The 72,089-nt window shown below is 45.2% G+C and overlaps 3 long non-coding RNA genes across 3 annotated transcripts; 2 read left to right on the top strand and 1 right to left on the bottom strand.

The window, feature by feature from the left end:
* Nucleotides 1-44,210: 44,210 nt before the first annotated feature.
* Nucleotides 44,211-49,582, bottom strand: LOC144167007 (uncharacterized). Its single transcript, XR_013321814.1, has 4 exons — nt 49,194-49,582; nt 47,113-47,490; nt 45,987-46,247; nt 44,211-45,043 (listed from the first exon to the last, which is right to left on the bottom strand). It is a non-coding gene; the product is annotated as an uncharacterized LOC144167007 (long non-coding RNA).
* Nucleotides 49,583-55,465: 5,883 nt separating this feature from the next.
* On the top strand, nt 55,466-65,941 carry LOC144167006 (uncharacterized). The gene is made up of 3 exons (XR_013321813.1): nt 55,466-55,593; nt 63,867-64,016; nt 65,830-65,941. It is a non-coding gene; the product is annotated as an uncharacterized LOC144167006 (long non-coding RNA).
* A 3,569-nt stretch (nt 65,942-69,510) lies between these two features.
* On the top strand, nt 69,511-70,407 carry LOC144167005 (uncharacterized). Its single transcript, XR_013321812.1, has 2 exons — nt 69,511-69,724; nt 70,257-70,407. It is a non-coding gene; the product is annotated as an uncharacterized LOC144167005 (long non-coding RNA).
* Nucleotides 70,408-72,089: the final 1,682 nt, after the last annotated feature.

The following is a 72,089-nucleotide window of genomic DNA, read 5'->3' as shown; positions in this document are numbered from 1 at the left end:
CCGCCGTCTTGGAGGGCGGCGTGGCGGGTGGTCGGTGCACATGGGCGATCGGGCTTGTTTGCGCGGCCGGGACGTTGGTTGGCTGGAGTTTTTTTATGTTCTGGATCCACGGGTTGTCATGGTGAATGGTGCGTGCACTGAGCTGGTCGATTTTCATGTCGGCGATCTTGGGTGCGGGCTGTGATAGCGCGTAGCACATGGTCACACGGCGGCGGCTCGGTTGTTGTTCCAAATAGCTAGGCCTACAAAGTAGGCCTATCGGGTGCTGCGCTGGCTGTTTCCCGTGGCCGGCAATCTGGGCTTTCGAGGTCCGATTTGTCTCACCTTGGTGTCAGATTAGGCGTCTGAAAGTCCGGCGCTCGATGTTAGTGGTCGTTTAGTCAGCGCTAATGCAGATTGGCTGATTGGGAGGCATCAAGCGGGAGCCAAAGCGACGCTCGTCTGGCTGCGTCAGCACCCTGGTGGCTCAAAAGCGCAAAACACAATTTTTTCCCCGTGGATTAAGAATGAGTTCAAGCAGCACATACCGACACAATAAATCAGGTAGAAAATTTTGTTGGAACTGGCACGTTCTTCTACCAAAAAGGTAATTCAAGGTTAATTTTGTAGTCAAATTTTTCAAGCGAAGCTTGACGCAACTTACTTTAACTTGCGCCGCTACCCAGGAAACAGCTCTAAAAGTGATATGACAGGAAGAAAGCCAAACACTGCGCTGTTTTTCTGAGTAGCATCATGCACCGGAGGCTGAGTAGCCAGCCTCCGTTCACTTGCTCAGTTCGTTATAACCTGCGATGTTTGATGTGAACGCCATATAGTAAAGGCTGCCTTAACAGCAAAGGGTAAGGTAAAATTAAAAAAAGAAATACTTTTTTTGCCGGTACTAGAGTGCCGTCCGACGGTATAATGAGCGCTCCACTATAGCGATGTCCACCGGCGCTTTGTAACAAAATGTCCGCGTCTGGCACTATATCTATGTTGATAACGTAAAGCTAGGCAAACTACCGTAACCTAACCTAAGGATAACATAAGAAACCAGAACATAACATGGCCTGACGCACACAAAACATTTAAAACGGCAAAGCTAACCTAAGCCATCAAAATTATCGTTCAATTTAAAGATGAAAAAAACTGAGTAGGCAAAAGGCGGGCTCTAACCACCGTCCTTGGGGTCAAGAAGCTAAGACAACGACAGATGCTTTGGTCAGTGATAGCCTAGTCTTAAATGTTCGAATGTCGTCGGACGGCACACCAGGCATGCCTGCAGCGATCAGCTAGACTGCCGTCGGACAGCACTCTAGACACTGCGTTTTTTCTTCGCCATTAGGGATGTTCATTTCCTTAAGCACAATTTCTATAATCACACTTTTCTTTGAAAGTCACATTTCGGAATCGAAAACAGCTTTTTGTTAAGCAAGTGTAAGTGCCCACGTACCATATTAGAATGTGCTGCGTGTTTATTGTCATTTTTTCCACCAGGAAACTTCCAGTTACGGATCAAAACACTTTTTGTAACCCGCTGTATTAAGAAATTACTAAGCAACCATTGCATACCAGATTTTTCAGCCAAAGTAATGCATAGACGCCGTGTACGTTTTCTCCACATTTGTGCTTCAGAGCCGTGCGCCAAAAAATGTCTTTGCGGGGCTTCACACTCTCAAGATTGCCACATTGGTGCTGTTCTTTCATTCAATGATGATAGCAACGCAATAGCCAGCAGTTTGAAAATTTTTTTACGTCGAGTTTTTGCCGCGCGGCATATGAGAGGCGGTTTAAAAAGAGGAGGGAAGAAAGTAGGAAGGAAAAAGAAAGAGAAGAAAATAGGGAGAGAGAGGCTGCCAAGAGCACAGAAGGACACGAATCCGCCAGGTTTTCAAGTCAACAGGTATGCATGCAGTCCAGGGGCGTGCAGAAAGTCCATCTGTGACCTGCAGTATTTATCGTCCTGCACCCAGCGGTTGTACTCATCCGGTTTATCCCACCGGAGAAAACCGCGGGCGCAACACCACCATCAAGTGGCCAAAAGATGTTTACCACAAGCGAGCAGAGACGTTGACAAACGAACAGATTGATTGATTGATGATTGATTGTGGGGTTTAACGCGCCGACGCAACGCAGGCGATGAGGCGCGCCGTGGTGGAGGGCTCCGGATTAATTTTGACCACCTGGGGATCTTTATCGTGCGCCGAAATCTTGTACACACGGGCGTTTTTGCTTTTCGCCTCCATCAGAAAAGCGGCCGCCGCGGCCGGGAATCGAACCCGCGACCTCGTGCTCAGCAGCGCAACGCCTTAGCCACTGAGCCACCGCGGCGGGTTTGACAAGCGAACAGAGAAAGACGTTGATCGTTTTGCAAACAGAGCTGTACGACAGCTCAGAAATAGGCAAGGCAGGACAGACGGCAGGCTGAAAAGCAAAAACATGACTTGGATTGTGATTACGAGGCTGGTGCCTACTAAATAAATGACTCGAGTGGTGTTTGTGGAAAAAACTACTGTCCTTTACCTACTTCCTTACTTGAAACTCAATTGCCTCAAAACAATGTTTCTTATTCCATTGGTACTATTAATTCCTATATCTTTCAGGATAACTGTCTGATTTTTTTCGGTCATCTACATACGTTGTCACATCTACTATGCCAGAATTGAAAATTGCACGAAGCGGATTTTTCTTAAAGAATTTTTAATATGCAAATAAAAGCGGAAACTCTGGGACTGGTGTAAGAAATTCATAAACATGCAATTTCCGTCTGATTTTAATAATAGTTGTATAGCTAAGACAGCCTAAACTTTCAAAGAGAAAGGATGCATGCATTATGTAGATAGCTTCAGCAGATGCTCAGAAGAAGGGACCTCAAAATGGCAACGATGCATTGGAAGTATAAGGCTTACCCTGTGCCTTTAAGGAGCTCTGATAATGACGAGTAATTTAATTCACTTTCGCTGGTTTGACGATAATGATGATGATGATGATGATAATTGCTTTATATTGCCAGTAAACTAGGTGAAAGGAGGAAGAGGACGTGGCAGTCTAGGCCACGGGTGATTCGTTCTGCCGAAGAGCAGCCGGCGGATGAAATTCTGTGAAGCGGCCGTACTGACACGTGCTTGGATTGCTTACAGTGATTGATATTGTGGATAACAAAAAAGCGGGCAATGACGCCACGTGAACAGTGAACGAAGAATTTGCAGGGATACAATATCTTCGGGGTGGTGACACTGAATCGCAGGAATGCATTCAGATGATAAAACTGGCGTAGATGGTGTGAATTGTTTCAATCTGAAAGATCAGGCTTGCCAAATGACTGAGGCGTATCCCAGTTTGGTCTCACGGAGGTTAGATGACCTAGGCTTTTAATTTCGGAGAAGCAATTTTTAAATCACGGCGAAGGTACCCGAGCGTGCTAGGGACTTCAAAACAAATGAGATATGTTCCCCATGATAGTCATGACGTGAAGTTCACGCCCAGGTATTAGTATGACGTTTATGGTACACTGATAGATCCTTTGACTGCGTTCTTAGTACTTTTGCTTATGTTACCGGCGCTTCCTCATGATCACTCAACTATCATCAGTGCCAGATTGGCTTGCCAGGCATCATAACCTCTGTACATAATCATCATCACCGCTTGCGTAGTGTCTTCGCCTGAGTGCTCGATTAAATGGCCGCGCCAAACCTCGTCTCTAAGGTGGTGGAGCAGGAGGCGGAGGAAAACCTTTATTGTGAGCCTGGTGATGTGGGAGTGGCTCCTCATCCAGGAGACGATGGGACGACCGCGCTGTCTCAGCCCTGGACACCAGGAGTTGCCGTGCATCCAAGCCGGCGCTGGTCGTCAGCTTCTCCACTAGCTCAGGGAGGGGAAGAGAAGTGGGGAGAGAAAGAGGAAGGGACCGCAGCTACGGCTCACAGGTGCAGCACTTTCCTCGTCTGCGAGAGGTACGGGGTCCGAATACGCGTACCGCCGGGTACCCACCGGTTTCTTTAACCCTTTGGTGGATACAGCAAGGGAACAAATTTTCTCTATGTAGGAAACATTCTGTGTTAGCTATTGATCACTTCTTGTTTATAATAAAAGAAATTCATCAGCTAAACAGTGTTTCATTTCTCTCAGAAAAAAGTGGGAGCCATATGTCCCACTGCAGGCCTACGTAATTGTAGTCATAGTCACTCCGATGGCACACCTAATTGTACATCAGTAACGTGGAAATTTGGGCTTGTTGGTTCATAACTTACAAATATGTAGCGCAGAAGACGAGAGACACAGACAAGTAGACACACACGGCGCTAACTTCCAACACCTTTATTGAAAACGATAACACACATATATAGCCGTTTTATCAAGAGTGGGCGCGGCGAAAGCACTGGGAACATGTGGCTCACGGCCTTCCGTTTCTTCATCGTACAGGCGTTGCTGAATTCTGCTGCTGGGGCCTTATCATCGATTCCCACCGCCGAGCCGTTTTATCAAGACACCTCAAGACAGCAACATGACTTCGACGTCACCGTCATCGAAGAGGCGCTGCTGCATTTCCGGTCCGGATGTGCTACGTCAGTCGCAACCAACGCTATAAGAGCGGGACCATTCCTCAGCATCGACAGTGGGCGCGGCGAAAGCACTGGGAACATGTGGCTCACGGCCTTTCGTTTCTTCATCGTACAGGCGTTGCTGAATTCTGCTGCTGGGGCCTTATCATCGATTCCCACCGCCGAGCCGTTTTATCAAAACAACTCAAGACAGCAACATGACTTCGACTTCACCGTCATCGAAGAGGCGCTGCTGCATTTCCGGTCCGGATGTGCTACGTCAGTCGCAACCAACGCTATAAGAGCTGGACCATTCCTCAGCATCGACAGTGGGCGCGGCGAAAGCACTGGGAACATATGGCTCACGGCCTTTCGTTTCTTCATCGTACAGTTAGATATGAATGTTCAATACGTAGTGACAACAGATTTCTTGTTATTCTGCCGTGCCCACACACCTGCTTTCTTATTGCGTATGAGTGCTACTGTTCATGCAAAATTATTCTTTGTGGGGACGTGGAATCAAATCCTGGTCCTACTGTTGAACAAATGTTTCAGGCAATCCTGGATGGACAGAGTGAAATCAAGGCAGAGATAGCCGATTTAAAAACTCGTCTTGAAGGTACTGAAAAAACGATCGAGAGTTTTGGTGTGCGCCTAAATGCCCTTGAAGCTAACGTCAACGAAACCCATGGAAAACTAACCACTACCGTTGAAACTGTTCAAGAGGCCGTTCAAACCCAGAACGCGAAGTTCATTGACCTAGAAAACTACACCCGCAGATCGAATTTGATAGTTTTTGGTATTGCTGAATCTCAGGATGAAACTGAATCCGATCTGCGACGTAAGGTTATTGATGAATTGTTTGGGAATAAGTTAGGTGTGAACTGCTCCTCTGTCGCTCGTATTCACAGGCTTGGACGCAATAAAGATAACAGGCGGATAATTCTATATTTCCAAGACTACAGGGAAAAACAGGCTATCTGGAAAAACGTTTCAAAACTTAAGGGCTCCAAGATTAGTATTGAAAACGACTACTGTGCGGAAACGCGTCGGAAACGTAAATTGCTTTGGCAGTCAGCTAAGGCAGATAAAGATGCCGCTAAAGATGTATTTCTTGTTGAAGATAGGCTCCGTATTGGTACCGACCTTTTCAGTTGGAACGACTCTTCAAATTCCCGTCAATGGCTGTCAAAGGTTAAAAAGCACCCCGCTAAGGCATAGCAATTCCCAACGTTCCAGCTTCGCTTGATATCTTTTAATGCTAGGAGCCTAGCTAACAAAATCGGCAGCAGCAAGGGCAGCAGGACTTGGCAGCAGCAAGGGCAGCCCGGCACACGCGTCAAAATTCTGCATTATTGTTACAGCTCCGCATGCCTGGCCTGTACCCATCGGCGCCCAGATAACTCCTGCGTGGCGAAACACTACCACGTGGCGGAGGACTACCACGTGACCAGAGACAGCCACGTGACGGGAGACAGCCGGTGACGTCAGACAAGCTGCGGAAACGACTGCTACATAACGGACGGACCCACCGGCTTCGCCTTCACTTGGCAGCAGCAAGGAAAGCCCGGCACACGCGTCAAAATTCTGCATTATCGTTACAGCTCCGCATGCCTGGCCTGTACCCATCGGCGCCCAGATAACTCCTGCGTGGCGAAACACTACCACGTGGCGGAGGACTACCACGTGACCAGAGACAGCCACGTGACGGGAGACAGCCGGTGACGTCAGACAAGCTGCGGAAACGACTGCTACATAACGGACGGACCCACCGGCTTCGCCTTCACTTGGCAGCAGCAAGGGCAGCCCGGCACACGCGTCAAAATTCTGCATTATCGTTACAGGTTAGAACCCCTGTTCTGTTCCGCGAAGTGAACACTTTGTCTTTTCTGCCCAAACTGCTGCCAACTACTGTCTTGTATGCCCTTGTGTGACAAGCATCATGTCTGAATTAACCAAGCTTCGTGATGAACTTAGAAAGGAAATGCGCGAGTTCGAGGCCAAGATGGAAAGGGATCTCAGAAAAGAATTAAGAGACTTGAAGGCGAGCTTAGATTTCTTCAATAAAGAGTTCGAGAAAGCTAAGGCTGAACGCTTTGAACTCGCTAAAGTTAACAAAGAACTGAAAGCATCAAACGAAAATCTTGCGGAAGAGTGCCGAGCGCTTAAAAAACAAGCGTCTCAGCTAGAAGACAGAGTGACTACATCAGAGCAATACTCGAGGAATCGCAACCTCGAGATAAAAGGAGTGCCTTTGACTGATGACGAAAACATCTGTGAGATAGTGCGGCAGATAGGTAATGCCCTAGAGGTACCTATCGAAGAAGGCGAAATTGAAATTTGTCACCGTGTCCCTGTCAAGAATCCTAGTGCACCGCCAAACATTGTTGTGCAATTCAACAGCCGTACCAAAAGAGGTGCAGTGCTCAAGAAAGCAAAAAAGATGCGCGTATCCACCGAAGACCTCTGTTTTACACCCACCTCGCCACTGTACATTAACGACCACCTTTGCCCAGCACTCAAGCAACTCCTTGGTATGGCTGTTGCGCGAAAGAAAGCAAAGGGCTGGCGTTTCGTTTGGTCGTGTTACGGTAAAATTCTTGCCAGGAAAGAGGAGTCGTCACCAATCGTGCGCATCCGCAATGCGCAGGACGGGGAAAAAATCGCATAAACACCCACATTCTCTTAAGTTAGCAGTTCTTTCGTGAAAATGGCTGAATGCCCGGTTGACGTTAACAATGCATATATTTCGTCTAAAAATGTAGGTCATACCTGCCTTCACCTCAATATTCGATCAGGGCGGCATAAGGAAGAGGAAATTCTTGTCTTTCTCAATGAGTTTGTTTTCAAATTTTATATAATTATGCTGACGGAAACATGGCACTCCTCGAACGAGGAAGTTTGCAGGTTTGAAGGTTATCAAAGTTTCTTCATAAATAGACAGCACAAGCAAGGTGGTGCTATCGAAATTCTTATAAGGAATGAATTTCAATGTGAAATAATTTCGGAGCTTTCATTCATAACTGACGATTTTGAATGTCTGGCTCTGGTGTCAAACAAAAATATTTACAGCGTCATGTACCGGCCGCCGAACAGTCAGATAAGCAATTTCATCACCCACTTTGAGCGCCTCTTAAATTGCGCGACTGAAAATCATCTTGAATTAATACTTGGTGGTGACTTCAATATCGATATAAAGAAAACTGGCCCAACGCAGCAGTCGTTCCGCTAAACGATAGAATCAAACGGTTTTGCGATTTGCAGTGAAACGCCAACACGTGTCACACTTCAGACAGAAAGTGTACTAGATCTTTTTATTACCAATACAAACAGTACCAAAGTGTTATCTGGCGTTGTTTGCTCCAGCATAAGTGACCATTTCCCCATTTATCTTTTCTTAGAACATCATGATAACAGGACGCATGCGAAAGTAGCAGCGACAGCAGGCATTCAAAACATAACACAAGATACTTTGCATTCTTTCCATTCCCGGCTCATGAACGAAAGCTGGGCCGACGTATTGTCCTGCGAAACTGCCGATGCTGCGTACGACAAGTTTTTGTCAGTTTTTAAACGTGTTTACCTTGAAAGTTCTAAAGAAAGAACTTTTAAAACGAATAGTAAAAATTGCAAACCTTGGATCAACGAAGAATGCTTGAGACGAATAAAACAGAAGAATAAGTTATACAAGAAATTTCTTAAAACAAGGCTAATTTCAGATCTACAAAAGTTTAAGCAATATCGCAACAAGTTGAACTCATTTCTAAAAAACGAAAAGCGGTGTTACTTGCATAGTCAGTTTCAGCAAGATGCCTGCAAAGGCAGTGCAGATGTATGGAGAAAGATTAACAAGCTTCTTAATCTGAAAGCGCACCCCCCTCCTGTCGAAGAACTCGTGTCTCAGGGCCACCGTGTGCGCGGAATAGAACTTGCCGAACAATTCAATACATTTTTCAAACAAGTTGTCATGAGAACGCATTGCCCCACAACTAACGGTCATGCAATACCTAGAAACCCCAAAAGCATATTTTTTGAACCGACAGATCAAAGTGAAATTGAGGCAATATTTATTTCCCTCCCGAACAGTAAAACTCGTGACGTTGACGACATGCAAATTGGTCCAGTCAAATACGTAATTAACACTATCGCCCCGGTTCTAAGTTTTATATACAATTTAGCATTATCAACAGGTTGCTTTCCGAAGCTTATGCAAGTTTCAAAGGTTGTAGTGCTTTTTAAAGGTGGTGATAGAAATGAGATGTCCAACTATAGACCCATTTCTATTCTACCGGTTTTTTCAAAAGGATTGGAAAAAGTAATCTATAAAAGACTCGCTAACTTTTGTAACAAATTCGAACTAATAATTACAGCGCAGTATGGCTTTCGTCCCAAAAGGTCTACTGAAACAGCTTTGCTAATGCAAAAAGAAATAATCCTTGACGCACTCGAAAATAAACAACTGTGTATGGGTGTATTTGTAGACTTTTCGAAGGCTTTTGACCGCCTAAATCAGCAGACCCTCCTCCAAAAATTAGAGTGATATGGCATCCGTGGCATCGCGTCTGATCTTCTTAAATCATATCTAGAACACAGGTTACAATGCGTAGCAATAGGAAAGAACCTGTCTACTCTTCAACAAATAACCACTGGTGTTCCGCAAGGAAGCATTTTAGGCCCGCTATTATTTATTCTGTACGTGAATGACATAACATGTATTAGTGACAAACCACATTACATTTTATATACGGACGACACAACCCTCCTATTCAAAGGCACAGATATACCCTCTCTAATTTCAAATATAAATGGCGTTTTAGAAAAGTTGAACTCGTGGAGTACAGCAAATTCCTTACTCATAAATAGTAAAAAAACGAAAGCCGTGTTATTTCATTCAAGACATAGTGTTGTTTCAGTGGACCGCAGCATCATAATGGATAACGCTATCACACAGGTCGTAGACACCGTAAAAACATTAGGCGTTATTTTCCACAAAAACATGAGCTGGGACCATCACATAAACTTAGTCTTAAGTAGGTTAGGAAAGTCTGTCGGAATACTCGCCAAAGTTCGCTCCTTCTTTCCATTATCTGTAAAACTCCTATTGTACAACGCGTTGTTTGTATCACATGTGAATTATTGCTTCCTTATCTGGGGCAATACAACAAACTCTAACATACAGAAAATGTACCTGCTCCAAAAGAAAGCTGTGCGTCACATAGCAAACGTTGACTACCTTGCCCACACCAAGGAGTTGTTCACGCGTTTTAAAATTGTACCTGTTCCTAACTTATATAAATTTTGCCTGGCGACGCGTTATAAAAAATCTGTTGCTAATTGTGAAGAAAGTTTCTTACAAATGCTATCCCTTAAACCAAACCCCGTAACTTACACGTTTCGAAAGCAACAATTTTGGTACCTTCCATTTTGCCGTACTGAGCATGGACGGCACATGATAAGGTATGCCTTACCGAGGCTACTAAATGATTTCATATCAGAGGGTTTCTGCCTACAAGAATCTAGTGCTCGCGCTACACGAGAGCACTTCCTGTAACATTTCTTTTACTGTTTTCAAACTGCCACTTGTTATGCCGATTTCGTTTTTCATAGATATTGCTGTTGTGCATTGCTATATATTATGCTCTATTTCTTGTTGACTCAGATAATGTTTGAGTGTCTAAGTAGTTGTGTAATATGGGTTATTTTATAAAGACAGTGTTTTTATCCAATGTTTTACCAATGGAGTGCATGTACTGCTTGTCACATGAAGCGTCGGTACTGCTGAGAGTGGGAGATGTGCCCTTGATGTATGCCTTGTACCCAAGGGGGGCTCGGGTTTCCTGAAGTGAAACCTGTTCGCTTTTTGCCCGAGCCTACCCGCATCACTGTGATGCAAATAAACTGATTTGATTTGATTTGATTTGATAAGCTTGAAAATCTTGTTCTTTCATATGACCCACATATTTGCGTCATTACTGATACCTGGCTACATGGTCTGATAAGTGACAACGAAATTGTGCTGCCTGGATATCAAGTTGTTAGGCGGGATAGAGGCTCTCGTGGTGGGGGCGTGGCGGTTATTGTAGAAGATTCCGTTGACGCCTGTCTCGCCGATCAAATTGGTGATCATGAAAGCATATTTTTGAAAATATCGCTTGACCATGTTACCTTCTTTCTTTGTGCTCTACCATACACCCAATGCAGATGATATGTTTTTGACCAAATTATATGATCGACTTCTAGATTTATGTGGGAAACACGTCTTGCTAACAGGTGATTTTAACTTGCCATCTATTGTTTGGGATAATTTAAGCTATGGCTGATCTCCTTCGGGTGACTCTTGACATCATGTTTTTGCTCAACCTCAAGCAAGCGGTGGATGTCTGTACTCGAGGCGGGTCGATTTTGGATTTACTCTTTCTTAGGGAATTTTCTGATGGCTATGTTGCAATCGAACCGGGCATTTCTTATCATAAACTGATTTCTTTTACTTGGAATAAGGCTTTACATCGAGTTAAAAATACTCAGCCTGCCACACTTATAAAGGAATTTACTAGGGCGAATGATGTAGCTATAATTGACTACCTTGAAACGCATATCGGATCCTTGTTACACAATGTTGAGACCTCTTGGCAATCGTTTGTTAGAACCATACGTCATTGTGTTGAAAATTTTGTACCGTGTCGAAAAACTTACAAGCATCGTGCAAACCCTTTGATTAGCCGGGAAATAATCCACATGAAGCGTAAAATTAAAAGGCTTCGCAAGAAGCATGTACCAATGACACCCCAGCTTAACGTACTGAAAGACAAACTACAAACAAGCTTGGTACAAGCAAGAAACACTTTTTATAGTAATACGCTGTCTGAATTTCTTCAGAATAGCCCTCAAAAATTTTGGAGGTATTTAAGCGAGTCTAAGACAGGGATTAGTCAAATGAAGGTTAATGGTGTAATAATAACGGACGCTCCTACTATTGCTGAACATTTTAATGCATACTTCCAGAGCGTTTTTTCTCAAACCGATGATTATGAACTTGAGAATTCATTCGTTGACTCAGACAATGACCTTTTAATGACGCAAGAAGGCGTATTGCACATGCTATTACAACTTGATCCCAAAAAACCTCCGGGGCCTGACGGCATTCCTAATGCTTTTTTTAACCGCTACGCTGAATACTTATCGGAATTCCTAACTGGACTTTTTAATTTTTCAATTGCTACGGGGGAGATACCGGCTGATTGGGGTATAGCACGTGTGAAACCAATTCATAAAAAAGGTGATCCTTTATTGTTTGAGAATTACCGCCCCATTTCTATTACAAGCAGTTGTTGCAAGCTTCTTGAGCACGTTATTGCTAATTACGTCTATGAATTTCTCAGTGAACACAATGTACTATCAAAGCATCAGCATTGCTTCAGAAGGGGGTTATCTACTGTTACCCAGTTAGTTACAACTGTCCATGAATTTTCACGTATGCTTGATGTTTCTGGGCAAACTGATGTACTGTTTTTAGATCTTTGTAAAGCCTTTGATAAAGTGCCACACGGGAAGTTGTTACACAAATTACAGCGTATAGGATTACCTACAAAAATTATTCAGTGGATTCAGGCTTACCTTCAAGATAGACGTCAGTATGTAGTGATTAATAATTTTTCATCGACTGTTCTTCGTGTGTCCTCTGGAGTCCCACAGGGAAGTGTGCTAGGGGCACTTTTGTTTTTAATTTATATTAATGATTTAGCTTCTGTTATTCCTGAAAATGTGTCTGTGCGTTTGTTCGCGGATGATTGCGTCATTTTTAAGCAAATTTCCTCACCGTGTGATCATGTGGCTTTACAAGATGCACTTATCGCTATCGATAACTGGTGTCAGAACGGAGGCATGCAGTTAAACACTAAAAAAACTGTGCTTCTGCGCATCACCAGGAAGCTAAGTCCTAGTCAATTCCACTATACTCTAAGAGGCACTAACATAAATAATGTAGACAAATATAAGTACTTGGGGGTCACTCTCACAAGCAAATTAACTTGGTCGACCCACATAACTGACATTACCACTTCTGCATTACGTAAGCTATGGTTTCTAAAAAGAAAACTAGCATCTGCACCCTCGCGTACTAAAATTCTAGCCTATAATGCCTGTGTTCGTTCTAAGCTTGAGTATGCTTCCATTATCTGGGATCCACATACCAAGAAAGATATTATGAATCTGGAACGTAATAACAGAAGGCTGTAAGGTTTATTTTTGGCAAATATCGTAGGTTTGATTCCCCGACCACCTTAATGCAATTAAACGACATTTCTACTTTAGAAGCTCGGAGAAAGTTCAGTCGTCTTTCCTTTCTTTACAATTCTTTGTGTGGTATTGTAAAAATTGATCTCCCTGACTGTGTTAAACCGCTATCAGTACGACGTACTCGTCATGGTCATGAACATGCTCTAACCCCAATTTTTGCCCGATCAAATGCTTTTAAATATAGTTTTTTTCCTAGAACTGTCGATGACTGGAATTGTTTTCCGTGTGACATCTTTCATTCTAATAGGTTTCTTGGTGACCTTGAGCGTCACCTTCTTTCTTAAACTTTTGTTTCTTTTGTATTGTTGTCTGTTGTTTTCTACAATTATGTTTTGATGTATCCACTCCTGCTTGGGCCAGCACATTGGCCTGCAGTATTGTGAAATAAATAAATAAATAAATAAATAGGCAAGAATCCCATGACGTCACACACATGCGTACATCAGCGCGGACGCAAGTAGGCAATCTCTTTTTCTGATAATTTGATAGAAGTCGAACTTATAGCTTCCTAACCTGGTTATCTTTTCCGCCTCAATGATTTCACGTGTACACTTGTCCTTACTCTTAGCAATAGTAACACATTTATCAAGGAATGGTTTGCAATCTGTACATGCGTTACAGTGCGTAACTAGTAGTCCATCTTGTTCATTTTTTTTATTACATTGCGATTGTGCTCACGAAGGCAATAATTTAAACAATGACCGCTTTGACCAACATACTGTTTACCACAAAAGAGGGGAATCTGGTAGACAACACTGTCTATACATTCAAGGAACGAAGTTTGGTGTTTCTTTTTACAATTATTAGAAATCTGCCTATCACCCTTATTTATCTTACAAAACCTATTCAAATTCTCAGGGGCTGAAAATACAACTGGCACTTCAAAATGTTTTGCAATATGTTTCAAATTGTGGGACACAGTATGTAGGTACGGCATAACTACCATTTTTTTCTTATTTTGACCTGGATCAGCGACACAGGGATGGTCTAGAGATTTTGGGTTCCTTAACAAGGCTTTAGCAACAGAAACTTGAAGATGGCCGGGATATCCTGCGAGCGAAAGCCTGTTGCACTGTTGAAGAAGACTATCATACATCAGGTGTGATCAGTGCGACATCAAGTGCGAAATGCTCCAATGAATGAGCAAGAACGTATTTCTGAAGGTGTCGACGTCTTGTCCCGCACTAAACCTGCCCCATCCAGTCTACCGATAAAGCGTGTCCGCACCTTCCTTGAAGAGCGTGACCTCACCGTGCTTCCTGCGGATAAAGAAAGTGGTTTAGCTTTTTTATCATCCAAGCTCTATAAATGTAAATCGGATCAAGCGGTGTCTTCCGTGTTTGCATCCCATGATGACGTAAACATAGCGAAACTTAAGAGGCATGCGTTGAAGTTATGTAAACAGAGCAATCTCAGCAATCTTTCGAAGGACATTTCTGGTGCTAAAAGACTTTGTTCAGGTTTTTTTCAATGTGAAAACACATAAACCGGATAAACCTTTTAAACCTATTGTGTCTGAACTTGGCACCTGGCAACGACAGCTTTCTCAGTTTCTGCAGAGTAAGCTTAGTCTTCTTAAATTTGAGGACCCATACTTGGTTAAAAACTCTAACGAGATGCTCGAGTTTGTACAATGTGGCAACAGTGATAACCTTCTGGCTTTCTCTGTAGATATGAAAGATCTTTATTATTCTTTGCCACATGACATTTTACTGAAATCTGTACAAGATTGCATTGACTTGTTTGGTTGCGTGGCCTTTCAAAATTCTGTGGGTATGGCTGTTGATAGTTTTTTATAACTTTTATCCTTTTATCTGAGGTCTACTTTTGTCTTGTACGACGATAAAACCTATCTTCAAAAAGAGGGTATTTGTATCTGTTCGTGTATTGCGCCAATCCTAAGTGACATTTTTTATCCAAACTGGATACGTCCGTTAAGGATACCCTAGTTAAAACGGAGGTTTTGAGAGCATTCAGATACGTTGATGACTTTTTGTTTTTTATTGATTGTGACCAGGATTCCTTTGTATCCCAGACTTTTAGCGTACTAAGTGTGCTCAGACACAAGTGCAACCCTCTCGTTCTAACGCATGAAATGCCTACTAACTAACTAACAATGCCTACTAACTAATGCCTACTAACTAACTAACGCATGAAATGCCTACTGAAATGCCTACTAACTAACAAGCTTAGATTTCTGGATATAAGACTCACCTTTCACCCTATGCATACTTGTTGGGTTTATGAACCACGCAGCAATAAACCGCTTCTTCCCTTTACTTCCGCCCACTCTAAATTAGTCAAAAGGCTATTTCCAACCTATGCTTTCTTAATGCCCTTCGTAAATCCTGTCCGCAATTGATGTCTGATAGTCTTCTTCAACAGTGCAACAGGCTTTCGCTCGCAGGATATCCCGGCCATCTTCAAGTTTCTGTTGCTGAAGCCTTGCTAAGGAACCCAAAATCTCTAGACCATCCCTGTGTCGCTCATCCTGGTCAAAATAAGAAAAAAAATGGTAGTTATGCCGTACCTACATACTGTGTCCCACAATTTGAAACGTATTGCGAAACGTTTTGAAGTGCCATTTGTATTTTCAACCCCTGAGAAGTTGAATAGGCTTTGTACGATAAATAAGGGTGATAGGCAGATTCCTAATAATTGTAAAAAGAAACACCAAACTTCGTTCCTTGAATGTATAGATAGTGTTGTCTACCAGATTCCCCTCTTTTGTGGTAAACAGTATGTTGGTCAAACCGTTCGTTGTCTAAATGATCGCCTTCGTGAGCACAATCGCAATGTAACAAAGAAAAATGAACAAGATGGACTACTAGTTATGCACTGTAACGCATGTACAGATTGCAAACAATTTTTTGATAAATGTGTTATTATTGAGGAGAATAAAGAGAAGTGTACACGTGAAATCATTGATGCGGAAAAAATAACCAGGTTAGGAAGCTCTTGTGTAAGTTCGACTTCTATCAAATTATCAGAAAAAGAGATTGCCTACTTGCGTTCGCGCTGATGTACGCATGTGTTTGACGTCACGGGATTCTTGCCTATATATGTGTGTTATCGTTTTCAATAAAGGTTTTGGAAGATAGCGCCGTGTGTGTCTACTTGTCTGTGTCTCTCGTCTTCTGCGCTACATATTTGTAAGCTAATTATACAATTCTCCTAAATCATGGCCGAGGCGCGTCCAACATTGTGGCACGTACCAAGACTCTCCTGCAGGCCTACGTAATTGTAGTCATAGTCACTCCGATGGCGCACCTAATTGTACAATTCTCCTAAATCATGGCCGAGGATCGTCGCACACTGTGGCGCGTACCAAGACTGTCCTGCAGGCCTACGTTATTGTAGTTATAGTCACTCCGCTATCACACCTAATTGTACAATTCTCTTAAATCGTGACCGAGGCTCGTCGCACAATGTGGCACGTACCAACAATGTTCTGCAGGCCTTGTAATTATAGCTATAGTCACTCCGCTAGCACACCTATATGTACAATTCTCCTAAATGATGGTCGAGGCTCGTGGCACACTTTGCAATTACCAAGACTGTCCTGCAGGCCTACGTAATTGTAGTTATAGTCACTCCGCTTGCACACCTAATTGTACAGTTCTCCTAAATCGTGGCCGAGGCTCGTCGCACACTGTGGAACGTACCAAGACTGTCCTGCAGGCCTACGTAATTGCAGTTATAGTCACTCCGCTCGCATCCCTAATTGTACAATTCTCCTAAATCATGGCCGAGGCTCGTCGCACACTGTGGCGCGTACCAAGAATGTCCGGCAGGTCTACTTAATTTTGGTTATAGTCACTCCGCTCGCATACCTAACTGTACAATTCTTATTCATGGCCGAGGCTCGTCGCACACTGTGGCACGTACCAAGGCCGTCCGGCAGGCCTACTTATATTTAGTCATAGTCACTCCGCTCGCATACCTAATTGCACAATTGCTCAAGTGGGGCCCATTTGTCCCATTGCCTACTCTTGCATTCAGGTACTTTTTTCTGGTGAAATCGTGCGAATAAATGCTCAAACAGGGGGTTCGTTGCCTAAATTCAATGTGCAGTTAGCAGGGACTTCTTTTTGCTGGTTGGGAACTAGCGGCACCACCACGAGGTGAAGGTCTGATTCATGGACGCAGCCATGCTAAATTTCGACGTACCGCAGTGACATTCTTTCACGAAAGGTGATCTTCAGCCGGGAGATATTTCTGCTTACCTTCATACAAAACTAACGTCGGTGCGGTGTGAACAGCCCCCGCTCCGTCCAATGCGAATCGCACATCTTTTCGTAAAAATCATTTCGTTTACCTACAAACGCCCAGAAATCACAACATATGCTATTGGTTGTTTGTAAGTAGTCACTTTATTGCAAGAAAAATAATAGTTTACCAGAAATTTTTCAGGTCGACCACAAAAACGCAAAAAATTGAAACGTGGACATGGAAAACGAGATCATTTTGCTTGTCTTGCAGCGCACTCCTCTCCAGCGGCAACGTTACGAAAGTGCGTGTGGAATGTTCTGCTAAATTCGCTAGGGGAAGTAAGTGACCCGTACGCAATGGTGCGAGATTTGTCTGGTACCAACAGTGCTGAGAACATGAACTAGAAAGTGGGACGCATGTATCCCGCTGTCCAACAAACGGTTTATCGGTACAGGCGTACATGGTCGAGTGCGGTCCCATGCAAGGAAAATCCACGTCTGGAAAGCTGCCTTTACGCTTGCGAAGGGCCCCTGATCCTTATCCATCTGGCGGTGCCCCCGGCCATCATGCCGCGTTGACACATTGCCGGGGGTGAAAGAGACTGGCGGCATATCCTGCCACAGGCGGTTGCGAGTTGAGCGTCCACCATGGCTGTGGAAGAGACCATGTGAATTCGTGTGCCTTGGTGGCACTGTGCACCTACCGTTAAAATAGGTACAAGCGACTCCCCTGCTTGGCGCTCGGCCCTTGTGTGGGACTACAACGCTTAGGAAGTTCCCCCGGTTTGCACTGGAAATCGCCCCTATGGAAAGGGGTGGCTGCAAAAACTCAGAAATTTTTTTTTCTAACCCAGTGTTCACCAAATAGTTAGAAAAGATAATTTAAAAAATAACAACTGATTTCTGTAAGAACACTGATATCATAGCTGCCTCACAATACGGTTTTACGGTCAATGATGTACGCATATGCGTAGACCTGACTGGGCTAAACAAGTTTGCAGAGAGAGGTGTTCCCTCTGCCTGTTCAGCAAACATGTCCTTGCGCAACTTTCCGGAGCTCAGTACTTCTCCAAAGTCGACTCCAATGCACGATTTTGGCAGTTTGAGCTTGCGGAAGAGTCTCGAAGCATGTCCATGTTCGTAACGCCATTTGGCAGATACCGGGTCAAGAGACAGCCCGTCCAGCAGGTCATCGAGGTGCTGGCTAGGCAGGAACCTAGCGAGCTGGTAACGGCGAGCGAGGATCCTCGCAGAGCACCAGACAAGACGCCAACGTAGGCCACGCCCGAAGCGCGTGTTCGCGCTTTATTGCAGGCTTAATAAACGTTTTTCCAATGCAATTCGTGAGTGCACTGCCTGTCTTCCCGTGTCGGCGAGAGCTCGTAGCTCAATCGGTAAGACAACGGGCTCTTGTTCCGTTAGTCTATTCGTTCCAGGTTCGATTCTTGGCGGTGCCGCTAACTTCATTTATTTATTCGAGTGAGTTTTCTGTTGACACCAACGAGCGTAGGAATGGGGGTAAAACGCTTTGCTTTAAAAACAAAATTCTTTCTGGTTAAAGCTATGAGATAGTCGTGGTGAGTGATAGATTGAGTAAAAATTTATGGTGACGCCAATAGGGTTTGTTCGGTATCACGTTAAAGGTCTCGATGAAGGAAATCGCGTGGAATAAATAAAGAAATGCGTCCTCCTTATCATCATAATATAGTCGTGACTAGTGAATGATTTTGTTAAAATTCAAAGTGATGCCGATAGGGCGTGTAGGATTCAAAATATTGTCTGTGTGAAGGAAGGTGGATCGGATGCAACCATCGGGAATCATGGCACTGAATAATGACCAGATAAGTAAAAAAGTATTATTCAGTGCCCGATAGATATTATTGTACTGGTTAATTGTTGGCACGCCGTCTTGAAAGCGTGGCTGGTTCGACACATTGCAGCCATCAACAACATTACATCCGTCAACAAGCCTTGAAACAACAATAAAACAACTTAGGAACTATTGGGCTGATATGCCTCCTACGTATACGCTAAGACGTAAGTGGGTTGGCGCAATCAGAGAATTTTGAGTTTTTGGTACGTTTTAAGTTTGAGTACATTTTGAGTATAAGGGCATTTTGAGTTCTGAGTACATTTCGAATTTTGAGTCCGAGTGAGTTCTGAGTTTTGCGCTCACTATGAGCTTGGGTTTGAGTGAGCGCAGATGTGCTGCTCAGCATTGAGTCTGAGTTTGAGTGAGTGGTGATTCAAAAAAAAAAATTGTGAGTGACTTTGAGTGAGCCGCGCCAACTTTGCCGAGGTATTGTTATAGGTAGTTGCGGCGTAAGGCAAGCAAATGGAAAACTTTCGCAGGAGGGATCGTCAACACCCTCTTTCGCTCTTTCTTTACCCACTATATTCTCACGGAAGGGAATCGTACGAACGTATTCCTCACCATTCCAGATTGAAATTCTCAGTAAGAACCGGAAAAAAAATTTTGAGTTGTAGAAGCTTCGAGCCGTAGAGGAGTAGGGATGCGCTGACCGGCGCACCAACAATATTTCACTAAAGAAAGCCGACGTCGTTTTACGTTAGGAAATTTCTCCGCAAATGTGGTGGTGCGGGCCTCAACCTTCTCACTAGCACCCGCATCGCCCAGTGTAATCACTGCTCCTTCACTCGGAGAAGTAGGGTGAAGAAGCACTACCATTGCCCTTCTTGAGCAGCGGGGCTGGCATCCGCATCCCGTAAGAGGGCCAGTGATGGCGTACGCAGAAAAAGCAAGCGCTCCGCAGTCATTGCTCCCGTCAAGTGTCGCTACGGTGTCGACTGCATTTAACGACGAAAGATTCTTGTTCGTGTCCGCACGTATTCTCGAAAATGCACCTGGAATTTCATTTTCCAGTCTTACCAATATCTCCCAAACTGAAATTACCATTCATGTTTTTAGTTTCTTCGATGTAAGTACTTTCAAGGGTCGTTACGGGTCGTTAATAGATAGCGGAAGAACCATGTCAGTCAACCATTAAATTGGCATGCCACCACGGTGTTTCCTCGCCTAGCTTGCACCCTTTGAAAATACTGCATGTAGTCGTCTCACTTCGGAACTGCTGTTTGCGCTCCTAAAACTGAAATTAGAAATTAGAAATGATGACGTCACGTTTTTATTTTTTCGATTACCTTGCATTAAGTTCCGAGCAAGGCGCTCTTATAGAGGGAGCAATATTGCCGCGAACCCTACTTTTTACCCCGTTCATTGTCATTGCCAGCGCTGGCCCCGTCTGGTTTTTAACCTGCTCTAAAAGCTGCAAACATTGAGAGAATTGTCTTCTAATGAGTAGCATTCGTATGCCGCTTGTCTACAGTGGGGTTTTTTTTTTGCCGACGGAATTCGCTATCAATAGCCAAATACGGCAGCTATTTATTATTGTCAAGTTTTCTTCTTTCTTTTCGCCAATGACGTAAATTATCCCATTTTAGAGTTGAGTGCCTTTACTTCGACAATGACGTTTTGAGCCATTGACAATTACCCATAGTAACGCACCCGAATCTTCGCATCCGCGGCCGTTTTGTTGACCTGACAACAACAACAACAAAAACAAAAACAATTTTTTTTAAGAATTGGACGCTTTACGCATTCACGTTTATTTGGGACCTGACTTTGCCGCCTGAGATGAGACGTGTAGCACAAGGATCTACTATATCAGCAATTTTAACCTGGGTGGTTTTGTGAAACTCTACGGACAAGGGCTTTGGTACGGCAAAGCGACACAAGAAACCCTAATTTAGGCGAGAGTTTTCATGGTCCTGAACAAGTAAGTGCCTCGAAAACTTAAGTGGCGGGGGTACACATGTGTAATTAGAACCTCCTTGTAATGTGGAATGCGGTACCAAACCATCCTGTTTGTGTAACAGCCACAACGCTGGACCCTTTCGATTTGTTTTAGGGGCAAATCCCCTTAGAAGCCGGTGGGTGTCGGCAGCGTTACTCAATATGTATTACTCAATATGTATATATCCAGTAACTCTGGTTGTCGGCGTCTCCTGTCGTCGTCGTCGTCATCGTCGTGATCATCGTCGTCGTAATCTTTGTTCGTGTCATGCGGTGACGGCACTAAAACACAGGGAAACTCGTTTACGCCTCACGCTGGAACGTAACGCGTGCTAAAAAAACACCGGGACACTCATTTACGTTTCGCGCTGGGACGCTTCGTAACGCGTACTGGAAAAATAGGGCTCTCGTTTATGCCTCGCCCTAGAGAGCTTCGTGCTTCAAAGACAAGAGACGTTTACAGCAAAGCTGTATACCTCTACCCCTCAACGGTTTCATCTCCGTTCGCAAAAAGACCAAGGCGCCAAGAATGCACTTATGCACTGCATGCTCCGCCCCGCCCCAGGTTTCACGTTAGTTGAGCTTGCCAGACAGACAGACAGTGAACTGTATTGTTTTACAGACAATGAACTTTATTGTTGAGCTGGCCAGGGATTTTTTTTTTTGTAAACGAATCGGTATCTGGAGAGCAACGTGGAGTGATTTGAAAGTTAGTCGTGAGTGCCCCACTGCCTACAAAAAACTTCAATGTTGAAAATTTGCGAATGTAAAAAAAATAGGAGTGTCGATTAAAAGGCTCAAGTTCATTTCGAAGGCTTTTTATTCTGTCTCCACGCTTGCAATGCCTATTGACAAAAAGGTTTGCCTCAAACCATGCGTGATGGCTGAGCTAGCTTTCCAGATAGCTGTAAAGAACTTTGTCGGGAAGCGCGTATACTCGTTCTATGTTCGCGGCCTTCATGCTTTAGGTGCCCACATGGAAAAGGAGGAGGTGTGCTGCTGTTTTTATTCCGGTCAGGGATTCCTCAACCGCAATAAGTGTCAACAACTGGCCTTACTTGCCAGTCGAGCTTGAAGAATGCGCGAGCACACTTTAGACTCTTGGTACCATTGTCGGAACACCGGGTTATCACTGATCTGACAGCCCGTCTTCTGATTATTTTGTTAGCGCGAGAAACATGAAACATTCTTTGCAGGATGCCAAAATTGCTGTTCCCCGTTCGTTGCTGGCAAGGAATGTCCACGTTTGAGAGTTCCGCTGAAATCGGCGTGGCAGGTTTCCAGCAAGGAACGCAAAGGAATGACGGAGGGAAGATGCTCGCGCAATTCCATTATCTAGCAAAAAAGAGGAAGCTGCTACTGCCTCTGAAAAAACATTCCACTGGCAATTATATCTGATTATAAGACGAGAAGAATAAGGCGAGCAATTATCAAAGACTTCATTTTGCATTGACTTCGCGTCTCTTTCTTCGATTTACTGTATTCGACAGGCTGTCTATTCGCAGATCACGCGGCAGCGCCCCCACAGTCCAGTGCGACGAAGCTTTCCTCCGACCGCGTGCTGACGCTCCACGGACTTGCCGTCACGTTAACCTGTCACGGAGCATGCGTCATGCATTAGTTCGGGTTCCACCCTGACGCGGTCACCAGTCGCCTCAGTAGTTACTGCTGCTCTGGCCACCAGGGTTAAAAACCCAAACAGAAACAAAAGCGGCGGCCATTTTGGTACTATTCATCGTGACGACTGTGGTCACTTTTCACGTTTGACGAAGCACCTAAGGTTTTTCGCCTCAAAAGACGAAGGAACAGGTCTTTGGCTAGGATTCGTCAGCAGCCGAGAGACGGGTAAATTTATTGCCCAACGAGCATCGAATGTGCCACAACCACCACGACAGCTGTGAAAAATATTCTGAAAGCATACACACCCCTGCGTTCTAGTTCCCGTATTTTCTACCTTGTTTGTCACATGGCGCAACTTCTGCGTTGTGTAACACTCCGGATTCGGTTTGTAGCGTTATAAGTTAGGAACATGATTTCCTGCAGCTTACTTTTTAGAGCACAGCTTTCTACCTTTAGCAGGCGACGGTTTCGTCGTGTTCCCCACGAGAAACCCCCAACCAGGCTAAATAGTACTGGCGCCGCCAGGGATCGAACCTGGCCCGAAGAGAAACGGAGCAAGAGCCCGTCGTCTTAGCGACTAAGCTACGCCCGCACGTGGAGACGGGGAAACAGAAGCTGGTTTTGATTAAGCGGCTGGGGAGGGTGACTGCGCTTTTTGGAGCTCGACACATTAAGCAAGCGTGACGGAGAGGCAGTGAGAGGCATGACGCAGTAGCCGCGAGTAACTCCACTTCCTGACCCTTCGAAAAAATCTCTTCTCTGTTTTCTTTCTGTCGACGCACGGCCCCCGCCGCTCTAGCCTGACCATGGCCAACGCTGCTGCGTTCGGGACGCCGCCCCTGGGAGTCCAAGGTAGAACCTGGGCCCGACGAAAAGCGGAGCGATATCCCGTCGTCCCAGCGACTAAACTGCGCACACGCGTTGAAACGGGGAGACAGAAGCTGGTTTTGATTAAGTGGCTGGGGAGGGGAGGACACTTTTTCGCGCGAATCCCAGGTAACGGCTGGCAGAATCTCTGGTTTCACTCTTTGTAAAGCCACGTATGTGAATACAGGTGACGTCACATGGGAAATTGGTGCGGGTGTCGCTTACAGCTTTGCTTTCCAACCACCTTCACTGCGTGGATTGGACCCAACTTTTTTTAGGGCGGAGTAGACTGGAAGGAGAAACTTGAAGGACTCGGAAAGGAGATCTTCTCTTCTATATTAAATGTCTATAATACTAATAGAAAGCCTTGCCTTACGCGGAACGTTTTATGAATTAAGACTAACCTCAGATAACTAAGGTTGAGCGCTAGGACATTACAAGCAGTGTCATGCCCAGTATGTGTTGAGCTGTGAACATTTGAACACACTAAATATCTTTGCACCCTTAATGGTGCGGAAAGGGTGCACTCAACAATTTACACCTTTTTTGCACCTTTTAAGCACCCTAATTTAGCACCGGCACCCTAACATGAGGGTGCTTCAAAATAAAGGGCGTAAAAAGCCGTTTAAAAGGGTGCAACAACACCCGAAAAGTGTGCTTATTGGTATTTATGGCCGATTAGGGTGTTAACCACAGTACCCTATGGTTTGGGTATTAAAACAAAGCGTGCAAATATGCTGGTAGAAGGTGCGAAAGTGCACGAAACATGCTGAATGTTTAAATCCCACTCTGCGCTACATTACTTCTTCGAGTGCATCACAAGGTTTATTTTGATGTCTGGGTATAGGCGAAGAGAACGCTGCTAAATGCCTTTTGTAGTCCTCTAAATAACGTCGTCTCCTGAACGCGTACAGGAAAAGTAAAAACCTAAGCATTTTATATGCTATTAGGAAGCTTGGCAACGATATAAAGAGTCGTAACAAAGACTCCAAGGAGAAGTATTTTTGTTCTCTTGGAACGAAGCTTAAAGAAAACCCGAAGGAAATGTGGAAATTTGTTAAATCCCAGGGCAAGGAACCTACAGGGGTACCCAGCCTCCACGTTGATGGTGAAATACTTACGGACGACTCTGAAAAAGCTACTTGTCTTAATGATTATTTCAAATCAGTCTTTGCACCCCCCTATTCAGGAAACCTCCCTCCTGTGCCTGAAACGATAGACCAACCTATGGGCCCCATAACTATCACTTATAATGGTGTCCTCAATCTGCTTAAAAATGTTAAAGTTAATTCAGCTGGTGGACCGGATGGCATACCGAATTATGTTTTGCATGCTTGTTCTGAAATCATTTCCCACTTTCTGGTTACCTTGTTCACCATAACGCTCGCTACCGGTGAACTGCCTTGTGACTGGAAAACCGCTAATGTGGTCCCCATTCACAAAAGCGGCTCCAAAAGCAACCCCGAAAATTATAGGCCCATTTCTCTTACAAGCGTGTGCGGAAAAATTCTTGAGCACATAATTTATAGTGCAGTAATTAAACATTTAGAAAGCAATAACTATTTTACAAATTATCAACACGGTTTCCGGGCTGGCTTTTCCTGTACGACCCAATTGGTTGAATTTATTCATGACATTTTCTCATTTGATCAAAACGAACAAATAGATTGTGTATTTTTAGATTTTAAGAAGGCCTTCGATTGTGTTCCTCACGCCTTGCTTTTACACAAACTATCTTTTCTTGGCTTAGACTGCAATGTAATGCAATGGATAAGGGTTTATTTGGAAAATCGCACGCAGCGCGTTGTTTTGCATGGGTGCCAATCTGATGCAGTGAGTGTCTCTTCCGGTGTTCCGCAGGGGTCTGTCCTGGGGCCTCTGCTCTTTCTTGTTTTTATCAACGACATTGTAGCTGATCTTAACTGCAAAGTGCGTCTGTATGCTGACGACTGCGTCATTTATCACCGTATAACTAGTTTGCATGATACATGCCATCTTCAAAACGATCTACATTCAATTCAGCACTGGTGTAAAAAATGGAAAATGACGTTGAATGCAATGAAATGCCAGCACATTACTTTTTCGCGCAGTCGTAAACCCATTTTGTCGAAATATGTTTTTGACAATGTGCCCCTTAACACAGTTACAGATTTTAAGTACCTCGGCATTTACTTCTCATCCAACCTCTCCTGGAAAAGACAGGTTGAACATGTTTGTTCTTCTGCCTCCCGAACGCTTAACTTTCTTCGGCGCAATTTCAGGGCTGCCCCTCCTACTGAAAGAACTTCTTTATTTCACCCACGTAAGGTCCATCATGGAGTATGCGTGCGCCGATTGGGACCCCCAACTTGCGTACTTATGCGAAATGTTAGAACGTGTACAGAATCGTGCCGCCCGTTTTGCCACGGGTGATTACAATTTCCGATCCAGTGTTACATTACTTAAAAACCAGCTTAACTGGGAACCCCTAAAAGAACGCAGGCAGCATGTCAAACTTAATTTGCTTTATCGTATCTATTTTAAAAAAAGTGGCCTTGATCCAGACATCTTTCTGTTTACCCCACATTTCGTATCTAGATGGCGTGACCATAGTTGGAAAATTCGTGAAATACCTTGCCGTACAAATGTTTTCAAAGATTCGTTCTTTCCTCACACCATTAGTTTGTGGAATAAGTTGCCAAGTGGTATAGTTGATTGTACCCCTGACGCGCTTTTTAGTAAGTATCTGTTAGACTTGTAGTTCTGTTTTTAGTTTTGTATTTGCGACGATGTTCAGCGATGTGTTGTAGCGTGACTGCCACATGTATATGACCACATGTTGAATTTCCCCCTGCTATAATGCCATCTTGGCGCTGCAGGAAATTAAATAAATAAATAAATAAATAAATAAATAAATAAAATATTTACGCAAGGCATTGATGTCTTCAACAAAACCTAATTTACCTAAGAATTTGTTCTCGTATTATTATGCAGTAACACTGCTGACGCGATTCGGCGCAGTCCTTGAATGAGGGTTACTCATTTCATGCTATACGAACAAGCATTGAATGATTTTTTTAACTGTTCCTTAAAATCTTGTTTCATCAATGGAAAATAAAAACAAATGGAACAGTATACAACTCAACCTAAAGGCGTTTTGTTGGGATCTTAATTTTACAAATCGAATATACACAGCGGCGCACCAACGTTGAAACAGGAATAAATATCAGCCCTTGCTTATTACCAGCATCGACACAATAACACTCCCCCTCCCACTATTTTTTTCTACAGCCTTGCACGGACTACAGCACAACCTTGAACTGTGACATCTGTGACATGTGTGACAACTGTGACAACCTTGAATAATCATCATTCCGTGGTTCCCTGTTCCTCTCCTGCCCCACCAGCACAATCATAGTCCCCTCTGACAACAGTCATTCTCTTCTGTCATTGGAGTTATAACATACTAGCAATCGCAATTTATTACATTATTATTGTAGCGACCGTTAGTGAGGTGTACAAATGCAAGAAACAGGCCACCTAATACCCCTGCACAGACAACGCTGGAGAACAAGGCAGATATCAAAGAAAACAAAAGTTGGGGAGGGAGGAAGCATTAAACCTGGCGTTAAATAACAGACACCAAATAATACTACGATTACTTACACTGAAACACTACCAAACTTCATTGCACAGTGCTATCTTGCCATTTGCTGCTCTTTTATCATCCAAATCGAGCGCCAAAAAACTTCAGTTGGCGTTTTGTGTTTGTAAACTTTAAAAATCTCAGCTTCTTAATTATAACACAAAAAATCAATAATAATAGCTAAAGTTACTGTAAAAGAGGCAATTACTTATTAAGTTGTCGTATTAATTTGTTTACGCAACACATTGACAACGGCCGAATCCCTGAATAATCAAAAGCAAACGCTTTTCTCAAGCCGGTCATGCTCGATTCGTGCCATTCGACTTTAGACAAACAGTCTGAATGCGTTGTAGGGTCATTAAATTTTGTTCCTGGACATTGGTCAATTGCGTGGACGCGATGCTGTGCGAACACCGACACTCGAACCGTAGAATTCGAACCGCAGTGTCCTCGACAACGGGGCCCCGAAAAATTATTGTTTTGCAAACTTCACTGCTACACACCTCGGGAACAAAAATTTCCCAGAGCTCATGCAAAGCCCCCAGTGCAAAGCTGGTCAGTTTTCATGATTGCGCTGTGCACTCAAAATGAGCGGTAAATCGTTTTTTGAGCGCAACAAACACAACCTCCGGCTCCAGCCACGGCATGTGGAGCGCTATCCCGTGCAAGACCCGCGCAGCATTTCTTGACGCTCGCACATCCCCACAGCCACTGCCAATTTTATGGGCGGCGACCACAGCCTCATGCAATGCTTGGCCACATTGAAGCAGGGATTGCTCGCGCCCGGCAACAACTTCAAACAGGCAAAGCTCACTGCCTTTTTTGCGCCTTAATAAAGCTTCGCTTCACTGAATACATTGCGTTTTGGTTCCTATCAGTTGTGGTTGCACTGTTCCTATCGGAGCAGTGAAACTGCTCCGGCTTTTTTGGAGTGGACGCTTATATAAAAATACCGCTTACAACGAAACTTTTCGCCATCCCGCTGACTTCGTTATAACTAGGGATTACTGTATTCTTAGTTTAAGCTGCCTTATGTAGTAAAATACTTTCTAACAATTGTATAGCTACCAAAGGTTTACAGAAAAGCTTTTCCCATTGCTTATGCACCTTCTTAGAGAAAAAAAATTTCATTAAGAAAAGCAGAAAAAACACAAATATGGAATGTAGCAAATACTAAAGCTGCTGGTAAAAAAATGCAAAATGTTTTATAGAAATAATTTTGCTGATTTTAGTTCCAGTTAACTCTAAAACGGGCTATAGACGTAAAATGCTAGCCATGAAGCACCTCTTAATACTACACGAAACTAATGGGCACTGACTGTTGGAAGTGCATTTGCAACATTGAAAAATGACCCCACATCCACCCTCAGGGACATAATGCAAGCCACCATGTACAAGCTAGCCTCATGATAAAATAATGCTTTAGCAACAGTGTCATCACATTTCAACCATGGGCATCACCACGGAACTCGTATTCATTCTTCTGTGATGCTTACAGTTCTTGGTATTGCTATGTAGGGTCATTTAGTCTAAAATGTATGTTCATAGAACTTGATATACCACCAAACCTTGCAAGTACTGCACCCTATGAATATTTTTTCATGAAGCAAAAAGAATAATGCAAAAAAAAATAAATGGCAGGGGGGATACAACTTATATGGAAGATTAAAGCCACAGTATGGAGGGAAGTATACATATCGCATTTGGTCTTCCTTCATATTGAGCTTTTCTGCTCAGCTCAAGAATAAGGCACTAAAAATTACGTGTAGCTACCGTGATGTGGTTTCATTCAATTATGGGAGGCCAAGGGTTTTAAGGTTCAAAGAACTTCTGTGCGGTTGATGTGTTGCACACCTACTTGCTTTCACTGCATAACACGTTTACGCTGTGCAGTGAAGCTCTAAGGATGTGTGCTGCAGTTTGGCAAAATGAAGATATATTTGATTTTTTACAAAATTTTGAATATCAGCATTCTCTAATGTTATGACCCCTGTACTGAGATGTGGCCCTAATATTACACTTTATAAATGGATGTTTTAAAAATTCGTGGAACAAAAAGTTCTGGGAACTTATCAGCTGACGTTGAGCTTCAGTGGACTGTCTCATAGAACCGAGCTTGGAAAGCACGAATGTTTCATACCATAATCGTGTGTCATACTGTGCCATATGTGGCTGCGCACCTGCAGCGGCATTTGTGAACCAAGGATGACGCACCCTTTTTGTACCCCTTTAGGTGGTTACTTTCAATGAAAAAGCTCCTGCAGGTTGGGGTGCTAAGGAACACCCCCTGATGCTTTTAGGCCGAAAAGGGTGTTATAAGGCACCCGTCTTCTGACGTGCTTCACAAAGGGTGCTCTTGCGGCGACAGAATCCGAGCACCCTAAAGGGTGTAAAATATTTTGTTATGAGGGTGCTCCTGCAGCGACAAGCTGAATGCACCCTTTTGGGCGTAAAAATGTTTAGTGTGTACCTATAGACGATGCTCAGGCACGACTTTATGACTCGAGTGGTGTTTGTGAAAAAAAAACTACTGTTCTTTATCTACGTTGCCCTACTGTATCTATTCCCTGTACTACGCATCATGTTCCCTGCACTACGCATCGCATGCCTTTGAGCATGCGATTTTTATACTAGCAACCACGATAGACTTCAGGCATGGTTCGCCCGATTCCTCAGACCAGCCACTTACGCTTTCCCGCTAGAAATAAGGAACAATAATAAAGGTGACTCCACTCAGAATAATTCCCCTGCCCCCAATTCTCATTTCTATTCTCCATAAATTTGCTATAAATGCGTCAACTTGAAAGGGAACGTTGATCTGCGGGGTTTTAGTACGAATAACTAAGAGTGAAACTGCGGCCAAATCTACAAAAGTAGTATTGTTTTTATTGTGATAGTATGCCTCATTGCAAAAAGACTTCATTACAGGTATATGTGTAGTCCCGTTTCGCAGACAAATGCAAAGAGGTGGTGGGGTCCCCATATCAACCGATGGAGGTCAGGTGGTCTCCGCCAGGGTGAAGGCCTGTGCCTCGAAGGTGTCGCGTTCAGGCCTCTTCCAATGAAGGTCACGTCCACGGTAGGTGTGCTGTGCCAGCATCTTCCGTAGTAGCCGTGCAGAAGGGGCAATTCTGTGTGAAAAAGGAATGGTAGAGTGGTAGCCATGCCGGGGTCACAGCGGCAGAGAAGCCTACACCAACACGAAGGCTTCTCAGCCCGACCTCCTCCCAGCGAGCGAGTCTACTGGCGAGGTTCGTTCCACACGGTGGAATTACAGCACGTGTCGCGCGAAGAACTTTTTTTCCTTTGAAGAAATTGTTCCGGGGCATCTATTGGCAGCAAAGGCAAGGGTCGTGGAACTAATTCACGGTGGCAGGCACTATCCGCCGCAATCAGAGCGGGGAGCGTATTTCGCCAGACCCATGAGAGCTGAAGAGGGCATGGGTGCATATGCAGTATCTCATGAATCTCCCTCGAGAGAGCCGAGTCATTTACTCGAAGTAAATGGCGAATGGCCGCCGTGGAGTCTGTATTTATTTGTGAAATGATACCTCCAGGGGCTTGAAAAAAGGCAGGAGGCAGTGCTTGTACGCCGTCCCGGATGGCTATAAGGTCAGCCAGCATAGATGACAGAGCCTGGCGCGATTCGTGGAAGCAAGTTTGACAGGCCTCGAAGGGGAGTCGGGGACATTGTAGTGTTGTGGTCAGCACGTCGTCTTTGGCCCCAGCGTCTACAAATGCCTGTACCACCTTGGGTTGAGACTCAGCCATCAGTACTCCTGCGACCTCGAAAAGCGTGTCAGTATTTCCGTCGGATCGATTGTGCAGTCGCGTTAGTGGCCTGTTGTCGGTCGCCTGGTGGCATAGCCGTGGTGGCCTGATGGAGCATGCGGGTAGTGAACGACTTGACACCGCTCCCTCTGCAACACAATTCAGTTTATTCATTCTGAGGGTACCGACGCTGAGGGACAAGCTCGTCCAAGGTGTTAAGCTTCAGCCTGAGGAGGTCATCCTAGGGAGGCAGATAATCGCACGCATTGCTCTTCGATTACCTGCCTCAAATCGTACCCACTCCACCTTGTTCAGGTGTTGGAATTGGGCCTGGTGAACAATTAAGCCGAGGCTGGAGTAGAGATTGGACCAAAAGACAGGCCATTTTATAACCGGAGCCACGAGGCTTCTGTGAGATGCGTGGGATGAGGTGGAGCATGCCCCGCTTTTTGCCGAGCAGAACGTAGCCGCATAGACGCTGACACAGACGCGAAAATTTCTAATACCAGCACGTCACGGCCGACCAGTACGCACAGGTCGGCATAGAGTTGTAATGTGATCGAAACACCTCCAGTCGGCGGCGCCGCCAAGCACTGGCCAGAAGTAGAATAGCTTTCTCTCATCGGTAAGTGTCAGTCAAGCGTTTTCACTCCATTTCTGTGTGTCCAGGAAGGCTTGGTGGAGGCACGTGGTTTGCCGAGTCAGGTGTGAGTGGACAGTCCACATTGTAAAGTCGTCCGCGAACATAAGTGCATGTCAGGCGCAGAGCCGAGATTCAAGGCAAGCGGTTACACCATAATATTGATACAAGGTATTGATATTTACAAGGGTGTATTTACAATACTTATTTAGAAGCTAGTTATTACAAAACCAGCGGAGAAAAGCGCGCCGCGCAAGCCAGGAAAACGAACACCACGCGCTTCACCGTCAGCATCGTCTTCATTCCCTTTCTTGGTGATGTTCCCGGCGTAGCACAGTATATGTAACATCCTCCGTACTGAAAATATGGCAACGATATCCTTACGACATGCATGATATCATAAACATTTGAACGACATGTCTTCGATATCATAAAGATTTCAACGGTACGACGAAGGAGTTTTACGATTTGTCGTTGATATCATTATGACTTGAACGACACGTCGTTCTCCACCAACATCGTTGCGGTCTGATATCGTAATGACTTCAACGACACGTTGTCCTCAAACATCGTTACGGTACGATATCGCAATGACTTCAACGACATGTCTTTGATATCGTCAAAACTTCTACGACCTATCGATATCCTCAGATATCGTAAAGGTCTGATATCGCAAAGAGTCGAACGACATGTCAAAAAATATCGATGACCTGTTCTCGACAAAGATTTCAACCAGCAGTCATAGAAGTTGTGCAATGTCTCCAAGGTATTTTTACGTGTGATGTATTGGACAAATCAGCCTGGCATGCCCTGCGGTTTTTGCAACATATCACGGACAATGGATGTTATAAAACTTCCTCCATATCACAAAACATCTACGACATGCCGTTTAAGTATGCATGCAAATTAAGTGCAGCATGCAACACACATCATGCAATCGTGCAAAATATTGTACAAAAAAAATATGGAGCAAGCATACAGCAGCCGTTTCACACTTGGGGATGGCAGTACGATTGATTTAACCATAGCTGAACAAGTAAACCTGGAAAATTTTGCTTACAGCAATTGGGTAACTGCATGCACCATGTAATTGTTCGTAAATCAAAAACAAACTGACAGGCCAAAAAACACTTTATTATAGCAATCATCTAATCTTAATGGGCAACACCTCCAAAATATGTACGAGGCGGAGTCAACAAGTCTAGCAATTTTTTTTTCATTTACAATCAAAGCATTCAAAATAACAAGCAACCGCACTTGTTGCTTTTAACGCCAGCCCACCCTAAGGACACAGATATGTCAATGCACTGCAGGTACGACTCGTCTTTTTTTGCTTCTGTACTAGAAAAGTGACTCACAACCATCTGCATGCTGTTGCTTTATCCCATCAACAATTTTATTGTGGCTCATTCTAACTGACCGAACTCTTTCTTCAAAATAATAAGACACCAAGCTTCTGCCTCGTAAGCACTGGAGGTATGCACGCTTCCTTAAAGAAAGATGGTTGATTGTGAAGATTTATCCCATACAAACTGAATCAAAGTCCAAAGTTGACAAAGTACTGACGCAAAATTGTGTTACATTTTCTTTTTCATTACTATGGGTGCCTGTCAGCCCACTAATAATTGAATGAAGCATTAGACGATCGATAAAAACGTAGGTAATTATTTACAGCCTTGTTTATTCATGTCAGTTTCAGTTTTGATGAAACAAATGCCGAGGTGGCCACCATATATGACAGGAGGAGATCAGGACATTGCTGTTCTCGTTGCAACACGGCTGGTATTTACGCACAAACTACAGCGAGTGATTCTGACAGGTTAGACAAGGCAGAGCTGCACGTACCAACAGCAGCCAATGCTTTGGCTACGTCACGGGAGCCCTGACTTCAGCAGTTTGGGGCATGGCACATGGCGAGGTACTCAACGCGTCGTGCTGGTGCCGATATCAAAAGGGTATCCGTTCTGAGCTTTCTTGCGCGTGCAAAAATTAAAATTTACGATCTCTGATACGGAACGGTTAGCATTTAAAATTCCTGTCTTCATACCCGCCGTGGTGGCTCAGTGGCCAAGGCGTTGCGCTGCTGAGCACGAGGTCGCGGGTTCGATTCCCGGCCGCGGCGGCCACTTTTCTGATAGAGGCGAGAAGCAAAAACGCCCGTGTTTTCGAGATTTCGGCGCACGTTAAAGATCCCCAGATGGTCAAAATTAATGCGGAGCCCTCCACTACGGCGCGCCTCATCGCCTGCGTTGCGTCGGCGCGTTAAACCCTACAATCAATCAATCAAATATCTTCATATACCGTATTTTCACAATTCTAAGCACCCCCCGATTCTAAGCCCCTACCCTACTTCCAAAGAAGAAAAATGCCTGTGTACCACTGGATTTCATGCACAATTGCTCTTCTTTTTGGTGTTGGTTTCTTTGTCTTAAAAGAGGGTTCAGCACTGCCGGCCTCCCGTAGACAATACATGGACACTTTCAGAAGCCATAGCGCGCCTAATATTTGGCCTACGCCTATGGGGTTAGTATCAACTTTTTCCGGTTTCAAAAACGGGGGGAATGTTGCGGACAGATTTTTAAACTGGAATCTCGTTTTTTTACAAACGAGTAAGAAATATTAGCAAAAACATGGGTTTTCGGGGTGCCTGTGTTTCTGCGCGCCGCATTGAAAAAAATCTCCCAATACAGAAATTCTGTTCGCAACATTCCCTCCCTTTGGCTCTTCTGATTGCATACATGCCGGTAGAATTCTTCTGAGGCGAATAGTTTTAGCGCTAGGCTTTCTGGAAGTTCCGCAGCTCGAGAACGCTCGAAATCAAATTTCCCACTCTTGTTGGTGGCTCCGTCTTTCGTAATCAGAAGGAAACATTATTAGGCTCCACCACTCACCGCGTACACGCTACGGTCTTGCTATGTTACTGCGCGGATAGCCGGACTTTTGGGCTTATGCGGCATGCACGCGAAAGAGCGCAGAAAAGTTTGCCGTCACTCATGCGAGTGGCACCACCGCTTTGATTGCAACTATGCATTGCAGCGTCATCTCTTGCGAGCCGGGTTCCACGCTTATCAGCGCGCGGGGAAGAGCACGGTTAGACCGATGGCGTTGGTCGAAGCGGTGAATATTTTGCTTTTTCACCGAACGACGGCTTGATTCCGCAGTAATGCTGTTTAGTTTTTTTATTATTGAACTCTGAGCCAAGACGAAGCGCTTGCTCGAAGTGACGCGACCTCAAATCTTGCCGGTAAAGCTGTTGCTTGTGTCCATTGCATACTGGCGGTGTCACGGTGCAAAAATGCAGGAATAATATTTTTCTTGTACAATGGGGGAAGAGGGCAAGGGGGTGGTTTCGCACTCGAGCGGCTAAAAAAAACTGTAGTTGGGGCTTCCTGAACGGAAAACGCCACCTGACTTCTTTATTTTTCTGTTTGCTCCTTAAAACATTTTGCCTCCTCTTTCTGCTCCTCCTGCTCCTCCTGCTCCTCCTTCTCCCCCCTCTCTCTCTCTCTCCTTCGCGTAGCATGAGCAATATACATTTAGGAGCACCCGTTTTTCAGATTACAGGGACAGCTTTTTCTTTATCTTCAACTTCGGCATTCCCGCGAGCGGAGACTTAGCTTATGCAGCCACTTGCATCTGCGTACGCGTGCGTTAGCGGAGTAATGCGTAAACCCGCTGACTCGTGCGCTAATATGAAGCATTGTTGTATTGTTCAATTAGCGTAGCAATCTTCCTAAATGTCAGGGCGCCTTTATAAAAATCGTAAAATGCAACGTTTTTATTACTTGATTCCTTGTTTATATCCATTCAAGGCAGAAATTGCTGAAAGTTGCAGACAGAGGTAACTGTGCGAGCGCACAGAATGTTCACCTTACTTGAAATTAAGTATATTAAATCAAAAGTATCACTCTCCTTGTACTGCAATTAATGGAAATTCTTCAGGCTAACCAATGAGTTACTTTTACTGTCGGTATGAAGGTTAATTTTTCTGCAGTTTAAATGTGCCCTTTCAAAATTGCTTCCAAAATCCTCCTTCACACCGTTCGATTTTCAGTCCCCAAGGCAAAGAAATGCACGGTGTGCTGTAAGATGCACTGATACAGCGTAGAGGTAAGAAAGCCACGCTCGGAAGTTTAGCTTAGTCTTTGAAAGAACGAAATTTGATTTTTCTGTTGTTTTTTTTTTCGTTTCTTTCTTTCATCTTATTTTCCATCCCTGCTAGCGCGGTCCTTGTTTAATACTTTTTATTACGTTTAGGGTTCATCGCTCATTATGCACCCTTTGAAGAATGGATAAAAAATTGGTCGTCAATGACCGTTCACCGGTGTTTGCCTTCTTTTATTATTATTTAAATTTTTTTGTGCCAGTCCACGCACATACATCTTTCATTCATTTTCGCAGACTGTTGAGTTCGTGTACAAATGAAACACGAATGTTACAATGTGTTTTGTAGTATCTGCGCATAATACGTATTTTGCAAGCGAAAGTGCCACTTGTATGTAATTGTAGCTTGTATCAACGTGTTGCAGCGCAGCACAAGACGAGGGACAAAAACGCAGAAGACACACATCGCACTGTGTGTCTTCTCCTTATGTACCAACTCGCCAAAACCACTACTGTGCTATAACTGGTATGCATTCACGTGTCTAGTACGTTGGCTACAACAGCACTTGCCTTGTTTATGCGGCACTTTTGTCGTCAAACAGATCAACGGCTTTATGATTTTAACCGCACCCCCCCACCCCCCTACCCCCACCCAACATCCAGAATTGCTGTTGGTGATGCTGAAGTAAAGATTTGAGTGATTCGTATTTGTTTAAATGCTCTTTGGCGGGTACTTGGTTCATTTGCTTTCATTTATATTCTATTGGAGCATGCTCGGCGCATTTTTGTTACCGACGACCGATCTAGACCAACCACCGGCATGCCACGACGGTGACTTGCTTGATCTTGTCCCCTCCATCATGCTGGCGCCATGGCTTGTAATAACTCAGCGAGGTTCTGTCCTTTTACAGCTACATAAATGATACTATCGTAGTCTTAACACTTTTATTAGAAAAATCCGTAAATTGTATTTTGGATGAAACAGGTTGGAGCTCTTCCATATTATGTTTCCCTCTTTCCCTTTTTTCAATCTATTTCTGGTCCCACACATGGATGTGTAATTTACGCTTTATGTTAACCTAGGGATTTGGGAAGCCAGGCATGCCCTGCTCAGAGAGATGGTTTCGCCTTCACGTAAAATAAGTGGACTTGTTTGTTTCTTTTCGAGATATCACACGTTGATTCTTATTTTGTGTATGCCCCTATGCACAGCTCTTTGATGTTTTTTTTATCGCTTACTCTCTGCATTTCATCCGCACTTGGGGCGGCGAGATTCAGTGCCCGTAATCATTCAAATTTTTTAGCCCATTTCAATAACTCCGCCCACAGTAAATACATTTGTAAATACATTTGTACCACACATGTGAATCTGACAACATCCAGTTTACAGGGCGAGCCTGTACCTGATAATGCTACAATGACGCATCCAGATTCCGGCAGCACGCTTCACAATTATCGCCCTCACGCTCTCACAATTATCGCTCTCACACACACGCACACACACAGACACACACACAGACAGACACGCACAGAAACGCGCACCCACGCACATACGCGCACACGCATGCACGCACGCACGCGAACGCACAGAAGCGCGCGCGCGCACGCATGCACGCACGCACGCACGCACACACACGCGCGCACACACGCGCGTACGCGCACACGCGCGCACATACACACGCGCACGCGCACACGCACAGAAACGCGCACCCGCGCACATACGCGCACACGCATCCACACACGCACGCGAACGCACAGAAGCGCGCGCGCGCTCGCACGCACGCGCACACACGCACACGCCCACACACACGCGCACGCACACGCCCACACACACACGCGCACGCGCGCGCGCACGCACGCACGCACACACACGTACATGCACACACGCACGCATGTACGCACACGCGCACATACACAGACGCACCCACAAACACACGCAGGCACGGACATGCACACACGTACACGTACACTGGCTTACACGCAAGCCAGAGCTCTTTGATGTTACTTGATGTTCTCTGAGTTACTTTGATACAGAGTAACTCGGGGTGCAAGCATGCCAGTAAAATTTGACGCCAAAGTAGCATGGCGATTTCACGCAATTAATTATTGTGCATTGTATTTTCTGCAGATTCTTCACACCTATCTTTTAGAATTGCGAAATCAGTTTACCACGTCCATATAACTCACGAATAACCGTTGCTGTCCGGAATAAATCAGAGTGCTACTCAAAGATTCTTGATCAATTCGATAGCAAATTCCGTGCCTTGCCTGTACCTTGAAATACTTCATAGAAAGATACGCAGCACGCCCGTCCCACGTCGGGGAACTATACGAATACAGTGTGGCTAAAGCGAACGACCCGTGTGTACAGGAATAGCGACGTCCCTTGCTCAGTGGAACACCGCCGTGATTTCAGTGTTGCGGGAAGCAAAAACACAACTACCCAGGCTACAGTCATCACACAACGGCAACGCAAAATTTAGCAATTTACCCGCCGCCGTGGCTCAGTGGCTAAGGCGTTGCGCTGCTGAGCACGAGGTCGCGGGTTCGATTCCCGGCCGCGGCGGCCGCTTTTCCGATGGAGGCGAAGACCAAAAACGTCCGTGTGTACGAGATTTCGGCGCACGTTAAAGATCCCCAGGCGATCAAAATTAATCCGAAGCCCTCCACTGCGGCGCGCCTCATCGCCTTCGTTGCGTCGGCGCGATAAAACCCTACAATCAATCAAAAATTTAGCGATTTAAAAAAGCGAAAAGCAAGCACTCGGGAATGTTCCCATAGCAACCCTGCAGTACCCGTGCACAACCGGACAGCCTAAACAAATATGTCCAGATACCCGTCACTGCGTGGCTGCGACAAAAGCGCAGCGAAGATGCGAGTGCCATCCCGGCCGCTCTTCAGACGGAGGCGAGAAGGAACAACGTCCCCGTGTCGACTGCAGCGTGTTACAGTGCCAAATTTTCAATTTTTTCAAAGCGCACCAGGCGCAGTCCAGGCCGAGTTGACCTCATGCCCGTACACGGTACTCCACGTTCGGAAGTCGCCTTGTAGTCACAGCGTCAGCAGGCGCATATTCGTTATCTCGCCGCTGCCTCAGCTGGCCGCGACGCGCGTCTGTCTCAGCCACGTGAACGCTGCGACTATTGATAACGCTGGGTCATGTAGTCTTGGACAATACATAAGACTGCCTAGTTCGCGTTGTCTGTTACAGTAAATGGTCTATTTTTTTTTCTGTAAACGTTGTTAACGGAACGTTGAAAGGTAGTTTCAGGAAGTGACAGAAATGTTGCGTTCGTTGCAGGCATTCAATTCATCTGCATGGGTCTTTCCATGGTTCGAAAGAAAGCAAGAGCGCATCAGACAGGACGGAAAGAGAAGTATAAAAAACACTTGCGCAAGTGTTTTTAAAGTTCTCTTCGTGTTCCGCCTGATGCGCTGGTTTCTTTCAAACTTATGTATTGATCAGCCCAACTTTTCACTCTTGTTTTTGGCGTTATTTTCTGGTAATTACTGGGTCAGTGCTGGAGGTTAATTTTTACCAATTGCTTTAAATGTTTTTCGGACGTGTCGATTTCGAATAGTGCACAATTGAGCATTCATTGTTCTTTACGTTGTCTGTACATATTAACATTGAAGCTTCTCTTCCAAAAAGTCCAAAATATTCATGAATGATCATACATACGTGCAAAATCTTCTGTGTTAGCTGAATTTTTCCGTTTTCTGGAATGTTTGCTTTATTTAGGAAGACGGCTACGGTCACGGCCGCCAAAACATGCAACCACGCACTATTTTATTTATTTAGTTGAAGCGCTCACCAACAGTGGTGTGCCTTCTCGGGTGAGGCACTGGGTAAATGAGGAATATAAGTCATACAGAGGCAACACATAAGCAAGGGTAGTAAATCAAAAATGGGTAAAAGAAATGTGTGGGTATACGGGGTGTTTCATCGAGACTAAATATTTTTAAAAAATGGGATTTTGGAAGTAAAGCTGTTTTTCTTGCGCTAAGTGATCAGGGGCCGTGGCAGGTGCCAAGTGCTATTTATGGAAATAAGTAACTTGACTTGATTAATCACCGTTTCAATTATCCTAAGTTAGATGCTTGATTGTAATGATTAACAAGTAGAGGATCATGAGTCCATCTCTTATCGATTATTGCGTTTCCGAAATTGTAACTGCGTGCAGAGGTACAGCGCTCAGAACCTAAGCTCACAGATGTGGGTAAAGGGCTCCGGGCGGAAGCTGAGCGCCACGAAGCTGCGCCCTCAGGCTCATGTCACTCGGAGCTGTACATGCCACACGCACGCCGGGCTTTATCTTCGGCCCGAACAGAAGCAAGGGGCACCTGAACAGCCGAAAAGCATCTGATAGCCGGATTTATAGATTACAAAGTTCCCAATCAGGGAGTTATTACGTCTAAACAATCTTCGGTCGGCCCATGTGGCCACCGAAACAATAATGACAAAAAAAAGCGCTCCGACATTGGGAATAAGCGTCTCGGGTTACTGTGTTACGGGGGAGGGGTGGGGGGGGGGACATACCACTGAAAGTGAACTAAGGGAGGGCATATTTTGGCCCAAACGGATAACCGTTGGACCACGGTGGTAACGGAATGACTACCCTGTAATGAGAATAGAAAGAGCAGAAGACCGCTAGCGCTATGAAAGAATGAAATAAAGAAATTAAGCGCAAATGAGTTATTCCGACAGAGCAATATAAAAGTAGTTGGACTTCGACGGGCGGCGCCCTTGATAGGCTGCTCATTCATTCATTCCTTAATTCATTCATTCATTCATATCTGCATACATACATAAATACACACACACATACATACATACATACATACATACATACATACATACGTACGTACGTACGTACATACATACATACATACATACATACGTACATACACATACATACATACACACACATACATACATACACACATACATGCATACCTGCGTATGCACATACGTACGTACGTACACTACTCAATTTACGCACTGTGGACGTATTATGAAAAATTGAGGAGAAACGTGCGATAATTTAAGTAAACCGGCATCAAATTTCGTTAGTCACGTTTAGCTCAATGTATAACATATGACTTTGGCGTTACGGTAACCTTTACGTAAGCTGTGACCTACGAATTGCACTTGTTACATGCGCTTTCGTAGTTCCGTAATATTTGTGGTCACAATAATTTGTTATATTTCTTTACAAAAATAAACGATACAACAAAACGACTCAAATAAGTGCGCTGCGTAGGATTTAAAGCCGTCTAAATAGAATATCTTGGTACACCACACACATTTCATGGAAAAGAACAAAAAGAACGAGCTAAGAGAGAAATCACCATTGTTACGTAGAGGAAGAACCGGTCATAAAAGAGCGTTCTAAGCAGAGCCATGGCTGGATCCCATCCGCAACACCCCGTTTCCCGTTTCCCTTCTCATGCTAAAAACACCGGGCAGCTAGGCAAATTGAATTGTCCAAGAACTCGCAAGGCGTCGCAGCAATGACCACAATTACTACCGTTCGAACCACTATGCGCGTAGCTTAGATTGGGCTTAACCGCTTGCATAATAGTGTGATCGGGAAAGTGATAGTTCTTCTTGTTTGGTGATTTTTTATGACGAAATGTTATCTCGTCGATACTACGTACAATCGTGTACTTTTAATTCAAATCCCATGTCGCATTGTACGAAACTTTTCAAAAGCAATACAGCGATAATAAATTCCAACTAAGCTGTTTCACTATAAATGTTATAAATGGTGTTATATCGACTGCGGAAAATATTAAGAACGAAATTTGATCAGAGTACAAATATGTTTGCATGTTAAAAGCGAAGCGGGTGACAACTTTAGGCACCCTTCTTCACCTAGAAGGGCTGATAAAGCTGTAGTTATTGCCGGCACAGCGTCGCACAGCGTGATTTGCTCGCCCGCAAGAAATGTGTTTTCAGTTTCTGCTCTGACATTGGTGTGATTTTCTTCATGCGTAACACTCGCAATCGTCGCTGCAGTAATTTAACACGCATAAGTGGGATAGAATTCTCCTTGAAGAAGTCACGTTTCCTGGCTTCCACAGAAGCGCAGCGAACCAAGCTTGTATCCCGCAAACGGCAGGATTGACAACGACTGCTGAGGAAAGCCTGCAGCCCAGTAGGTCCACACGCACCCCTTGCCGCTTTCGTAACTCGCTGCGATGCTCTTCTGTCGGTCGGAGCAACGCCGCCTGTATTAACATTGCCTGACGCGTCGCGCGCTTTTCAATGGGAAGGGTAGGGACGCTTAGTTCAGGCACTGATCCACTATGTGGCGCGTGCCGGCGGACATCTCGCCTTACGTCACTGCTCGCGAGTCGCGAACGCTGCACCCACTTCTACGACGTGTGTCTGTCAGCTTGCCTGTTGGGCTTCAAGGGCTGTTTCGCTTACGTCTTAGCCGCGAAGGGGCGCTAGTTCTGTGGCGCACTGGGGATCTCGTTCAACGTGTCGCTCGCTTCATACTTGCTGCATTTTTCCAAAGATGAAGACGGTGGCGGACTGAAATAGTCTAAGAACATACTGATTGTCGGGTAGACATATAGCTAACAGAAAACGATATTTTCGGATGGGGCAGCCATTGTTTTACTGATATTTTTCTTTCTGGAGTATTTAAAGAAGAAAAAAATTGCGTGCACGTTTTTTGTTCAGGCGCTCACTTCTACGATTACTTTCCAATAATATCACGTGCTTTTAAACTTCAGGAAATTATAGGAAACAAAAGGATAAGCAGCTGCGATCCTGCCACGCTGTCCGGGCGCTTCTACAGTACAGTCCTCAATTTTAGAAGTGCGTACCGATGCGGAGTGCGAACAGGGGGGTCAAAAGAATACCTCAATGCGGAGGGGATAGAGGGGGGATGCCCCACTCAGAAAATTTCAGGGCCTGTGATCCGAGTAGATAAGCGCGCAAAGCCGGCATCAGCTTGCGGCAGCGCAAGGGATTTTGCTTCGTGACAAAGGAAGTTTTATCAGTGACAGACCAAGACAGACAGGCATGGTGAAAAACAAGAAGGCGTAGGAGCGCCGCCTCGGGAACGCTAAACAGACTTTCCACTATTTTGCATAGTTTCCGAAAAGCGGCGCTGGCTGGCGGACACGAAAGCACGCTGGAAGGCTACGGAGCGGGGAAGGGTAGGAGAGAGCAACAGGAGAGTGGCTGTTTGGCCATTTTTCGCTCACGCGTTAGGCACTGTTTATACAGGCGGCGTTGGTCGGAGCAATGTAACCGCCGCCGTCTATGCTGGCGCGAAAGTGAATTGTGTATACGTGCTGTCGTATTACTGTGTTCTTACCTGTGCGCGTAGATTGATACCAAAGGTTTAGAAAACCTCTAAACACATTTTCTGTCGCCGCCTTAGACGCAGTGGCCTTATCTGGGGGTCGCAGGAAATGAATGTATCTTTTCATTCGCACCACGAGAAGCACCCTCCTCGCCCTCTTTGCAAGTCGCCGACTTCGTGTTCTCCAGAAAAAACAACAGCATGCAAAACCGCAAAAAGAAACATCTGGGCCAAGTCATGCCGGTATTCATTCCGTACTGATATCTGACATTGTTGGCCAAGATCTTCGGTCGTATCAGGGAACGCTCGTGTCATCGCACGACCGATGCATGCCGTCATCGGAGCTATATTTCCTTTCGTGCGGCGGAATAAAGCGTGCTTCGGTGTCCTGGTTGTTTTTACACTGCTAGATTGCAACTACCTGACGCAGCTTTTTGGGGGCGGTACGTGATGCCATCTATGAAGCAAAAAAGTGCGAATCTGAGTTGGCGCCGAACTGCTGAACCCTCTTAAGTTAAAAAGCGTGACTTGATTATGCTTTTTCTTATGAGTGTGTTCATGTTGTAAGTTTTCAAGTGTGTTGTTCAAGAGTTTCAGCTCCGTATTCTTCCTATCTAATTAAAAGTAAACAAATTTGTATATTTTTCGCTCTTATGACTGTCATTTCACTACATTCCTGTTTCTGTTTTCTGCGCTGATATTTATTTATGTACCACCTGCATGTACCATCTGTATGCCCACCTGCTATGGCCTCGGAATGAGACTGGCAGTATTGAAAATAAATAAAAGGAAAAGTTTGCATGCGAATTTAAGCACTCCCTTTTCTACGAGGAAGTGCGCCGTGCTAAGGCTAGAGATTTATACAGCCCAGGCCTTCAACCGTGCTTTTTTGATGTTGTTAGCCTTTCACTGCACTTGAGTCAGTTAAAAGAAATGTTTGACTGAACAAAAGATTAACACGCTGTGGGATACTGAGAGCAGCAGCTCGAGCGGTGCTACTCACTCGAGTGGTATCTAAAGTGACTGAATATCAGTCGTAAACGTTAAGTTCTTGGTCTGTGCCTACTTTTTTTAATGTTTGCTAATTAAAGAATTATTCCTTGCGCCGGTCTCATTTAGCTACTGCCGCTAAAAGTGTGTTTTCTTTGGGGGGGGGGTTCATTTTATGCTTTCCCAATCTAAGCACCCCACCCCCTCCGACTTTGGGCATTGCGGTATTGGAAAAAAAATCGTGCTTACAATCGAGTAAATACGGTACGAAGGAAGCTTTTTACATAGCTCAGCTTTGCAGTTTTGTGTCAGTACTCTTTGAAAGCACAAAAAATCTAATCCCCTTTCTTAAAGAAAGACGGCTCAACAAGTAGATTTCTTTATGCGAACTCGAATTAAAGTCAAAACTCAAAGTTAACGAAGTACTGACGAAATTTTTGTGGTACATTTTTGCCTTCCGGAACTCATTTATTCCCGTTCAATTAAATTTGGCAACGTGCTCACATAACACTTGTGCTCAGACGACATGTTCATCAGCAGACAGGGAGTGGATATTTTGCAGGGTGTGAGCACAATACAAGTGTCCCTAGGAGAAAAAGAGCACTCCTTGATGTGGGGAGGAAAATCCTCTTCTTCATCGGTGACTAGTTTGTGGCACACAAGCAACACCACACCAGCATCATCGGCATGCTCTCGAACATGAAGAATATGTTGGACGACAAAAAAAAAAGCCCCTCAAAGTTCTTAATAGAAGAGCTGTCGCTTTTTTTTGCTTTTTTGTACTGCCTGTTGTGGATAATTGTTCCTTGAAATGCCATTCTTATGAATTCGTTCACAATTTTGCCCTCGTACGTTAAGAAATGTGCAATGACATCTTTTTGCTGTGAATTTAGGCATGCATCCATTGGTTTTCCGAATAGGCGTATGTTATCAACTGTTGCAACCTTTTTGGTTAGAGCATTTCCTAGTTGTTGCTGGCAGAAGAACTGCACATTTGAGCCTAGAGGTGACGAATGAAGAATAGCCTGTAGCTCCTGCTGAACAAAAACTCTTTCCACAATTTGACAAGGAGCCCCTTTTGCTGCCTTCAACATTTTTGTTATTCTTCCATTTCCCGTCTCAAAGGGAAAGGCGGAGCAAGCCCATAGCGGACCTAAACTTTCTACACAGTTGCCGAGATGCAACAACTGGTGCACGTTAAACGTCATGAAACATTCTCCGTACAATCCTTCGGCTCTTGCCACGAACACTTGAAGCAGGTGCCCTAGAAGAACAATACATACACATAGCTATAGATTATAACCTTAAACACGGTCCAAAATGTCATGAAAAGGAGAGTCATAAGTCATTCGGTTCCTTTATTTTTGATAGCTGTGACAAATTCCTAGCAACAGATTCCTATTTTAAATGCAAAGTTATTTGATGTCTTCAAGACTGCAATGGTTCGTTTCAGCCACCATCTAGTGTCATCAAATACTCGTTCAACTTATTCCAGCAAGAATTCGCTGCAGACATTAGGCTCATATATCGGGTTCTTGCCTCGGATTCATGTTGGTTTTGCCTCCCATTATTTCACTGTTGCTGTTTTTGTGAATTGCGTTATGGCCACAAATTTTTTCTAACTGCTATGAATGCTGCAATCTCACATAACTGATTCGGTAGTTAGGTTGAAATCAGCCAAAATTGCAAGTTTAATAAGTTCCATTATAGGTGCCCAAGGTGATAATGAGTCAGAGTCCTCTCAATATGCAATTTATTGTAAAACTCGCGTGAGTTCAATTATGAAGAAGGGCAATCTTTTTAGTGCGTCGAAGCTGTGGTATTTTAATGCCCCTCTAAATTTGCCTGCCAAGGCTGTTCAGGAAATATTCATACATTTTTTTTTACCTAGCATTTGAGCTGGCTCAATAATGTGATGGTGTTTCTAAACTTCAGCTCAATCATTTTTTTTTCTCACTTTCTCCCTTCCTTTCTTCCCCATGACTATAAATTGGGGTCAGGCTGGGTATGCAAGCCTGATTAGTATGGGCAGTTCTGCCTTTCACGGCCCTTTATGCCTGGTTGTACCCATCCTGAGTATGGATAAAAGTACACAGTATTAGTACTATTATTTGCTGCATTCATGTTATTTTTCTAGTCTGCATTACTTATGACGGGTTCCTTACATTAATCCAACTGAAGTTAGGTGAAAAACAAGAGGAACTTACTTGCATGTTGGAGTTGTCTTGGGGAAATTTCAGCGAGTAGTAGGGTGTACACTGCTTCCACTAGCAGGGCTGCATGCCTCCAGTAGCGGTCTCGTGGCACTCCAAGCAGTGTCGGCAGGGAGAAGAAAAGAAGCCAGTTTCTCCACTCGCTGGCTTTCCAGAAACTCCTCTCATGCAAGGACCGAGGCAAGCGTGTAAAACTGTGTGGTGGGCAAATGCTCAGGAGGCGCCTGTCCAACTTGTCGACTGTAGAAGGAGCACCTGCATGCGCAAAAAAGAAATTTCTGAATTGAAGCTTTCATTCATATAATTTACAAGTTTTATGACGGCTGTCCCTTTCCAAGGGCAGAGGGACAAAGCAATGAGGGAGACAAAACAGAGTACGCTGACCCCCAACCCGAAGGTTTAGTTAAAAACCAAGAAAATAAATATGCATACATCAGCAAAAAAAAACACACGCACATGCATACACACACACACACACAAAAAGGCAAGACTGAATAACTTACGGAATGTGATATTGTGGTGATTACGAATCACAGTACCTTCCTTTTCAAGTAGCTATCCTAATGGGACACTTTCAAATGAAGTTTTTTTTTTGGTAATTGGTAATGCATGAATTTTGCAAGCAGATTGTTCACGGTATCACTAAATATTTTCACCACTTCAAGCCGAGCAGAACACCCCCATGTCATGCAATGAATGGCCAGATTGGTTCATTTTCCTCTTTCATTCATAGTTCCTTAGTTTTTACCCGCCACGGTGGCTCAGTTGCTAAGGCAATTCGCTGCTGAGCACAAGGACGCGGGTTCGATTCTCGGCCGCGGCGGCCACTTTTCCGGTGGGGGTAAAAAACAAAAACGCTCATGTGTACGAGATTTCGGCACACGTTATAGATCCCCAGGCGGACAAAACTAATCCGGAGACCTCCACTACGGCGCGCCTCATCACCTGAGTTGCGTTCGCGCGTTAAACCTCACAATCAATCAATCAATCAATTTGTTCCTTAGTCTACTTGGAACCATATGACTTTACAACACTGATTTTGCTGCATACTTATTTTACAAAGCTGCGAACAAAATCTCGAGTGCTAGCTTTCCTGGCAGTAATATTGAGTAAGGCTCACCAATGTAAACGAGGTTCTTAGAGGCTGATGAGTCCTTCTTTTTCTTCGAGGTCGATGAGTCCTTCTTTTTCTTCAAGGTTGATGAGTTCTTTTTCTTTGATGCGGATGAGCTCTTCTTCGAGACTTCCTTAGTTGTTGGACTTGTTGGAGAGTCCAACCAAAACCCCACCAGCTGTCGGGTGACACCCAAGAGGACGCAGTGCATGTAGTCGACAGCTTGGCCTCGGACGATGTCGAAGTTGTTGAGGTTGATTAGGGGTGAAAGTCCATTCATACCGTTCACTGCAACACCCAGCTCTGCAGCAAGTTTCATGTCCCGAAACACACCAGCTGGTGTTCTTTCAACTTCTATATCCGTCCGCCGATAACGCAAGGCACCTGCAATGATTGGTCTGGAATGAGCTCATAAATCTCTCTTGTAGTTCCCAATATTACGCTTAGCAACAAGACTCGTTTCTAGCCAACACCTGTGCATAACGTCAGCAACTGGTTGTGTTGTCCTTTGTTGCACAAGCCCTAGCATATTTTGCCCATATTTATGCATGCCTTATAACTGAGCTGTCAAGGCCATCCACACAATTTGTGATGCTAAATGCCACGCAAACCTATACCCCTTAGTCATGATATTCAGCATGTGGCGCAAATTTTGCATGTTTGAAGTTGATATGTACAGTGTATGTTCACTCCAATCAGCTTCAGTTATTAATAACTTACATTTTCTGAAACTGAACTACATACAGTAAAAGCTCGTTAATTCGAACTTCAATAACTTGAATTTATGGATAATGCGAACGGTATGATTTGGTGCGGCCAAGCTCACATAGAAGCCTATGTATAAAAAAGCCAGTTAATTCCAACGCAAGTATTCAAACTGCGAGGCCCTGACTCGGCAGCTTGGTGTGGGTACGGCCACACAAATGCACATCCTGTCTACACACAATGCTGGGTCACCTCCAGAATGTGAAAAATGTCAAAAAACCTCCAGTAGTGAAAACCAAACAGAAAAAGCAAAATTGGGTAAAATAAATTAAAACCCCCATGGCGGGTGTTTTCGAGGATGTAATGTTTGCGGACTACATTGGTGCGAACACGGGTGCAATGCTGTGTGGGGCGGTGACAGATGAGATCATTTATGTGTAAAATGCAAATCTTGTCTGCAAAGAGACGGGAGGCAAAACTATAGTTTTGAAGAAGTTGTAGAGGTGGCCTTCCACCACTTTTGCTTGATAAAGCAAAAGGAGCTGGCTGTCGCCTAAATCACCTGCTTTTTTAAAGCATTGAATTCTTGGCATGCCCTACGGCTTCACATTCACTGTGTACTGTTAACTTTAGTTAGTCCGAGCTTTCATTAATTCCAAATGACACAGCATCCCCAAGCCGTTTCAATTAACGAGCGTTTACTGTACTTGAAAAGGGGTCTACAACTTGTTGTCCATGCTCTCTTCATTAAAGATACAGGTGCCGTGAGAAGTAAGTGGAGCACGGGAGCTGTGGCCGAACCGCATAGGAGCGCCGTGTAGCTGCACCGGCGGTAAACTATACGAGCAGAACACGCATGCGTGCCTGCCGACGCAGATAGCCCCTCTACCCAACTCAACCCACTTCTTTTAATGCGGCTTCGATCGTTGTTCGTGGCATACTGGCCTCATCGTTGGCGCTGATAGCAGACCCACCTAAAAATATTAGAAAAAAAAATTGTCACAGTAGATCTCTGCGATTGCAACGCTTCTTTAGCAGCTCACGTGCGCTGAAAGTGTGTGAGCGACGCTGCCAGATACCGCCTCCGCTATTAGCGCCATCGCCGAGACCAGTATGCCGCGAATAATGCTAGAAGCCACGTTAAAATAAGTGGGTTGAGAAGTACAGATGGGCTATCAGCGTCGGATGGCGCGCATGCGCGTTCTGCTCCTCCCGTTTGCCTCCGATTAAGCTACACGGCGCTCCTATGCGGTTCGGCCACAGTTCCCGTGCTCCAATTACTTCTGACAGCACCTGTACATAAATGTCTAGAAACCATCTTTCATGCATGTTGTACTAGGGCAGCAAAACAATCAGTTTTACTTGCATGCAGCTGGTCATACCTGCAAGGTTTTCCCCACATGTAAGGCACCAGGGGCAGCCAAAGTGTCCGTTGTACCGTGTTTGATTGCACACTTCAGCACGTGCCGGGGCATCCACCGAGCAGCATATGGCATGGATGCTCGACGTCACAGTCTGCGTTCCCACCATCCACACGATCTGCCCAATTCCCTGAACCGCACTGACAAACTTTTCCAGGAAGACACACATGTCAGGGTGCGTGGGCCCAAACCATAGTCCAGCTAGGACAGTGTTTTGTTGGCGTAGTCTTGGTGGAAGTTCGTTAATGACAAATTGAATTGGCCATACAGATGTTTTCGAAGATTTGTACACAGGGCTGCCGTCTGTGTTGAAGGTTAGAGTAAGGTCTCGCGCTGAAATATTAGAACTGCTTCTGAGGCTCTTGTAAACGGCAGAAGATGTAATGTCGCTGATTGCGGGCTCATTCAGTGTGGAATTCATCAAAGCCATCTTATTAAAGAGCTCCTGCTTGCACCTGTTGATGACTTGACGTATTTTCTGCTTTAAATCCATGATGCTAAAGAAGCAGCCCACTGCCTTTAGCCCAGACAGTTGGAAATCTTTCTCGCAACTTTCGCATCGCGCGCTACCAGGTCCGCACTCCTGAACGCAACTGCCACAAACGTTGCAATAGTAGTGTGCTTTACATAACGGTCAATCTGGGAGCTCCACATCTTCCTCAGCAAGTACTTGCTCCGGGGCAAGACGTTTCTCCTGAACCCGAACAGCGCGTTAATCAGACGCAGTAAGCCGTCGACAGTGTCCCACGGCAGCCCATGGGCAACAACAAACGCCAATATCATGACGATCGCTGCTGCCTTCGTTGTAGTGGAGCCGGACAGGGTTTCATCACCGTACTCGTCCAGGGCTGCCTTGAGGGTTTCGTGCGTGTCTTCCGGCGGCACGGGCGCAGAGTTTTCTTCGCTTCCCTCTATGCCTTCGGAACAGTCAAAGAAGTTCTCTTCCATGTTCACATCCTCCTCGGAACTCGTTGCGCACGACGGGGCGTCGGCTGCGATGCTTGATGTACCAGGAGTGGCCGATGAGTCGCTGGTTCCTGATGTTTCGGCTTCACTTTGATGTCTTTCTTCCCGCCGATGCCACCGGGTCGACGAAGGTACGCGAAATTCGCTTGATTCGTAGAGGTAACATTTGCGCTTTTTAGTTTGCTGCTCCATAGCCCCCCACCGATTCAGCCAGCGCAGGCCGATTGAGCAACCAAACAAACAAAGAAGCAACAAAGCCGCGCAGCGCCTGCACAGCGCAACCCAGCAGTACGGCGCGGATGGTGGCTGCAAGGAGGATCCAAAGGAATTCGGCGTGAGCAGAGAAAGAAAACGCAACAAGCAGAAACAGCGGAAAGGGCGACGCATCGGCTCCGCCCCCTCCAGCGCCAGCAGTTTCGCTTTTGCTTTCCAGAACTGCTACGAACTGCTCTGTGCAGCTGACTACACTAGTGCAATTGGTGTACAATTAGTGCACTTACAAAGCGTGTCTAGTGTACCAGGTGTGAATAAAAAAAGCGAATAATATAGTGATTTGCACTAGTATTATTTTTATAATTTTATAAATAAAAATATTATATTATTAACTTTTTTTTAAATAAAGACTCTACACTCGGTGTACGCTGTGCAGGTTCACAAATATCCATGATTACAACAGCGCAAGGGGCAGGACGAGAAAGGCTGACAAAGACGGGACTCGCCCAGCTTTGCACTCAGGCTCACGACGTTGCCCTTTGTGTTGCTCCCCAACATTCCAATCCTCCCTGTTCGGTGATATTCCTCTTGATCCGGGTTTGCTCAGGCAGGGACAAGACAAGTCTGCGCCTGCCTTGTCTCCGTGACCATTCCATCGGCCATTCCACCGTGTGCGCATTCCATCGAAGGGTGTTAAGTTGTGTAGTCTGCTGATTTTTAACATTGTTGTGTAATTTCCACCACGCAAGTATGCCACCTACTTACGCGTACGTGGAGTACAAAGACGGTGGTAGGGCGATCGTCGCCGTCTTTTTGATTAAGGATTTTGAGCCGGCGACTTTGGAGGATACCGCCCAAAACAAGAGGGTGTACTGGCGCTCGGAAGTGCGTCAAGAGGAGGGCTTCTACCCTGGCGACATTGTTTTACTTAGCCGTAAGTACATATTGCATGAATTTGTACTTGAAAGTGTCTAGAGAAAATGGTATAGCTGGTACCAGCTGGCTTTTGGTTATAAATTCCCAAATGAGCGCAGTTGGTCCAATCTGGAACCTGCTACCTTTTTTACTAGGATGGGGTTTCAGTACTTAATTCTACAGTTGCAGGTGCGCGCCGTTTGCAAATGCTGCTGGGTTTGCACTTAGTGGAGCTCTTGTATTACAAGTCCCGGCCTGGCCGCCGACTTCGCTCTACGCACCGAGCATCGGCAAGTTCTAACGGAGAGCTTCGTGTTCGAAAAGGCGTTACGCATGAGGACGCTGGGCAAGGATGGTAGGATGGAAGAGAGAAAAATGGAAACGGAGACCAGGCTGGGTGAGAAACTGCCACAGCCACTGAGGGTTTGTTTTTTAGTATTCGGCATATTCGTTGAAAGTTTGCGTTGAAAGTTGCTATCATTTTTGGCGCAAAAAAACTGTCTTGAATGAACGACCCGACTATTTTGTCTTCATGGACCCATCAGTGCGAAATTGATGCAGGAAACATCACAGCAGCACTGAGAAATAGTGTGAAATTTTTTGACTGGCCAATTTCGCAGTTCGTAAATTTCTATAAAAATTAGCCTTTGTTTCCCTTTTCTCTGTATAGTAAACAAAGCTGACCTCATCACAAGAATGAGAAAGGGGCACAAGCCTGTCCCGGATGCAATTTTTGACGCGGGCCCTTCCATCAGCGGTTCCAGCCACACCAAGACATCGGCCGAGGTGAATACAGTGGGGCTTGCATAACCTTGAAATCATTTATAACTAATACATGGGGTCTGTTCAATTCACCTGCACCACGTGAACCAGTTGAAGTGGTGCAGCACTCTGCCATTCCTTTCAGTGGTCCAGCTCGCAGCACCTGAGCTTTGCTGTTCGATACACTGGTGGTGCTGACGGGTGCAGGACAAATTCACGGATTTGCCTGCACTCTCTGTTGAGGTGCAGAAACAGATGAAAGAACTGCAAATCTGGTTCTGTCAACTGGCTTTGCACCTCTGTAAACTGGTCCAGGAGGTGCAGGGTGAACCGAGCGGACCCATGGTTTGCCTTGTGTTACCTCGGTTTCTTTTTTCTGCCTACCAGGGTGCCCCAACAGCAAAAGAGAAAAAAAATACAAAAAGGCATCCGCAAAAAAACACATGACCAAGCGGATCTTGTCGCAAAAGCGCAACGCCACCCTGCCGGAGTCGGAGGACGAAAGGGACTCGGACGATGATGACGAGTTGGTGCCAAAAAAACTCTTGCGGTTGACAAAGAACCGTGTAAGTGAGCTGGAGGTGAAGCTCCAGCTTTCTGAGAGGAGGCCGCTGGAGGAAGTTAGGCGGAGCAGGAGGCTGGAGGAATTCCTTGATGAAAGGACGTCCTTATGCACCCAACTGAGTTAGTTCAATTCTTTTGTTGACCTTTTATCAGTAAGCACTTACATGTGTTGCAGATGGCAGTACCGCTGCGCATGGCATTGCAAGCCTTTAGAATCCATTTGAAAGTTTTGAATGCACAAGGTCCTTGAATGCACAAGGTCCTTGAATGCACAAAGTTTTGAATACACAAGGTCCTTGAATGCACAAGGTCCTTGAATGCACAAGGTCCATTTGAATGCACAAGGTCCTTGTGCATTGCGCATGCTTAAAGAAGTACTGACACAAAATTTTTGTGTTTCGTTTTTTTCGCGGCTATAGGTGCCTACGAGCCCACTAATCGTAGAATGGTACATTACCGTAAAATACCGATCAAGCGCCCCCACCCATGCAAGCGCCCCCCTCTCATTATCCGAGTATTTTGAGTTTTCACACATTATTGAAGAAGTGCCCCCTCCTCCCCCCTCCCCCAACCACCGTTGATGGCCCAAACCAATGAAAGTGAAACTGCCCAGGGACACTTCTGACTATGTCTTGGCTAAACCAGATTTTAATTCGAGAACATAGGGTAGCCGTTAATTCTATACACGCTTGCCATTTTGTTGTCATCTGTCATAGCCGAGTGTGGTTGTGACTGTGACAACGGTGGTTTGTGACAAGCATTCGTAACGAAAGCTGGAGGACACTTGAAGATTTCTGAAAGGCACCTAGGCCATTTAGCTCGACCGTGAACGCCCTCCAAACCCATCACGAGTACACCTTGTTCAACATCTCAGAAATGGACAGATGATGGCAAGAGGCAAGAATGGATTCTCTGGCTAAAAGGACCAACAACGCGGTTGGCAGGAACACCGTATAAATTGCTAACACTGGTTGTGCCAAGATGGGCTTCATACACTGCTTCTTTACTAAAAATGTTTCTCCTTAGTGAACTACATTATTTTTTTTCTTTTTCAAGGGGGAGGGGGGAGGTAAGGTTGGTCAAAATTTACACACTGCCATTTTCAATTATGGGGCAGTTCCTAACAAGGGCCCCCTCCCCAAAATTCCGTGAACTATCTGCACTTTCAGGGGGGCGCTTGCTCAGTATTTTACGGTGGATTATCGAACGCAGTAGAAATAATTACTTGCAGCTCCGTTCATCCTTGTCAGTTTCGGTTTCGGTGAAGCGAACACCAAAGCAGCCCCCAAGACAGGAAGGCACATTTCACGTCACTGTTCTCGTTGCAGCACAGCCGATGCCGGTCCGGGCACACACTCACGCGCCAGACTGCCCCGACCGGCCGTAGTCATAGGCGACGTCAGTCCCAAAAACTGTGGTGTGATGCACAAGGCGGAAAAGCACGCTGCAACAGCTCCGCGGCCGCCTCGATGCGTCACGGGAGCTCTGACGTCGGCCGTTTGTGTCGAAGTGCAGATGATCTCAGTTGCGCGGAAAAGCTTTCTCGTGCACGCAAGGATTAAAATTCATTTAAGATGTGTTCCACTGAATGGTTACAGTTTACAACTTCCAAGGGGGTGTCTCCATACACAAAGGAAGCGTTCTGCAGAGTGATCTGAGCTTTGAAATTTCGTCTCAGTACTCCTTCAAGGCACATTGCATAGCCTTTGTCAACATAAATATGACTTTCAGAGAGGCTGAGGCGGATAGCAAACCTCCACTGGGGCACCTTATTTGCATTTCTCAAAATAAACATTTTTATCCCAAAACATAGAAGAGGGTGATGGTTTTAAACTGCTTATCTTTTGAGCTAATGTCGTGTGTTGGTCAGTAAGAACTTTTTTAAACCGTTTTCATTTATGACATTCCATTGTTGCTATGGAATTACCCGTAATGTTGGTTTAGGCGGCTACTTTTCAATTCTTTTTGTCGGTGCATCCACATTGCTAAGAGTGGAATAAATGGCACGGCCATATATTAAACAGCCCGTACTAGTTTGAATTACGACGTTTCACATGCCTGTGGCTTAAATTTTTATAGATTGGAAGTTGGCAGCTGTCACGAGGTGAAGTGAAAACGATAATGAAGATGCGCTCTTAAGGATATGCTCCAAACACCCCGAACATCATCATCGTCGTCTTGTCAAGCACCCAATGAGAAGATGTCAGCAACTACGGAGGGGATGCCGTGACGGGGAAGAAGAAGAAGACGTGGGTGGGATGCTGCGGAGATACATGGCTGTCGGGCGTTCGGACCCGAGCGTGTAGCGGCGAGCATCGAAGAGTGACATCTGCACCTACCATCCGCCAGTCATCAACTCCAGCATCAGGAGGAGTCAACCGTGCGTCCACGAGGGCCGCGTTCTCTTCAACCGCGAGAGCCTGGAACACGGTGCACCACAGGGGGCGTCCATACGTGATCGGGCCCCCACCTACAACCCATGCCGCGACTGGCCCACACCGACGCCGCCACGCCTTACCCGGACTGACCGTGTGATGGGACTCATCACACGAAAGTGTAAGCCGTGCGCCGTGTTCGAACGTTCGTGTAGTCTCTTCCGGGTGGTTAAGCTGTCCTCTTTTTGGTGATACGTGTCTTTGTTCCGTGTGTCTGTCGTGGGTTTACCGGTACATAAACGCAGTTATCCCTGGTCCTTTTCTCTATCACTTTGCTTCGACTAAGAACCTGACAGCAGCAATATATTACCTGATCTTTGGGGCAGCAAAAGCCCATGTACAAGCATGGCAAGCATCACAGCTGAACTCATTTTACAAGTGAAAGTGATGTGCTTCTTGCCCAATAATGTGACGTGTCGGAGTGATATGCAGGCAGCTTGGCGGCCAGTGTGAACCAGGCACTGCTGGCATTGAAGGGAGCAGCAACGCCAGCTTTGCATTTTGAGGTGTGTAAATTTAAAAATGCTTTGTTTTACTTTTTGCATGTTTTTAGGATGGCACGGTCGCTTTCATTTCTTCTAAGTTAAAGGTCCTCACAACTGTTTTGCATGGAAAAAAAAAAGTATGTTGTACCGTAACATTTCGAATTGCCCCCACCTTTGTAAGGCCCCCTTCACTCTAAGCCTCAAGATTCATCGCACCTGAACAGGCCTGCGACGGCTGGCTGGTTTATTATCTTGCCCAGTAAGGTTCAATCATAGCAGCCCAATAGCCGAATCTCTAGGTGTCATTTCTCATTTTTCTTTTCGTGGACTCGGTTTCTTTTGGCGACAACATGCGCTCGATATTTTTGCTAAGCTGTGGGCCTCTACCCGAGGATACTGTGGAGTGGTCCTTCAAGGAGCCATGAAAAGAAAATGCAAGTTGGTTTTATTCGAAACATTTCGTGTTTTATAGTGCCCCCAGCGCTTGTCCGGACACAAACGGTGCTTTATTCACTGAGAAATTAAACAATTTAGGTTAAAATTTTGATTTTCCCGCTCAATCGTGCGTTTTCGTGGTCCCAAATGGCATCACAGGAACCGACCGCTCTGCAGCCTAGAGTACCTTCATTCACGCATCCGCCGTACAGGGTAGAGAGACGTATACGCTGGCGCCGCCATTTTCGGTTGCTCGCTCGCCACCGAAGCAAGTCATTGTGCAAAAACGAGCTAAAATTATCGCCGCAACGCAGTTTACTGAACAAGTTTAAATCATATTGTCTGTTTCGCGTTGCTAGGTCTCATGGGAAACGAAAAGAATAACGCGTTGAGCCCCTTGGCCCAATTGCGGCGGCACGGGACCGTTCAAAGGTTGTCTCCACCCTGTACAGCGGTGTTGGTTTGTTCCCGCGTTTCTTTACGTTCCGTAACCTAGATGGCGCCACCATACCGTGGCAAGCGTTTGGTTTGTTTTTGCCCGCATTTAAACCTGGCTTGTTTTTGTTCTGGGAGAAAATATTCGTTCCCTGAAACAGTGCTCGCTCGACAAATGGGGTCACGTAAGACACCGTTGCTTGCGTCAATCGGCCAGTAACGTCTGAGACAACCCCAAGCCCCGTAGTGCTGTGCAGCTAAACCGAGCTTGCTATGCGCAGTACGAACAGCAGAACGCATCAGTACTTCTATGTTTACATGTGCTTTCGTAACTTCCACTGTTTGTCCCATCATTCTTATTGCTTTGTAAAGAATGTGCCCTAAATTTAAGCGAGAATCGCTCGTTCGTCTAGTTTGTAAGCTCTACCTAATTTGCGTCTGCTTCTGCCAGCCTCCGCCAATCGCAGAGCTTAGCTCATGTGACATCATAGGTTCTGTTGCGGGAAATGAGCTGGTGGGTCGCATGACCATTTCCGTTTTTCTTAATTATGTAGCTTATTTGAGCGAAGTTTACGTTAAAAGTGGTGTCAGTATGATTCTAACGAGACAATCTTTTGAATGAACTAAACTTGTGTTTTCTCTTCATGGCTCCTTTCAGGGGCTGTGGTATAAGCAACGCACTGGTTGGCTCGGAGGAAGGCGACCGGCGTGGTGAACTAGCAGAGCTGAGGTGCCAGGAGACCGGGCCAGACTTTAAGCGGACTTCTCCGCCACATCTACGATGCTCACAGTGCTTCTACAATTCCAGGTGCTGACGTGCCTGGTGCCTGGAGCCGTTTGCCCTTACGTCACCGCCCAAAGTCCCTCCGGAACCACCTACCTGCACGAAGAAAGTTCTCCGCCCGCCGCACATCCCCCTTCCAAGTTAAATGACACCCGCCACCCGCTTTTAGCACGAGCCTGGCACACCGCCTGGCAACCTTGGCCCTCTCCGACGTCAGCAACCACGGGACCGGATCGAGCGCTACATAAACAGCCAGGAATCGCCGACTGCTCGGGGCACAGCACGGCCACATCTACGATGCTCACAGTGCTTCTACAATTCCAGGTTTGTTACCTCACCTGCTCAAAAGAATTCAGAAGTGATTACAGATGTATAGTGGCGGTGTCGTGCCCCTACGACTTGAAGTGTCGCGGAGTGATGCCATTGTGTCGCGATGCGTTTGTCCTCCATTTGCTGTGCGAAATTTTGTTAATACTATCCGGTGATGTTGAGGTTAACCCCGGACCCTCCCCTAGTGCTGAACTTTTACCTATCCTCGACGCTATCAAACGAATAGAGAGTGTTCAAGCCGCAATTCGCATAGATCTTGAACAAATTAAATCAGCACAGACTGCCCAAGAAAACCTTATAGCTGAGATTCTGATCCGCTCCAACACATTAGATACAAGTCAACAAAACCAAGGAATCTCGACTGCTGTAAACACTATCGACCGACTGGAGCATGCCATCACTACCCTAAAAGCCGCGAACATTCACACCAACAACCGTATGCGCAGAGACAACCTTATTTTCTTTGGCATTGATGATTCCGATAAAGAACCTTGGAGCGATTCAGAGAACAAAATTCTAGACCTGTGCAAAAATACTCTTGAACTAACCCTAAGTGCTAGCGATATAGAACAACAAAAAAACGCCCTATAATAGTAAAACTGGCTCACTTCAAGACGAAAGAAAACATATTGGCTTGCGGACGTAAGCTGAAAGATACATGTTTTGCAAGAAGAGAAGACTGTGCCCCGAGTACGCAATTTTCACGCTCTCAATTGTTAAAATTTATCAAGCCCCAAAAATGCGCGTTTAAGCTTAGCCTGGATAAACTACACGTAGGTAGCAGATGTTACTTTTACGACGCTGCATCCGACAACGTTATTGAACACCCCACAGCACCAAACAGCAATACACTAACAGCCCCTAGAGATACCTTATCTGAGCCACCCCAGTGACGAACAAGAAATGCTACCCTCTCTTCCTCCAAAAACCGACCTGACTCATTCCTTAACATTAGTGGGCTTTTCACCAACATCCGCAGCATAATACCAAAATGTGACGAACTCGAAAGCTTCATAGACGATACCGCAGCCGATATCGTATTGTTAACCGAAACGTGGCTTAACAAGGACGTCAGGGACTGCGAAGTTTTTCCATCCAACCCCAGTTTAACAATATATCGACGTGACAGACATGACAGACGAGGGGGAGGAGTACTGATTGCCGTTAGAAACAGCTTACTATCGTCACTAATCACTCATGACGACAACATTGAACTAACATGGGTATGCGTGCACAGTACAATTGGCAAAATAGTGTTTGGAATATGTTACCGTCCACCAGATAGTAGCCCCTCCTTTTGCGATAACTTACGTATTTCCCTAGAACAAATAAAAAAAGATATACCCGAGGCACCAATCTTCCTTTTCGGAGATTTTAATCATCCCAGCATAAATTGGCCGCTACTTCCAGTACCCAACAAATAAAAATCACCACATAGCGAACCGAAGCAGTTTCTTGAATTTACTCTGGACTTTAATCTGCACCAAACCGTAGCATGCCCTACAAGGGGCGACAACACCCTAGATCTCTTATTAACATCTAGCCCTGAAAACATAAAAAAATGTGACTTTGCTCCCTGACCTCAGCGACCACAGCCTACTTCATATCAGCATTTCATTGCCTATAAAAAAAGAACGCCCCGACGCAAAAATCAATCACAGATTACAAGAAAGCTAACTTCGACGCATTTAACCGTGAACTTGCACTCTTCTACGACGATTTTCGACGCTTATACTCTGCTCGCTCGGTCAACACTAATTGGGAATTATATAAAAACACAATGCTGAACTTAAAAAACAGACATATTCCCACTATCCTTGTAAATACAGACAAAAATAACCCGTGGTTTACGCAGCGTCTAAAACGCCTACTTAACAAGAAAAAACGCCTTTATCGGAAAGCAAAGCTTCTTAATAACCCCATGGTTTGGGATCAGTACAAATTGATTGCTAATGAATATATTAAAAAACTGAAAGCTTCCAAAGACAAATTCTTCTCAACTGACCTCTTATCAATCCTACACTCTAACCCTAGTAAATTCTTTCAAATTATCTCCCCGCCAGATCGTCAAACGCAGCTTCAGCTATCAAACGCAGACAACGAATTAATCGAAACTGGAAAATGTGCTACAGCCCTTAACAACTTCTTTACGTCAGTGTTTTTACCTGCTCAAAGCTTTAATTGTACCCAGTTACCACACTACTCGCCTACCATAATGCCCGATATCCAGATTAACGTTGACGGAATAGCTAGGTTAATAAACTCTCTCAAATTATCGTCCTCGGCCGGTTGCGATCAAATCAGCAGCAAACTACTTAAAAACACAATTTCCCTGTCAAGCGCAATACTAACCTTGCTCTTCCAACAATCGCTAAGCACTGGTGAGGTTCCCCACGATTGGAAAAACGCACAAGTCATTCCCATCCATAAGTCTGGAGACCGATCAAAAGCAACTAATTACCGTCCGATTTCATTAACCAGCATCCCATCCAAACTGCTAGAACACATTATAGCAACCAATTTAATGAACTATCTCGAATCAATTAACTTCTTTTATGCAAACCAGCATGGTTTTAGAAAACTATTATCATGCGAAACTCAGCTATCAGAATTCACCGACGATATCTTGCAACATATGGACGATCATCTACAAATTGACGCCATCTTCCTCGACTTCTCGAAGGCCTTCGACCGTGTCCCACACAATCACTTGCTTGCAAAATTATCTACTCTGGGAATCCCCCCGATACTGATTACTTGGATAGAACATTTCTTAAAAGGACGCGTACAATACCCAACTGCTAACTCCCATGATTCGCAAATTTCTAGTGTTACATCCGGTGTCCCCCAGGGAGCAGGCTTATCCCCCCTATTATTTTTATCTACGTCAACGACCTGCCATCTAACACAAAAACCAGACTCCGTCTTTTTGCGGATGACTGCGTCATCTACAATGCCATTCGTAACCCTAGCGATTCCACTGATCTTCAGGAAGACATTGACACTATCGTTGCATGGTGTGCAAAATGGCTCATGCCTCTTAACCTTAATAAGTGCCAATCCATGTCCTTTTCTCGTAAACGCAGCATCACAAATCACGCATACCATATCAGTTCAAATGAAATAACTCGAACAGACTGCTATAAGTATCTAGGCGTTCACTTGACATCGTCATTATCATGGGTCACCCACATTGAAACAATATGCGCACACGCCTCACGCACACTCGGCTTTTTGCGCCGCAATCTCAGATCTGCATCACCAACTGTTAAAAAAACTTGCATATCAGACATACTTTCGGCCTAAATTGGAATACGCTTCATCTATCTGGCACCCCTCACAAGCATATCTCACCTACGAGCTAGAATCCATCCAGAATCGCGCGGCTCGCTTCATCATGTCAAACTACTCGCGTAAATCTAGCATCACTGAACTCAAACGCACACTTGACCTTCCATGTCTCCAATCACGTCGAATCATCTCGCGTCTCTGCTTGCTTCACTCGTTCTACTATCACCCAATAGCCAGGCACCCTTGACTTCAACCCCCGCCCAGAATCTCGCCGCGCCGCATCCATAGCAAACCAATCGCACACATTCAGGGCCGCACATCATCGATGAAAGATTCTTTTTTCCCTCATGCAATAACCCTGTGGAATACCCTGCCCGACAGTATTGTTTCGTCCGCTGACCGCACGACTTTTCGCGAGAAACTAGCAGTGCATTTCACCTAAATGGTTTTTGTTAAAATGACTTACTAGCTAAACCATTTTTGTAACAACCTTTTAGTGACCCATGCATTCTGATGCTTATTACTTATGTATATTGCTCTTTTATTGTAGTCTATGATTTTGAATATTTTTCTGCTTTCTTGTTTCCTTTCTGAGCGATGTTTTTTGTTCCCTTTCTTCGTCTTTTCTTCCTTTTTTCGGCCACTTGTGTGATGAAGAGTCCGTCACATATTGTTTGCCCCCGCCTTATGTAATGCCTCCGGGACCTTAAGGCTTCAATAAATGAAATGAAATGAAATTATGGTTTTGCAAGCGATGACTAACATTCTTTGGCAAAATTTTAGGTGCATGTGCATTCTGTTTATTCTTCCCGGCAGGGGATCTACGTCACCGCATCTTGAATTTTGTTGTCATTTTTGGATAGCGCCCCCTCCCCACTTTGCCCTTTGCCAGTTATCTCCACTTGCCTACAGGGAGGCATTTGCTAAAACTTTTCACGTAATAAAAATGTGTAATTGCTTGATTACAGTACATGCACATGGCAGGAGTACCTAAGCACCTAAGCAGTTCTTTTGGGCTGTGTATATGAAGGCATAAATGGCGAGTTGAGTGTCTGAGACACTTTGCTTCCATCTCATTGCCAAAGGGCTTTCTAAACTTTCCACTTCAGAAGCTTCGCTTTGCAACCTGCTTTATGCTTTGAAATGGGTTTGGTATGTCTCCTATGTGTCATGCCATTGCTAGTTTATGCCACCCTGCGATGGGAGAGTCTGTGACAATAGTGAATTTCTCTACCTGCTTTTTTTTTAATTCTATTAATCTGTGGTGAATTGGAAGGGACAAGCTCCCTCCCCCTCTCTGGTGCTAAGTTTTTCGCATTGTGGAATGCCTTCTACATGCTATGGAGTACTTCTGAAGAAGAGATTTCTCTGCTATGGGCACTGACGTTGGACACCAGCTTTTTAGCAAATAGGGTGTTTAAAGCTTTCACCTGAAAAAATCTATCACACTGCAAAAAAAACAACAATTGGAAGAGTAGAAACTGCTTTTTCCGGCAGATAAATGTCATACATGCTGAAAGCTGCCATGATGGCAGGACGTAGCCACTGAAGTTAAAACATAAAACTTTGATATCCAAACAAATAGCTTGTGCCATTCCTCCTGTTTTTGTTCCTGGTGTTTTTGTTTGGCTACGAACGACGTAGGAGAAGCTGCCCTTGCTCTGTACTTGCTCCATGTTTCAAGCGTATTTGAAGTACAGAATTTTCAAAATTGTGTTACTTGCATACAATCTGCTTAAATGATTAAGAGCTTTTTAAAGGAGCCATGAAGAGAAAACACAAGTTGGTTCATTCGAAAGATTGTCTCGTTAGAATCATACTGACACCACTTTTAACGTAAACTTCGCTATAATAAGCTACATAATTAGGAAAAACGGGAATGGTCATGCGACCCACCAGCTCATTTCCCGCAACAGAACCTATGATGTCACATGAGCTAAGCTCTGCGATTGGCGGAGGCTAGCAGAAGCAGACGCAAATTAGGTAGAGCTTACAAACTAGACGAACGAGCGATTTGCGCTTAAATTTAGGGCACATTCTTTACAAAGCAATAAGAATGATGGGACAAACAGTGGAAGTTACGAAAGCACATGTAAAAAACATAGAAGTACTGATGCGTTCTGCTGTTCGTACTGCGCACAGCATGCTTGGCTTAGCTGCACAGCACTACGGGGCTTGGGGTTGTCTCAGACGACACTGGCCGATTGACGCAAGCAAAGGTGTCGTACGTGACCCCATTTGTCGAGCGAGCACTGTTTCAGGGAACGAATATTTTCTCCCAAAACAAAAACAAGCCAGGTTTAAATGCGGGCAAAAACAAACCAAACGCTTGCCACGGTATGGTTGCGCCATCTAGGTTACGGAACGTAAACAAACGCGGGAACAAACCAACACCGCTGTACAGGGTGGAGACAACCTTTGAACGGTCCCGTGCCGCCGCAATTGGGCCAAGGGGCTCAACACGTTATTCTTTTCGTTTCCCACGAGACCTAGCAACGCGAAACAGACAATATGATTTAAACTTGTTCAGTAAACCGCGTTGCGGCGATAATTTTAGCGCGTTTTTGCACAATGACTTGCTTCGGTGGCGAGCGAGCAACCGAAAATGGCGGCGCCAGCGTATACGTGTCTCTACCCTGTACGGCGGATGCGTGAATGAAGGTACTCTAGGCTGCAGAGCGGTCGGTTCCTGTGATGTCATTTGGGACCACGAAAACGCACGATTGAGCGGGAAAATCAAAATTTTAACCTAAATTGTTTAATTTCTCAGTGAATAAAGCACCGTTTGTATCCGGACATGCGCTGGGGGCACTATAAAACACGAAATCCTTCGAATAAATCCAACTTGCATTTTCTCTTCATGGCTCCTTTAAGAGTCATGCCTAGGATATTTTTAATGGGCAAGCGAGAATTCTTTCTTTTTTTTTTGGTGGGATGCGATATTGGTGAATTGCATTTTATCATTAAAGTGTGTGAACTGATACTTCATTTTGTGTTCACATCTTCAATCATCTCCCAGCCCTTGCCAGAAGAAGCCCCTCCAAAGCCGGAAACCAGTCACATCTCGTGCAGCCCGGTGCAGCCAGGACCAGGTTGCGCTACCTCTTCTGACCAGAATCAGCAGCCAACTACGATGTTGATGGCTGCCCAAGTGGAGCTGTCCATGCAAGTAAGGAATGTCTTATTTACATTTTAAAAGTTTGTGAAATGGTGTACTCCTGTACTCCTATATGAAACATACCGTGGCACACAGTATACAGAAGATTATTAATAGCCTTGTGTCATTTTTGGAGGCTAATAACATGAATTAACTATGAGCTTGTCAGAATAACCGACCTCGGGAATACTAATAACCGTTGTGATAAAATGGGCAGAATTGTGCGGAAGGAACATCATGAGCCACCCTTCGGCTTCTTAACAACTCGCGCATTATATTCAAGAGAGAATCCAAACGGTCATAATGGGAAGAAAGAGTAGACAATTGGCTCAACAGATTGGCCACCACTCTGCACCAGTCCTTCACTACAATAATAGATTGCCTTGGTATCTGTGCAGTGGCAAATTGTAGCTGGTTAAGTTGCATTTTCAGAAACTCATGATGATGATTGTGGGGTTTAACGCGCCGACGCAACGCAGGCGATGAGGCGCGCCGTAGTGGAGGGCTCCGGGTTAATTTTGACCACCTGGAGATCTTTAACGTGCGCCGAAATCTCGTACACACGGGCGTTTTTGCTTTTCGCCTCCATCAGAAAAGCGGCCGCCGCGGCCGGGAATCGAACCCGCGACCTCGTGCTCAGCAGCGCAACGCCTTAGCCACTGGGCTACCGCGGCGGGTTTTTCAGAAACTGGGGCACAGTTGAAAAGCCCCTATCATTGGCAGGTGGTGTATAAATGTGGCTTGGTTTATCGTTAGACACTGTCAGTGGACACAGTAGGAGCAAAAAAACAAAAAAAAACTGATGTTTGAGTACTATCAAAGTTCTTCCTTGGATTTGAATATGGGGGATGGTAGTCTCTACAAAATATTTTTAACCCTTTCTCTGTCGGGTGTTTCTGGCCGTGACGCACCACCAGTGTCGGCTTGGTTTCTGGAATATCGGGGAAGCAGCATAGTTATTTATTTGACTATGATAGTGTCTCGAACGTAACGCGTGAAAAGGAGAGTGTGTGGGTGAGAAATCGGCTGTCTTTCAGATATTTTCAGTTTGCCGTGCAGGAGAATGATTGCTCTTGTTTCCAGTCGCACTCATGGAGGGAGCACTTTCAGCAGCCCACACAATGTACAGAACTGACGCGTTGCAAAATTATGATGGCAGATAGAGATAAAAGGAGGATACAACATTGATACAACCACCACACTTGCCGCTGACAGCGACAAGTGAGGGCACGGCGAGCGAGCCAAAGTCGCAATTGAGTCATGTTTCGGTCTATTGGAGAGGCAGCGGTGCGCTGGGAAAACCTGGCGCAACGTAGCAGATGCGGGAACAGAGTAATAATAAAAAAAACGTAGGAACCCATTGCGGATTGCACAACAGCCCTCGCACGTGTGCCGCTTGGTCACTCATCCAGACAGTGCAGCGCACGGAGCGACCAAGCCCCCCCTGCAACAGAGGGTGGATGCGGTCGCTCCATGCTCTTCGATATACAGTGAGAGAGTTAGCGACAGAAAATGCGAGCTACTAGAAAGATTCGACAGATCGCACGAACAATCCAGGCGCACCAGCTGTGCGTTATGGCGCGAATTCTTGAACACACAATAGAGAATGTACTGGTACGTCAGTGACACTGCAGAGGGGAAATGTGAAAACGTACCGGTGTGTCAGTGACAGTGAAAGGGTTAAATTGTAAATTAAAATTAAAATTTAAAAAGAGACCAATATGATTTCGGACCTTTGCAGTTGTTTAGCAAGAGGTGTCTTGCTTACAGAGGACATTCAGTATTGAGCAAATTGAGATTCGTGTTTCGTGTTACTGCATTTCAGCCAGAGGAGGTGCGACCAGCCACTGCAACATCTCATCTTGAGGCTGCACCAGCCACTGAGCCACTCCATCCAGACAACACTGAGGAACTTTTTGTTGTCAGCAATGGAAAGGCAAGCTGTTTGGCCCCAAATATGATTTATTCTGAATATTTCGTACTCTTCTAATTTTGCGTGGACAGCATTTTTTAAATGGGTGCTCTTACAAATGCCCGTGGATGTTTTGTATTCTTGCAAAGTTCAGTTGTGTGGCAAACTAATTTTTCTAAAAGATTTTGTTTAACATCAATAAAGTGTAAATATATTTATAAAAAATTATAGGATATAAAATCTTTTTGAACGGTGCACGGCTACAGTCATGTAGGTTAGCTAGCACAATAAAGTGTTACAAGTGCGGCTAAAGTTCTCATTGTTTAATTATAAATCAACCAGCACAATGCACCAGTACAGGACTGTGTTAGCTGTTGAAGTGACGGAACACTAACTTATTTTTGGTGCTTTACTTGCTCTAATATTCGCGTCATTGTTAATTAGCTAACTGTAGTGTCTTAAACTAGACCTGTTGCATAATCATTAGTAAAAGTTCATCTAGTTTACCCTTGACACATGCTGAAATGAAGTAAGTTGTACCAGAGTCCTTCAATGCTTCTCTGGTCATGAAACTCCTAGCCAAGTTTCGTACGCGCAGAAAGGCTATCGCGAGGGGCGCAACCGCACATCGGAGGGCATCGGGCGGCCGCCGCTACTCTGCAGCCAGTCCGGCAGGCAGGAACGCAGTAGCAGCATGCCCGTTCGCACCGAATTTTTTCGCCACTCACAAAATGACAAGTCCATTTGAGCAGCCCACGACACGTAAACCGAAAGCGCACTGCTGATAAGGCGGCGAGCATCTGTTTTATCTTACTCCGTGGTCTGTTCCCGGCCAAACGGGCTCTGACCAACGCCCCTGGCTGCCCTCCGATCAACACCAGCGCGCGGCGCGGCAGCGTACGAAGCTCTCCCATAGCGTGATGTCGAAGTTTCATGACCAGAAGGGAATTGAAGGACTCTGGTTGTACCAATGCATATGAAGCACACAATCATAGTATTGTCCAGTAAATTCATTTCAGTGATGAAGCTCACTGCACTGCTCAGATAATTAAGTGGTTTTGTGCGTTGTGTGGCAAGCTAGTAAAAATTGCCATTTCCTTTCTTGAAAGGCAGATTTCTTAAATTCATGCTGTATACAGTTAAACCTCGATGTAACGAACTTCAATGAAACGAAACCCTGGAAGTATCAAACCACAGAATTTTTTTGTAACTTCAAGTGTATGCACACCATGTATTTTCACCCCCTGTGTAACGAAGTCCCGTTTGCCGAAATTTTAATGTAACGAAGTTTCATCGCGAACTAGGCACAAAATTTTAGTTCTAGAAGTAAATTTCGGGAGACGCAAGGGCCGAAACGGGGTCTCAATAAAATGCGAGCGGCAACACTGGCCGCCCAATGCCGCGGATGCAGCGAGCCACGGAGTCCGTGAGCAAGCTCCTCACATGCAAACTGCGTGGCGTGCATACACGGCTGGTGCACTATTTCTGTTTCTGTCGAAGCTTAATCGCCTACGCGGGCATCATCATGACCCACATGGGGCGTTTTCTGCACGGACACCACCCGCGTGATGCAGTCAGCTGCAGCGACTGCTTCTAACCACTCGCTGAAACGCAACTCGAGGGGCAAATGAGAGGGGCATGTGAGAAAAAACGCAAATAACGGGGATGACATTTTCACTGTAAAACTTCACAAGCCCCGCTTACGAAAGCACTCATCAAATATCCTCTGCGGTAATAAGCCTAATCGTCTCTAGCGGGGCCGCAGGCACCACATTCTGCTGCTTTGCCCTCCGTTTGAGTTCGCTCATGCTTGTTGGATTCCATCGTTCCAGCAAGCATTTGTGAATTTTTAAGAGCCTTGCGCACTCATTTTTTTTCACTCTGCCTCGGCCAGAAAGCGACTCGAATTGCGCAGATTTTTGGGGGTGACGGCTGCGCGCGGCAGTGGGAAGAACCTGACCAGCTTCACCAATGGGAAGGCGTGCACTCTATGGTGGTAACGTCGAAGCGCTCGGGGATGCCAGCTGACCCCGCCAGAGACGATTTGGCTTACCACCGCGGAGGATATTTGATGGCTGCTTTCCTAACCGGCGAGAAGACGTATTGGAGTGAAAATTTCGCGCATGTTATCCGCTTTTTTTCTCGCATGCCCCTCGTTTGCTTCTGGAGTGGCGTTTCAGCGAGCGGTTAGAAGCATCGCATGGGTGGTCTCCGCGGCTGCGTCAGCGCGCCTGAGGCTTGTAGGGCGCGTTTTTGCGTGCAGAACACGACCCATGTGGTTCACGCTGATGCCCGCGTAAACGATTAAGCTCCAACAGAAACAGAAACAGTGTGCCAGCCGTGTATGCGCGCCACGTTTTCGTTTGCAGGAAATGCTTCACGCCATGAACACTTAATTATAACCACGAATTCAATGTAGTGAAATTTTGATGTAACGAAGTAAATTACGAATGTTACCGAATTCGTTACATCGAGGTTTAAATGTAGTTCAGGTCACTGATAGGCCATCGTTCCTTTGAAATTTCTTGAAACATTTGTTGTAGGAAACGGAAGCTACTTAGGGTATGATATATTTTGGCATTAATTTATCACCCGTTGACAGAAATTGCAAAATTCATTTAACCCTGCATGAAGGACTGAACTTCTTGATTGTGGAATTTGGCCAACCGTTAATTAAAATTTTCCTAACCACCTCACAAGCATTCAGGCCTCTATAATAATTGTTAAAGGGACCCTGCAGCACTTACCATCGACTACTCGACATCTATTTTGGGGTAAGCTGGAGTCTCAGCAATCTCCTCCCGCAAGAATTATAAAAATTGTTCGCTATCACCAAAACTACATGCAATGAGAAATCGCGCATAATCGTTACCTCTTGACTCAACCGTGGACAGACAACGCGACGAAAGCTGCGCGCTCTCTCCCGGAGAGGGGGCCAGCTTGCGGCGTTCTCTTCGGTAGCCTTCGATAGATTACAGGCTGAGGAGTTTTCGTTTTTTCTCTGCAACGTGGAGGGTCTATTTCTAGTTTGGTGCAACAAAAAAGCAGGCATTGCTGCCTGCTCGCAAGCGCGTTCATGCTGGTAGGGCGTTTCTGAAGCAATAAATAATTGTTGTGGAGTGGTCTGGTTGATAGGAAAGTATTGATTCAAATTCTGCGCGCACTCAAAAGACAAAAGAAACGTCAAAACCGTTCATACAGGTTCCGGCATAAAAGAGGTTGCTGCACAGCTCTGACAACGGTGGATTGTCACGTGAAATGCTAGAAATAAGCCACGAAGTTGAGCAGCAAAAACCAATAGTACAGACACCGCACAAATGACGTCACATCGGCTGTGCAGTGGTGCATAATGAGGGAAATTAAAAACCGCGCGGTTGGTTTTTTCGCACCTTTTACAGCTATTTGCATGCTCACCGCTTCACGTGCACGTGTATTATTTGGCTCAGGCATTCCTGGTAATGCAATGTAAACATTGCGGATGTTTATTGCACTGCTCAAAGAACATTGCAGGGTCCCTCATTAATGTTAATGGTAATTGCTCATGCAAAACATTGTCTTTTTTTCTCTTTCTTTTTTCCCCCCACTGAGGTTCCAGTTGCCCCTGGTTTGTCCATCAGTTCTGCCCGGTGGGAGGGGCTCAACAAATCCAAAACTGACAGCCTGTTTGTGCAGGACACCGTTCGGACGCTCTGGAAACCAGAGGCACTAAAAGACAGGAGTGTGACCGGGAAGCCCTGCATGGCCAAACTGAAGGTAGGTGCCCAAGGGAAGAAAGAGCTGACGCCTGAAAAACTTGGTGCCGTCCGAAGTGAGTCTGTTGGCTTAAATTACAAGCACGCATCCATAAAAGCTTCAAGTGAATTCTTATAGGTTGTGCATGTATTTGTGTCTGCTGTAACATGTTCACTGAGTACATCATCTAGCGTGATTGGTTTAGGAGCGGAGTTCTGTAGGCCGGCCCACTTAAGATATTACAGTGAATCACATAAGGCTTTGCTAAAAACTTTAGTAAATCCAGAAGCCACTACAACTAAGTTCCTAAAAAGCTTTTATAAACAGCACAAACAGTGGGGGATGTTATTGGTGATCGCTAGTCTTCAGGACCTGCGTTACACAATTTACAGAGACAGCACGAGATAATCAGAATGGCATGACAAGGGGTAAAGAGTAGCCTCATTTGACCGTGGAAAGTATTCACAGGTGGTACAACTAGCTGAGCATGTATGTAATATCGCTTGATTAATGGGTCAGCCACGCACACAAAAAGGTTCACGAGCACCCTCTAAACACACGTTCCCTGCTGCCTTTTCCATTTTGTGCAGGTTTTCCATTTTGTGCAGGTGCCTATGGTTACTTCGTCAAACACCACCAAACTGAAGCTCCCACAGAGAAGCGCCTAAAGGCATTCAATGGATATGTTGCAAACCTGCTGCGGGACCTGAAATAAAAGGGAAAAAGCAGCAGCTTCCAGTACTCTTTTGCGTATACAACTGGGCAAAGATCTAAGCACATGCGCAGCACAATATCAACACCTGCACATTGAACGCTTGTATGACACGCACACATCGAATGCATATTGTCGTTCACCCCAGGGAAATCTGTACGATAAACTTGAACGACATCGCTTGCAACGATCCGACCTTGTTGATCCAACGTATACGATGAGCTACTACGATGAGCTTCTACGATATCTCAATGATATCGTTGAAGCCTATGATATCATTCACCTTACGATCCCATAATCTCGCATACGAGTTATCGTTCATATATCGTCTGATTTTTTTTCAGTAGGGCTCTTTGCGGGGAATTTAATTAATGCCCCGTAACAGACCCCCCGTTGTTAGTAGCACCGTCTCGGTGCTAGGTAGGGTGAAGCTGTAGGTTGCGAACAGTGTGGCTAGTAGGGATTTGCTTTCACAGAACTGTTGTGCCACCACTCACGCTTGAAAACGCCGCGCCACCTCTCCTGCCATCTATGAAGCAAGTGTGGAAATACTATGCGATGGACGGGGTGTGGCACTGCCAAAGTACGGTAGATAAGTACAAAGAGGTGAACATCGCAAACAGACGAAACACGAGAAGAAAGGGGCAATCACGAATGCTGACTTACAATTGAAATTATTTTTCGGCGTGTCACATATATGCGCTGACAGTAAAAAAATACAAGAAAGCAGAAATGACATGAATTCTGTAGAAAACCCGAGCAGTCGTCACGCTGCACCAATGCCATGTGCCCCGAAAACGTGCTGAACTATCTGTGGGACAGAAAATTCTCTTTTTGGAAGAGGGACAACGAGGGTAAGCTCACACACTTTTCTTTTCGGCGCTCTATTTCTGCAGCCTCAATTATATCTCTGGGTATTTTGTCTTTGTGTTTTGCAATGGGGATATTCAGTAGTCTTCTGTGGAAGTTACGAAAGGTGACTTTTCAAAGGAGAATGATAAATTTCTGCCGCAACAATTGGGAGTCTTACGCATCAAGAAAATCGCACCACTGTTGGAGCAGAAAATGGGAAACCCATTCTTTGTGGGCGAACAAGACAGGCTGTGCGGCGTTTTGCTGGCGATACCTGCAGATTTATCAGCGCTTCTAGGTGAAGAAGGGTGCCTAATTTTGTCCCCCGCCCCGCTTTTAAAATACAAACATATTTGTACACTGCACAAATTTCTTGCTAAATATTTTGCGCATTCAAGATAACATAGTTTATAAGATTTCTAGAAGAGGTAGACAGCTTCGCTGGAATTTTCCACCGCTGTATTGCATTTCAAAAGTCCTGTGCACTGCGACATTGGATTTGAACTGAAAGTGCACGATCATAACTTAGTATCGACGAGATAACATTTCGTCATACGAAATCACCAAACAAAAAGAACTATCCCTTTCCTATCACACAATTACGCATGCGGTTGGGCCAAATTTAAGCTAGGCACGTAGTGCTTCGAACGGAAATAATTGTGGTCATTGCTGCAACGATTTGTGAGTTCTTGTGCGATTCCATTTGGCTAACTGCCAGGTGTTTTGAAAAAAAAAAGCATGAGAAGGAAAACGGGAAAAGGGGTGTTGTGGATAGGATCCAGGCCATGCTTCTGCTGAGGGCGCCGTTTATGACCTCTTCTTGCTCGACCTACCGATGGTGATTTCTCTTATTAGTTCGTTCTTTTCGTTCTTTCAC

This window comes from Haemaphysalis longicornis, unplaced genomic scaffold (assembly GCF_048455015.1).
Source record: "Haemaphysalis longicornis isolate Haplotype H1 unplaced genomic scaffold, Haemaphysalis longicornis Haplotype H1 scaffold_2, whole genome shotgun sequence".
Lineage (NCBI taxonomy): Eukaryota > Metazoa > Arthropoda > Arachnida > Ixodida > Ixodidae > Haemaphysalis > Haemaphysalis longicornis.
This window is presented reverse-complemented; position numbering and strand designations above follow the sequence as displayed.